Here is a 70,426-nt window from a genome sequence, read left to right as displayed (position 1 = left end):
CTGGGCGAGGTGTGTGTGCACAGCACTGTGCATTTGTGGTGGAAGAGTTGTAGGGGTGCTGGGCAGGGAGCTCTGTGGCACAGCATGGGCGCACCCCAATAGGAAAGGGCACGCTGGTAGCACACGGCCAGGCGGACCAGTGTGCCTCTGGCTCCCAGCGGGGCTGCGCACCTGTGTCTGTCTGTCTCCCCCAGCTCCACCAACGTGGCCTGATAGTTCACGCTTGCGATCTGGTCACCCTCCCGCTCCCTCCATCCTTCACTCCCTTCCCTGCGTCCCCCCAGCCCTGTCCTCTGTCCCGTCCCCTGTCTCCATCCGTCCCTGCCCCCATCGTCCCCACCGTCCCCTCCCAGCATCCCCCCAGCCCAGTCCACCGTCCCGTCCCGTCTCCTTTTATTTGTTTTAAACCTGCTGCCTATTAATTTCATTTGGTGACCTCTAGTTCTTGTATTATGGGAATAAGTAAATAACTTTTCCTTATCCACTTTCTCAATGTCACTCATGACTTTATATACCTCTGTCATATCCCCCCTTAGTCTCCTCTTTTCCAAGCTGAAGAGTCCTAGCCTCTTTAATCTTTCCTCGTATGGGACCCTCTCCAAACCCCTAATCATATTAGTTGCCCTTTTTTTAACCTTTTCTAGTGCTAGAATATCTTTTTTGAGGTGAGGAGACCACATCTGTACACAGTATTCGAGATGTGGGCATACCATGGATTTATATAAGGGCAATACTATATTCTCCGTCTTGTTCTCTATCCCCTTTTTAACGATTCCTAACATCCTGTTTGCTTTTTTGATCGCCTCTGCACACTGCGTGGACATCTTCAGAGAACTATCCACAATGACTCCAAGATCTTTTTCCTGACGCGTTGTAGCTAAATTAGCCCCCATCATATTGTATGTATATTTGGGGTTATTTTTCCCAATGTGCATTACTTTACATTTATCCACATTAAATTTCATTTGCCATTTTGTTGCCCAATCACTTAGTTTTGTGAGAGCTTTTTGAAGTTCTTCACAATCTGCTTAACTATCTTGAGTAGTTTAGTATCATCTGTAAACTTTGCCACCTCACAGTTTACCCCTTTCTCCAGATCATTTATGAATAAATTGAATAGGATTGGTCCTAGGACTGACCCTTGGGAACACCACTAGTTACCCCTCTCCATTCTGAGAATTTACCATTAATTCCTACCCTTTGTTCCCTGTCTTTTAACCAGTTCTCAATCCATGAAAGGACCTTCCCTTTTATCCCATGACAACTTAATTTACGTAAGAGCCTTTGGTGAGGGACCTTGTCAAAGGCTTTCAGGAAATCCAAGTACACTATGTCCACCGGATCCCCCTTGTCCACATGTTTGTTGACCCCTTCAAAGAACTCTAATAGATTAGTAAGACACGATTTCCCTTTACAGAAACCATGTTGACTACTGCTCAATAATTTATGTTTTTCTATGTGTCTGACAATTTTATTCTTAACTATTGTTTCAACTAATTTGCCCCGTACCGACGTTAGACTTACCGGTCTGTAATTGCGGGATCACCTCTAGAGGCCTTTTTAAATATTGGCGTTACATTAGCTAACTTCCAATCATTGGGTACGAAGCCGATTTAAAGGACAGGTTACAAACCTTAGTTAATAGTTCATAACTTCACATTTGAGTTCTTTCAGAACTCTTGGGTGAATGCCATCTGGTCCCGGTGACTTGTTAATGTTGAGTTTATCAATTAATTCCAAAACCTCCTCTAGTGACACTTCAATCTGTGACAGTTCCTCAGATTTGTCACCTACAAAAGCCAGCTCAGGTTTGGGAATCTCCCTAACATCCTCAGCCGTGAAGACTGAAGCAAAGAATTCATTTAGTTTCTCCGCAATGACTTTATCGTCTTTAAGCGCTCCTTTTGTATTTTGATCGTCAAGGGGCCCCACTGGTTGTTTAGCAGGCTTCCTGCTTCTGATGTACTTAAAAAACATTTTGTTATTACCTTTGGAGTTTTTGGCTAGCCGTTCTTCAAACTCCTCTTTGGCTTTTCTTATTACACTCTTGCACTTAAGTTGGCAGTGTTTATGCTCCTTTCTATTTGCCTCACTAGGATTTGACTTCCACTTTTTAAAGGAAGTCTTTTTATCTCTCACTGCTTCTTTTACATGGTTGTTAAGACACGATGGCTCTTTTTTAGTTCTTTTACTGTGTTTCTTAATATGAGGTATACATTGAAGTTGGGCCTCTATTATGGTGTCTTTAAAAAGGGCCCATGCAACTTGCAGGGATTTCATTTTAGTCACTCTACCTTTTAACTTTTGTTTAACTTTTGTTTAACTAACCATCTGCTTCCTCACCATGGGGAACAGGGGCAGAAAATGCTTTTTAAAAAGCCTTTTGAATAGTAAAAAGTAAAACAAGCCAAGCAACCCCCTCCCTTGCTTTGTGATGGGTGCCCAGCTGTGGGCCTGTGGGGGGTGGGGGGGGAGGCTGGCGGGAGAGGTGTTCTGAGCACACTCCGGTCAGGGAAGGGGTGGAGTTGGCCAAAGGGGCAGGTTGAATCTTTAGCAGAGAATTCCTTTCTCCATTGTGTTAGCTAAGCGTTGCTGTTAAATGTCAGCCGACAAATGCAGCATTTGAAACAATCCGACTCTAAATCCCCCACCCCCTCAGTTGCTGTAGTTCTCACATCCTCTGCTCTTGTGATGTCACCACATGACATAGTGTCTTATTCCCATAGTGTCCTGTAGGTTAGACAGGAATAAGGTTATGAGGTAAAAACTGAAGCATAACTCCATCCCTTCCTCCTTTTGACTTTGGGAAAATAAATCCTGTCGCCTCCCTCAGTCCCAACCCAGCCCCACTGGCGCTGCTGCGGCTTGGAGACAGGTGCCCTCTCATCTGGCCCTGAGCTGCTGTGGGGAGAGAGGGCTGGAGGGGGCAGTTCTTTCTCCCTGGGGCAACCTGCTCCCCAATCTCCTCATTCCCAGCCCCACCCCAGAGCCCTCACCCCCTGCGCCCCTACCCTCTGCTCCAATGCTGAGACCCTCATCGCTAGCCCCACTCCAGAGCCTGCACCCCCAGCCGGAGCCCGCACAACACAGCGCCCCCACCCCCGAGCCTCTCCACACTCCAAACCTTTCAGCCTCACCCCTGCCACACACCATCCATCAGAATAAAGTGCCCTCAAGTGAGCTAGAGACCAACAGTGGTTCATAGTAATTATTCAGCAAGTATTTTAGAAGACCTAGGACATTATTGAAAATCATGACCTGCCAAGAGACAATTAATGGAGAGAAGCAGCCAGATTAATTCCATACATTGTATTGGTTGTGACTTATTTGCCTGATTTGAAAAGAGACCAAACTGACCTGAGTCTCCTTGGTGTCGATAGCCCCCTGCTCAGCCAATCAGCACTGAGACTCTGAGGGGCGGGCGGCTGAGGGGTCTCACCAGATGTCCCAAAGGACGGCCCAGGACACCATCAGAGGGGATCACTCTCAGACCCAGACCCACCTCTTGGTGAGGACCTCCCGCAATGAGAGCAATACCCCTCCCCTGCCCGCACTCCAGACCCGTCCCTCCTAGGTAGAGGGAGGGAAGCTGGAAAAGGGAAAAAAGAAGCAAGAGAAGAGGAGAAAGGAAGGAGGAAAGAGGAAAAGATAAACCAAAAAGGATACACCCCAATGTCCCCAGGGATTCCAATCATCAAAACCTAGGGAGGAAATCAAATTCTGCCACCTGAAGCCAGTGCTGTCTGGGCCTAGAATGCTGCCTGCGCCAGGTGGATCAGACTGAACAGGTTCCAAACGTCTCTGAGCCTCTTACCTTCTCAAAGGGAAGTTTCTTTTCAGCACAATCCATGGTAGGAAAGGAGAAAACTCCACAGTCTTTCCTCCTCATGCTCACATCCATGAATCTGAATTCTCTCTCAGCCCTCGAGGAGAGACCTCCCGAAGGAGACTTGCGGCAGCAGAGCTGGGGGCTCTCAGAGACAGACCTGGCCCTGCACCTCTGTCCTGCCGGCTGATGTCGGGGTCTCTCTCTCTCTGAGGTCACCCCCTCCCCACCACCTTTGCCCAATAGGCCGCGGTCCTGCAAAAGGCCTTTGTGATGTCACTGCCACACCCACCCCTCCCCTCAAAGCTGATGTCCTGCCCCTGGCCAGACTCGTTGGGTCTTTGAGTTGTTTCCCCTGGATCTGGGGTTGCCAACTTTCTGACCCAACAAAACTGAACACCCTCATCCCGCCCCTTCGCAGAGGTCCCAGCCCGCTCAATCCATCTCCCTCCGTCGCTCGCTCTCCCCCACGCTCACTCACTCGCTCCTTTTCATCGGGCTGAGGAGGGCTGGGGAGGGTCCCTTTTCAACTGGGTGTTGTCGGGACAGACCTGGGAAGGAGGCTGCCTGCCAAACACCTTTAAGAGGAGCCGTCCCTCCCTGTCAGAAAATCATCTCCCGCCTTCACTTCAGTGATGGCTTCAATTGTTCCTTATCCCGGCAGAGCCGGAGGATTGAAAGCAGCAACATCAAACCCCTGTGCAGCTAGCAGGAATGGACACACACACTCCCTTGTATCTCAACAGATATTTAGTTTTACTCTTGGTAAACTACAAGGCTAAAGGGACGGGCGGTGGCACCACATCTAAGGAATGAAACACAACACAATCATCATCCTTATGCCCATCGGTGCCTCTTGATTCTTCCTTTGTCTCTCTCTGACCACCGTCGCCCTCTGTCGGTTCACTGAGAGTGCCACACTCACTGCTTCCGACACACAAAGACTCACACACACATCTTGCATGCAAAACCTCACCAAGGAGTCAGATGCACCTGCTGGTTCCCTGCACCCCTGTTCTACAGAATCCAATCCCAGGAAAGCTTGTCAGGCCCACAGCTGGTGGGAGTCCTGGGCTGGAGGATTTAACCTACAGTGACGGCACTCGCAGGAAAGATGCTGAACGAGTGCAAGTTAAACATTGGGAGCTCCGCTTCCAGTCCCCTCACAGCTCAGTCCATCTCTCCAGGAAAGGGGCACATCTGAATTCGCAGCTGACACAGTCTACCTGAGTAGTTCTTGTTTACACCCAGTCAGCTCTGAGGCCTGTTTCGCACACTGGGTTTGAGGAGACCGTCAGAACCGACTCTCTGCAATAGCAAAAGCAGGAGGCCGTGTTACTGATTCTGCCCCAGCACAGACAGACAACGACGGACATGGTCTGTGTTGGAGGGTGGGGCTCCCTGCCCTTGGCTAAAGACCAGCACCTCCCTTTTCCCTTTGTCACTCGTGAAGCTTTTCTTTCAGCAGCGAGCCCTAGAGCTCAGTTGCTGGAGCGCTGCGTTTGTCACTGGCGCTCGGGAGCTGCACCATCACTGGGCTCTTCTGCCAGCAAGTCCAACGAAAGGACTGATTTCCTCATGTAGCCTGCTCCGGGACCGTCAAAAGGATCTTGTCCCATTCTTCTTCATGGAAGGCCATCTTGTAGCCTGCAACAACATCCATGGTGTGATGGCAGCCCTCAACATCGTTCACAGTCCACATGAGTGGAGACTGTTCGTTGATTCATCGAAGACGAGTCTTAAAGATGTTTTACTGCATAATGGCAATGTTTTGCCATCAATTCCACTTGGTCATGCAGTCCATATGAAGGAAACCTATGACAACATGAAACAACAACATGAAACCTCTCTGAGGCTCTTCTCTGCTCCACAGGGACTTCTGTCTTCTCACTCAATTAGCAGTGGGAAGGGAAAACCCCAAGGAGGCTCCTCCTCGCGCTCACAGGCGTGACCCTGTATTCTCTCTCACTCCTCAAGGGAGACCTTGAGAAGGAGACTCCTGCAGCAAAGCCATTTCCCCCACCCTGCAGCCTCTTTACCTGCCCCTGCTCATAGACTCTCTGTGAGGTCACCGCTTCCCAACCTCCTTTGACCAATCAGCCCAGCTCCTGTAAAAGGCTAGTGTGATGTCACCGCCCTGGACAGCCCCTTTGCATCTTTGAGCTGCTCCTGCTGTGTCACACCCACACCCCCACTCACTCAGTGTTACTTCTGGACACGAAGCAGGCGACACATGAAAACATCAGAGGCTGCTCAATGGCCCATACTTAGTTTTGCAGAGATTTGTAGACATTAAGGCAAGTAGAGACCTTTGGATCATAGAATCATAGGACTGGAAGGACCCCAAGAGGTCATCGAGTCCAGTCGCCTGCACTCAAGGCAAGACTAAGTATTATATAGATCATCTCTGACAGGGCTTTGTCTAACCTGCTCTTAAAAATCTCCAAGGATGGAGATTCAACAACCTCCTAGGCAATTTATTCCACTGCTTAACCACCTGACTCTTAGCAAGTTTTTCCTAATGTCTAACCTAAACCTCCCTTGCTGTAATTTAAGCCTCTTGATTCTTGTCCTATCATGAGAGGTTAAGGAGAATAATTTTTCTCCCGCCTCCTTGTAACAACCTTTTAGGTACTTGAAAACTGTAATGTCCCCTCTCAGTCTTCTCTTCTCCAGACTTAACAAATCCAATTCTTTCAATCTTCCCTCATAGGTCATGTTTTCTAGACTTTCATCATTCTTGTTGCTCTTCTCTGGACTTTCTCCAATTTCTCTGCATCTTTCCAAAAATGTGATGCCCAGAACTGTACACAAGAATCCAGTGGAGGCCTAATCAGCACGGACCTAGGCTGGGGAGACCTACAGAAGGAGACTCTCTGCAGCAAAGCCCCGGGGGTCTCTGAGATGGCCCCAGCCCTGCAGCCTGTCCTACCTGGCTGTTGTCATGGACGCTCTGTGAGGTCACCGCCTCCCAACCTCCTTTCACCAATCAGCTGAGGTGCTGCACAAGGCCCTTGTGATGTCACCGCCTCACCCACCCCTGCCCTGCAGGGCTAATGTCCTGCCCCTGGCCAGCCCCTTTCATGTTTCAGCTGCTCTCCCTGTGACACCCCCACGCACTCAGGGTTAGTGCTGGGGATCAAGCAGGCAGCACATGGAAACCTCAGAGGCTCTCAATGTGCCACACTCAGTTTTGCTGAGATTTGGAGACTAAGGCCACAAGAGACACTTAGATCATCTCATCTGACCCCTCTGCACAGCCCAGGCCTCCTGTATGGCACTCTAGCAAGTTTTGGACCAAAGCAGACTCCACAAAGGCACCTCATCAAGGGATGGATGGAGAAAGCACCACTTCCCTTGGTGGTCTGGAGAAATTGATGCTGTCGGGGCAGGAATTCACCCCAAGGCCACGCTTGGGAGTCTGTATCATAACACGCATGCACAACAGCACTGCACAAAGTTTGTACACGTCACCTTAACTCTGATGGTTCCTAATGTTTAAAGGCCCCCAGGGGTGCAACTTGGAGCTGGGGTACCGCTGAGCCCTCTGTCTCCCCAGCCTGGGCTCCCTCTCACACAGCTGCTGGGAGAAGATGCATCTCGCTCCCGGCCCTGCACTCACACAAACCTTTGCACAGGCAGGGACACACCCAGCTGCAGGGACTAGGAAGCTTCTCCCCAGCTCCCAGCCTACGTCCCCGGTGCTGCAGCGTCTTGCCCTGGCCAAAAGCCTGACGGGATCAGTTTATTCCCCAGTCTGCTCCTCCCTCCAAGTGGAGAGGATCATGCACCAGTCTCTGGTCCTGAGCAGGTGCCCCAAGCACATCTAGCAAAACACAGAGTTTTAGGGAAATAGAACACACATTGATTAACTACTCAAAGATAGGCTTGAAGGGATTGTAAGCAATGAGCGCACAGCTCAATGCAGGTTGCCCAAGAACTGACCCAAAGAACCCTCTGCTTTGGCCCCAGCGGCAGATCTGGCCCAGAGCTGAGGGCAGGTGCTTCCTGGGGCTGTGAGGCTGAAGCTCCAGACTCACTTTCCTGCTCAGCCCCAGCCCTTTCCCCAGGTCTCTCCCCTCACCGGCAGGCTCCGGCTCAGGGGCTGGCTCCAGCCACCGCAAAGAGTCCGAACCCTCCCGCCCGCAGAGCTGGGCACAAAGGGGGCTAATGCAGATCTCTCCCCATACAGACCCAGCTGGGGCAGCAGCAGCAGCCCAGGCACCCACCGACCCCCCAGCAGCTGATTTGTGCAGCAGCCCCCAGACTCCCAATGCCCTGCACCGGACACACCCGCCGGGCTCACAGCTCCTCCCCACCCTCCCATGGTGTGATGGGCTCATGCAGGAGTCTGACTCCTACCAGCTCAGTTCAACTCTCCGTGGGACCATCTGGTGCCCTGTTGGCTTGTGGCCAAGCCCTGGAATCTCTGCTTCTTTCTCTGGAGTTGTGCAAGAGCAAGTCTTTCCCCTCCTGCCGGTGAGTTGATCCCACTGGAGCCAGGCCTCGGTCTGGCCGGCTTGACGCAATGGCGCAATGGGCCGGGCCTAGAACTTGACACCCTGTGTGACGTTATTGATATAAATGGGGACCATATAGAACATGGGTTGCAACCAAGGTCCTGTAGTGGCACCAAATCTTAGGTAAAGGGGTCATATAAGGTGTCTAAGACCAGGTTATGGGTTGCTGGTTATGATTATGCTGTCTGTGTGCATGTGTCATTTTTAGTTGAAGTTATGTATATTGGCTCTATACTGTCTGTATTTCAAGTTGGTGATGTGCTTCTGGGTGATATCCCAGACAAGTTGGTGTCAGCTCTGCTTAGCCTGCTTGATGGCCCATTAAGGACCATCAGCTACACAATTGACCCATGGAGAGAAGGCAGACACGCCTTATGACTCAGCGAAGTATGCAGGGACTGGCCCATGTGACTCCAGACTCCATTTTGCTGTAATTTTCCACAGTGGGGACAAAGAGATTCTTACACCTGGAAAAGCCTATATAAGGCGGATGCATCATCTCCATCTTGTCTTCAACCCTGCTTCTTACCTCTGGAGAGACTTTGCTACAAGCTGAAGCTCTGCACAAAGGACTGAGGACCCATCCAAGCGGGTGATGTACTCCAGAGACTTGATTTGAACCTGCAGTTTACTCCATCACTGCTGCAAGCCTGAACTAAAAACTTTGCCATTACTGTATGTAATTGATTCCATTTAACCAATTCTAACTCTCATCTCTATCTTTTTCCCTTTGTAAATAAACCTTTAGATTTTAGATTCTAAAGGATTGGCAACAGCGTGATTTGTGGGTAAGATCTGACGTGTATATTGACCTGGGTCTGGGGCTTGGTCCTTTGGGATCAAGAGAACCTTTTTATTTTATAGGGGTGTTGGTTTTCATAACCATTCATCCCCAGGACGAGTGCACTGGGTGGTGATACTGGGAAACTGGAGTGTCTAAGGAAATTGCTTGGGTGACTTGTGGTTAGCCAGTGGGGTGAGACCAAAGTCCTTTTTGTCCGGCTGGTTTGGTTTGCCTTAGAGGTGGAAAAACCCCAGCCTAGGGCTGTGACTGTCCTGTTTGAGTAATTGGTCCTGATTTGGCACTCTCAGTTGGGTCCCGCCAGAATCGCTCCGTCACAGTGGCGTAGTCGTGCTTGGATCCACAGAACCAGGTCAATTAAGCTTTGGGTCAGAACCCCACGCTATCCAAATTCAAATTTTGGGTTTGAGAGTTTGGTTGGTTAAAGATCAGTGACCATGAGACAGAAAGCATCAGGAAAAGCAAGGAAACTGCAAGCCTTGAGAGACAGCCTGCAGTTTGAATATGAGCAAAACTGGCAGAAATTCGAATGGAAGAGAAGGAAGCCTTGGCCCAGCTGGAGAAAGAAGCTGCTAAGAGAAGAAAAAGCTCGTAAGGGGCGTCTGGAGCTGCTGGCTGCTGAGGAGGAAACTCGACAGATGCAGCAGGAAACTGCCAGACTTCAGCTCCAAGTCAAAAAAGCAAGGGAAGAACGGCAGAAACTGTATCCTCTTGAAAATCCAGTTTATAACTGTGTTGATATGTGGTGTCACTCTGGGCAGTTTTCTGTGTTTAACCAGTTTTGCTATGGCTGGGGAGAGGGGAGTTCTAACCTGGAGAGAAATATCTGTTTGTCTGTGCAAGAAAGCAGTGTGTCTGTAAATGAAGTTTCTGAATGTCTGTCTGATGTCTCAGAAGGAAATCTGAAGTTAGATCAAGAGCAGAAAGATCTCATTGGTGAGGAAAATGTTTCTCAGAAGCAGATTAAAGTAGATGGTCAGGTTAAAGCCCTAACTGAGGAAGGAGAGGGTAGATTTGTGATGGGTAATGGATTGTTGGCTAGTACAGCTTGTAAAAGTGAACCTGAAATGAGTAACTGTGATTTGCTGGAAGTAGCTCAGTGTAGTGAAAAAAGCAGCAGCTTATCCATTGGGAGTGGCAATGTGCCTGGTAGGGAAAGTTTGGAGGAGCCTAGGCAGCCTTGTGAGCTGATGGCTTTGTCTAATCAGGAGTTTGGGAAGGGAGGGATAGTGGAAGATGAGTGTCCCTATCCCTTACCTGTGTCCTGTGGGGAGAAATGTGACAGTGAAGGGAATGTGCCTATGTCTGTCAGGGTATTGACTTGCCTATGGAGGAAGTTACCCCAATCTCCAAGCAGTTGTCTGTGAACAGCCCTGTGTGCTGGGACAAGGAAATGAGATCCCAAGCTGTGTGTCTGGTGAAAGAGAATGTGTCTCTGGCTCTTCGGTGTCTGTGGAGCAGACAGAAGGGGCCTTTCAGCCTGTGATGGTTGAGGGTGATTCAGTTGTCTCAGGTTGGTTGTAAATACAGCTAAAGCCCAGGAAGGGAATGGTCCTGAGTTTGTGTCTGCTGGGGAGAATGGCACTGTGACTAGGTTGCATCCAGTTAGTGTCATAGCAAAATCCCAGAGACCAGACAATTCTGGTGCGTGTAGTTTGCCAGTTGCTAATGTGTGGTTGGAAAAGGGTGTTGCAACTCTGTCTGATCAGGGTGATACCCCAGCCAGGGCACAAGGAGAGCATGAAGGTGATTTAATTGTGTTACCTACTGACAGTTTGACAACTTGTAGCAAGAAGGAAAAGATTCCTAAACTTGTTCCAGGCCAGGAAAGGAGATTGTTTCTAACCTGTTATCTAGGAAGTCTATAAGTTTGCCTGAAAGGGGATTGTGTAGAAATCTGCCTGATGGGCCTAAGGTGATTATGAATGTAAGTAAGAACCAGAAAGAATCTGTGATTGCTCAGGAAAATGTTCCTTTAGAGCAAGCCCTAGGTGAAGCAGGGAAGGGCAGAATTTCTGTGAGGGGTGAATTGCTGCTTAGAAAAGCTCCTGGGGAAAGGAATCCTCATGGTAGCCTGTGCAAGCAGTTTACTGCAACTGAAGGGTGTAAAGTGATTTAATCAAGGAAGTTTCAGTTCCTAACAGCCAGAAATTTTCTGTTGTGAATGGATCCACTGACTTTCCTTTTGAGAGATCCAGTGTGGGCAGCTTTGGAAAGGTCTCAGATGGAGTAGGAGCTGTTAACAAAGTTGAACAGCCCTATAACCACGAGGCTGTGTGTGGCCAGCCTGTTGGGAAGACAATGGTGTTGGAACAGGACTGTCTCCATGCTGATTCTGTGAGTAAGCAGTCTGTGCTTCAGGGTCTGAGGACAGATTCAGCTACTGGTGTTTCTGAGCAGAACAGTTTTATGGCTGAATGCTAAGGATGCAGGGGAGAGCAAGCCAGCTCTCACCCTCAGACCCTTTGGATTTGTGTGGTATCTCTGTAAGACAAAGTCCAGCCTTGGAATCCATAGCAGCTAAGGAGTTAAAAGCTAGTGTCTGTGTTAATGCAAATTACTTGGCTGGCAGGGAGAAGAAAGACTTGCTAATAGCTGTTAGCACAGAGAGCCCACCCCATCAGCCAGTGAATTCTGTTAAGCAAGAGAAATCAGGGTCTCATCCTGCAGGACAAGAAGGAAAGAGAAGACTGAATTTTGCAAAGGAAGCCACAGGTTAACCTAAAATGCCCAAACTCCAATGGTATTGAGCCAAGGGTGTGGCATGACAAACATGATTGTAAATGGACACTTGCAATGAATTTGTTGTTATTGCTAATGCTAATTTTTGTAACTAATGTGTTGCTATTGCCAAGAACTGTAACAATGTACAATGTGCCTAATCTTTTGGAAAATCCATTGAACATGTTGAAAGGAATACATGGAAACACACTTTATGTTAAAGGGCCTTGCTATACTGATGTTTCACAGTTAATGCCTGTAAACAGTATTGAAACTTTTCACAGGGGAAAATACATTCCAGACCTGATGTGCTGTATGAAAGGGGAAACTGAGGCACGCTACCATATTGCTTTCATGGCTAAATGCCAAGATTCCTGTACTATGAACAACCTCAATATCTACATTGGTTTAATGTTAATTGGGTTCCAAACATTGGCCAAAGCTGGTATGGATAAAGTAGCTGTTTTCTTTAGCTCTTGGCAAAATCACATGAAACATACAGGAACCATGCTGCAAAAGCTAACCAAGTTATACCTTGAGTTTGTAAAGAAATTCAATCATGTTATTGAACATGACTTTGATAAACCATTTCTGTTATACGCTGGTACGGCCTCTAGCCCAACACTAGCTGTAGTGAGACAGACCCAAGGAAAGGGGGCTCTTGGGATGCAGTCAGCGATGTTTGTGACATCCCTTCCTGTATCAATTTTGCGTTGGGGGTGTGACGTTATTGATATAAATTGGGACCATATAGAACATGGGTTGCAACCAAGGTCCTGTAGTGGCACCAAATCTTAGGTAAAGGGGTCATATAAGGTGTCTAAGACCAGGTTATGGGTTGCTGGTTATGATTATGCTGTCTGTGTGCATGTATCATTTTTAGTTGAAGTTATGTATATTGGCTCTATACTGTCTGTATTTCAAGTTGGTCATGTGCTTCTGGGTGATATCCCAGACAAGTTGGTGTTAGCTCTGCTTAGCCTGCTTGATGGCCCATTAAGGACCATCAGCTACACAATTGACCCATGGAGAGAAGGCAGGCACGCCTTGTGACTCAGCAAAGTATGCAGGGACTGGCCCCTGTGACTCCAGACTCCATTTTGCTGTAATTTTCCACAGTGGGGACAAAGAGGTTCTTACACCTGGAAAAGCCTATATAAGGCTGATGCATCATCTCCATCTTGTCTTCAACCCTGCTTCTAACCTCTGGAGAGACTTTGCTACAAGCTGAAGCTCTGCACAAAGGACTGAGGACCCATCCCAGCGGGGGATGTACTCCAGAGACTTGATTTGAACCTGCAGTTTACTCCATCACTGCTGCAAGCCTGAACTAAGAACTTTGCCATTACTGTATGTAATTGATTCCATTTAACCAATTCTACCTCTCATCTCTATCTTTTCCCCTTTGTAAATAAACCTTTAGATTTTAGATTCTAAAGGATTGGCAACAGCGTGATTTGTGGGTAAGATCTGATGTGTATATTGACCTGGGTCTGGGGCTTGGTCCTTTGGGATCGAGGGAACCTTTTTCTTTTATTGGGGTGTTGGTTTTCATAACCATTTATCCCCAGGACAGAGTGCACTGGTGGTGATACTGGGAGACTGGAGTGTCTAAGGAAATTGCTCGGGTGACTTGTGGTTAGCCAGTGGGGTGAGACCGATGTCCTTTTTGTCCGGCTGGTTTGGTTTGCCTTAGAGGTGGAAAAACCCCAGCCTAGGGCTGTGACTGCCCTGTTTGAGCAATTGGTCCTGATTTGGCACTCTCAGTTGGGTCCCGCCAGAATCGCTCCGTCACACCCTGGCTAGAGATGCTGCCGTCCTGTGGGGTGACCTGAGGGCTGCAATTCTTGCAGCTTCACCAGATGCCCACGGGTTTGGCCCTTGCACTTGCTGCCGCGCTTTGGCTCTTGCCCACACGGCGCGTGCGAAAGGAGGGCCAGGCCCAGGCTTGATAGCCAGGGACAGGCAGGAGGGAGGAAGAGCCCCAGGCTGGAGCCCAGCACAACTTCCTCCTCTGGGCCCCTCGAGCAGAGGCAGCTGGTGCTGACAGCGCCAAGGGAAGCTTAAAAGCCACAGAGCAACCGAGGGTGGGGCAAGAGGAGGGGAGGACCATGCCCGCGTGTGGACTGCAGACAGCCCCAAAGACACCACAGCCAGCCTGCTCCCTGGCACACCAGACACCCACTGAAAGGCACCCGCAGACCAGCATGGGGGCAGCTGCTGATGCTCTGTGGCCAACAGCAGAAGACGGTAGGAAAGCAGGGCCTGCCCCGCTGCGGGGGCCTCTTACCATTCCCGCTCCAAGGTTGCTCATTTTGGCAGTGGGGCAGGAGATTTTACCCCAAGAGGCTTTTCCCCAGCTGGCGGGAAGCAGAGAAACACACAGGCTCCAAAGGTGGCATTTAGCAAGCCCCCTCAAGCGGCGGGACAGGCGCACACTTGGGAGAGGAAACTGCTCTGCACGCCAGCCTGGGCGTGTGCCCATTTCTCTGGCACATCAGGAATGGCAAAGGCTGGTCTGGAAGCCACTAAGGCTCACGCTCTAGCCTTTGGGACGCCCTACGCCCCAGGTCCATCCCGGGGCTCTAGCTGAAACCAGAGCATGGGCCTGAGAGGCCAAGAAGAGGCTCCAGTCCTGAAGAAAGCAGGAATTTCTGCACAAAGGGAACACTACGCCAGCACACCCAGGGAGGACTTGACCCCTCAACTGCCAAGTCCTTTGGAATCAGGAGAGAGGAGCAGGCCCAGGAAGCCCCGTCTCCAGCTGACCACAAGCACTGTGGGGCCAGGTGCTGGGAAAGCCAAGGGAGCAGAGACAGCAGAGGAGAGAGAGGGAGAAGCAAAGGGTCCAAGTGTAAAGGGGGGCATGGTCCCTATATTGTGGCTCATTTTTCTGGCTTATACACACCCCCAGTGGAATGGGCCAGCTAGGATGTGAGTCCTCACTCCCACTCCCTTTACCCAGAGGCCTCCTGACCTCAAGGACTCTCCTTCTACTCTGTGTGTGGCAAAGTCCTCGTAACCCTGGTAAGGCTGGGCCCAGGGTGTCTGGGGGTTCAACCTCCAATCTTGTTGTGGTCACTTACAACAGGGGCTAGGGTGTCCCCACTCTGGGGTTCTCTCTCTGCTCTGGCCGCTCCCCTGACCAGTGGAGCTGCTGCATCTGCACCTGGATCCAACCCTCTAACCAGGATCCTAGATAATTTCAGCTACTACTGGCTGCGATGGGAATTGAGACAGCACAGCTAAAGGCTCCAAAGCACACGGGTTCACATTAAAACATGAACCAAGATTACTAACTACAGAAACCAGAAGTGAAGTGATATCAAACAGATCCAAGCAGATTACCTAGTAAATAAACAAAATTGCAAACAAAGCCTAAAAGACTAGGAAGATTGGGTCTGATTTAGCAAGTGCTCACCCTGACTGATGACCCACACAGGCTTGCAGATGCTGAAGGCACAAGCTGCACTCGCTTTCCAGCTTGGGCTCCCCACCCCCGCGCCAAGTCATTTTCTTTCGGAGCTTCTCTCAGGTGTTCAGCAATGGGAGAGTATCCAACAACCGATGATGTCACTCCCTGCCTTAGAGAGCTGTTCCATGTGGCGATACTCGTTCTTCCAAACTTGGTTCCCAGCCCAGTTTGTGGAGAAACACGGGTACCCAAAATGGAGCTCAGTGTCATGTGGTCCGGTCACATGCCCTTGCCCACCTTGCCGAGCCCATTGCTCAGAGGCTGCCTGGAGCATTCTCCAGCAGGCTCACCAGCTCGGGGATAAGATTCTCCTAAGGTCTATTGTTTCCCTGCTGGCCCTTCCCAACCAGCTGTCTACACTGGAAGCATCTTTCCTAGTGGCTGTCACCAGGTGTAACCACATTTGAAATTAAGATACAGAGTCAATATTCATAACTTCAGCTACCAAACTGATACATGCATACAGACAGGATTCTCATATTCAGCAAATCAGAACTTTGCCAATGATACCTTACACGACCCATCTTGTACTAAATGCATCATCATGACGATGAATCTGGGGTGTAGTATCAAAAGCAGGTTCTCTCTCCTTCCCCCAGCAGGTTGGCAGGAAGGCCCAGCAGTTCAGCAGCCAGGGCTGTGGCAGGGAGGAGGGCTGACCAGGACTTCTCCTCTGCCTGGCCTTTGCTGAGACCAGGCAAAACCAGAGAGTCACTGATCAGCTCAGGGTCAGCTGCTGGTGGAACCTGCTCCCAGACATGGACAACTGGATATCTGGGAACCAAATGTGCCTGCTGCATGTGGGGATTAGGAAATGGACGTTTTACTATGGCCAGCCCTAGTCAGGGCACTGAGAGAATTTCCCTCCTGTGTGGAGGAGTCTCTGATGTCCAGTGTGGTGTTAGCTCCAAGGGAAGCATTTTCCACGCTAAGGACATCTGAGAGGCTCTTCCTGTGTGGCTCTGCTGATGCTTGATGCCATGTGAGCACCAAATGAAGCTTCCCTCACATTCAAGCTCCTCCTCCTCCTCTGAATTATGTGATGGGGAATAATGTGTGAGCTCAGATTGAATCTTTTCCTGCATTTATTGAAGGTTCTCTCTTGTGTGGACTGTCTGGTGTGAAGCAAGGTTTGATCTTCAAATGAAACTTTGATGTTTATGAAGTTACGAGCTGGGAGCGTAACCCTTCTGCCCCTCTGAGTTGGCAGCAACAAGAGCCGGGTTCAGTATCCAGCAGTGCCGTTTCAATAATGCAATACAAAAACCAACTCGAGCCCCCATCCAGTGACCTGGGACAATTACATACTACACCCCCCGGGCGCCTCTAGGAGGCAATACTTCCCCTCTCGCAAGCACAGAGTCTGAGTGTAGCAAAATCCTTTTAATAAAGGAGGAAACAATGTGGCATCATGTTGGGGAAACACCACAAAGAGGATTCATAACATAAACCATGAGCAAAAGACCCACCAAGTAAGTTTTGGCAGTGTCCTGTTCCCCTTTTCCCCTCAGGGTCTTAAGTCCAATCACCCCAAAGTCCAATAACCCAAACGTCTCTGTCTCTGGTCAGTGCCGCCCCAGAGTTCAAAAGTTTATCAGCAGAGTTTTACTGCCCCCCCAGCCTGGGTGGAGATGGGGGGGCACACAGGGTGTTAAGAGGCGCCTTACGTGGTCCAAGGCTGACTGCCCTGCCTCTCCATGGGGTTCTGCTGCAGCCTTCACCACAAACAGCTCCACTCCACCAGCCGCTCTGTTTCTCCAGCCGACCCGTGAGCCGCTCCAACCGTCCCCGCAAACCACTCCCCTCCGCTCGCTCGCTGTTCCATGGGCTGCTCCAATCATTCTGCAACTTTGCAATATATCTTCAGGCTCCCCCACTAGTTAACACAGCACCCAGTAAGTTCAGCAAGTTTAGCTCATTTATTGATTTCAGCTTCTAATAGGGAGCCCCAGTGCTGGTGCATAATTGGCCCAAAGTGAAGTCAGTTCAGCAGTCTCTAGCTAGATTCTTAACAGAATCAAACCCAGCTCTACTATTCAACAGTGGAGAGAAAAAGATGCAATTGGTGCTCTAGACTCTTAAAGAGGCCCCATCCCACCAGGTACACATGCTTGTCCCTACCTCTATCAATTTCCTGGGTTTTGGAACCCATGTCCCTTGTCTAGTGAGTGTTACTTAGACGAAGGTGAGACCTTCTGTCATAAAACAGTTTCATAGTCCCTCATTCACATACTCAGGGTAACAACACTTTATTCCTCCTGCCCCAGTAACAGAGAAATTGGGGATCCCACAGCTGTCAACGTGACCATTTTGGGTTGCCGTGGGCTCATGCTAGGCAGGGTGGGTGTGCCTATGCAAACATGATCAGCCCCTGAAATTCTGTTCCACACTCGCCATAATTCACCACCAGATGTCAGGGTAGAGCTCATCCTGACTCTGCTTACACAAGCATTCATGGGGTTTCTCTCTTGTGTGGATTCTCCCATGCTTAATGAGGCTTGAGCGCTGACTGAAACTGTTCCCACAGTCCAAGTATTTAGAGAGTTTCTTTCCCGTGTGGATTCTCCTGTGGCAAATAAGGCCTGAGTGCTGACTGAAGCTTTCCCCACACTCAAAGCATTGATAGGGTGGCTCTCCTGTGTGGATTCCCCCATGCTAAATAAGGCTTGCTCTCACTGAAACTTTTCCCACAGTCCAAACATTTAAAGAGTTTCTCTCCCGTGTGGATTCTCTTATGCTTAAGAAGGCTTGAGCGCTGACTGAAAGGGCTGATGGTGCACTGAAACTTTTCCCCACAATATATGGCCTCTCGCCTGTGTGGATTCTCCTGTGGCAAATAAGGCCTGAGAGCTGACTGAAGGTTTTCCTACAATTTATGCATTCATAAGGTCTCTCTCCTGTGTGGATTCTCCCATGCTTTAGAAAAGCCAGACTGCCGACTGAAACTTTTCCCACACTCCGAGCATTTCTAGGGTTTCTTTTCTTTATGATTTGTCTGCTGGGCTGTGGTTTCCTGGGCACCATTGCCTCCTCTCCCACATTCAATGGAGTCATCCACTTTCTTCCATGGGCTGTTTCCCAGCTTCCTCTCTGACCTGTGCCGATGACTCCAGGCATTTCTCTGTTCCCAGCACTGGGAAAAGTTCCCTTCAGCTCCTCTCAGAAACCTCCCCCGCAGTTCCACTTCCTCAGGGCCTTCCTGCTGTGGATTCCCCTCCTCGTTCTCACTCATTGTCTCCTCACCTGCTGGGGGAGAGAGAGAATCAGGCAGGAGTCAGTGCCTGGGCGGGTAGAAAGGACACAAAGGGAGTAGCAAAGAGGAAAACACAACGCAATCACTGAAGGGGCTTATAGCACATTTGGGGGATTTTCAGATTTTTCCTTCACTTGCCAGATAGTTTCTGTGTCAGTGTCACTGACTCCTCACCTGTGCAGGTGCCTCTTTGGGATGTTAATTTCCTCGGAGGCCTGGAGATCCAGGACGGAGGGCCAGCTCCAGGCATCAGCACAGCAAGCAGGTGCTTGGGGCGGCCAACGGAAAGGGGTGGCGCGTGTGGGGCTTTGGTGGCAATTCGGCGGTGGGTCCCTCAGTCCCTCTCGGAAGGAAAGACCTGCCGCCAAATTGCCGCAGAAGAATAAAGCAGTGGTGGTAGAGCTGCCGCCGAATTGCCGCTGATCGCAGCTTATTTTTTCCCTATCGCTTGGGGCAGCAAAAACGCTGGAGCCAGGACCCACGGCTCTTCCCCTGCTTCCAGCTGGGCAATCAGGGCAGGTTTGGGAATGGGGAGTCCTGCTCAGGGGGTGAAATCAGGTATGAGCACAGTGCACTGAGGACTGGGGCAGTATTTGTCACAAAGGGTGCGTCTTGAGTTTAGGGTTTGCTGGGGAGTTGTGGGATGTGAACAGATGGGAACGTGGTCACTGAGTCCCCGTGGGACAGGCTGATGTCTGGAGGGAACGAGAAGTTCTCACAGTGTTACTGGGAGCGTTCAGGGTGTGTGGGCTCTGGGGGACTTGCTGAGGCACACACAGCTCTGGTGTTAAACCCCTGCCTGTGTCTGAACCCCCAGAGGCCCCCCCACACCTGGAGCCAGTCCCAGGAAGGGAGGTGCGCAGAGATGCTGTGTGTGAGTGAGAATTAATGCAGAGAGGCTAAGACACTGCTCCTGCCCCCGCGACAGCTGGAGGGACGGGGATGAATTAGCATGTCCGTTAGGTCCATGACTCCCCTATCCCACTGGAGGGGGTTGGACGTGAACGCCTCTCTCACACTGGCGCTGCGGACTATGCGACCCATTCCCCTCTAATGTCACTGACCCGCTGCAGAAATGCAGACCCCCGTGGCTTCACATAGCTGAGGGGACAGGAACCCTTACCCAGCGAGGTCACAGTCCCATAGTTCTCCTGCAGGACGTCCCTGTAGAGGGCTCTCTGAGCGGGGTCCAGCAGAGCCCCCTGCCCCGTGGGGAAATACACAGCCACCTCCTCGAAGCTCACCGGCCCCTGAAATAACAGGTGCCCCCCACTCAGTGCCTGCTGCCCCAGCCACAGCCCCACCATTCATGGGGGAAGCAGCACAATAGGACGGGTCTGGGAAGGCCAGAGGAGCAGAATCCACCCCACCCTGCCCAGAGTGGCCAGCAGGCTGCAGGGAACAGAGAGAAGGGGAGAGCTCCTTGTCCCTCCCAGCAGGCGGAGGAGGGCAGGGTCTTCCCATTTCCCACCCACCTGCTAGGCACAGGCTGAGGTGGGAGGCAGGGAACAGGGACAGGAATCCCAGCCCCTCCCCTTTGTATTTCATCGCAGTCTCTGCCCGGGGGGTTCAGGCTCCAGTGCTCTGCTCTGGTTTCCCAGCCCCGCCCAGGGGGTGTTTCCAGCTTCAGAAATGGGGGAATGTTCACACACTCCCAATGGGTCTGTTCATAAACCAGGCCCTAGGCTGGGCATGTCCCAGCAGGTTTATCAGTCTCTGTCCCCCCCACCCCCTCACCCTGAGTGTTTCCTGACCCTCCCCCTCAACAACAACCCTCCCCAGCAGCTCCCCCAAATCCCCTACCTCAGCTGGATGCACCACAGCCATTTCCTGGCCCGGCTCCTGGGAAGATGGGACGCTCTGGAGAAAAACAGGGTCGTTATTCTGCAGCCTGTCAGGGTGAGATGTGAAATTCGGGAGGTTTCTGAATTAGTGTTAGTCCATTTCACACCCCGACCCCCCAGGCTCTGTCCCTGCAGACAGACACTCTAGACTCTGCCAGGCTGGGAGAAGCCTCAGTGACGCTATTACAGCACAGACCCGACCTCTCCCACCGGGACTAAACCCACCAGACGCTGTTACACTCTCCCAGGAACAGAGTTTCTGAGCCAAACGCCAGACAAGAGCAGAACCAAAGGAGCCACTTTGGGGGATCCCCCGACACTGTCCCCCCAGCAGCACATTTCCCCAGCAGTTTGGGCACCAGGCAGAGGCAGGACCTGGCTTTTCCTCTCCTGCCCCTCCCCTCTCCCAGGCAAGTCAGTCTGCCCGGGGGGGGGGCTGCAGGGCAAGGCTGGGTGCCCGGCACCTCCCTCCCCACTGATTGCTCCAGCTGCCCCTTCCAGGCTCCCCCCCCCTCCTGCATGAGGAGCCGCTCACTGTCCTGCATTCCCGGGGGCGTTTCCTCCCCAGCAGCTACAGCCCCTGCTAACGGGGGGAGCCTGGGGGCGCTGGGGCAGCAGCTCTGCGCCGCGCAGACACTCAGGGGCAGAGCAGGAGCCATTGCTGCAGAGTCACTTTCCAGCCTGGCCCCAGCACTTTCCCCGGATCTCTCTCATCACCTGCAGCCTCTGGCTCAGGAGCTGATGCCAGCACAGCCCAGGGCTGCCCCAGGGGGATAGTTCCAGAGCCAGGAGAAAGTCCCCCCTTGGCTGGGCAGAGCTGCTCTGGGATCACAGTGATGGTCTGTCCCAGCGCAGACCCCACTCGGCAGCAGCACCTGCTCAGCCCAGGCCCCCAGATCCCAGCAGAGGCAGCAGCATCTGCCCCAGGAAGCCCAGCGAGCTCCAGGGCTCCAGTATCCTGAGCTCAGAGAGACGGACACCGACTCCTCGGCCTGAGCAATGCCCAGAGCCTCTGCTGGGGGCAGCTAATGACCGAGCCTCCCTGCGCTGCCCCTGCAGCCCCCAGGGACAGTCAGGCCGATGCTGATCTCATTTCCCCTCTGGACCCATAGCGGAACCGGAGACCCAGTTCAACCTGGGATTTCGTACATAAACCAGAACCGAATCTCACCCCTGCATTTGTGTTACCGCGTGAACCAGAACTGAACCAAAAAAAGTGTGGGTGGGGGGTTGTTACTAGTTAAAATAAAGATTCAACATTTTTAAAGCAGACAGGGCTGGAGCCACTCCGGCGCGGCTCTGTCCGGGATCCTGCCTGCCCACCGGCATGGGGCTGTCCCCCCAGCCCCCTTCGGCCGGGGCTCCTCCGGCCCAGGGGGGCTGGCTGGCCGGCGGGGTTAACTGGCAAGGTCTGGTTAACAAACCAGTAAACCCAGTACTTCCCCGTTCTACCCCCTCCCATATCCCCCTTCCCCTCCTACCCCTTCCACATCCCTGGTCACCCCCTCCTGCCCCTCCGGCATCCCTGTTCCCCAGTTCCTGCCCCTCCTGCCCCTGCATCAATGTTACCCAATTCCTGCCCCCTCCCATATCCCTGTTCCCCAATTCTTGCCCCTTCCCACATCCCTGGTCACCCCCCAATGCCCTCTGGCTCAGAGCCCCCGGCCGCTCTTCAACCCCCGTCCAACGCCCCCACCCCGCCGCCCCACAGGGCGCTGCCCACCCCACCCCTCCCACTCCCTGCAAACCCTGGGAGCTGCAGCAGCTTCCCTCTGCCCGGGGAGAGTCTCCGGGGAATGGGGCAGCAGTGGGAATGTCCCTCCCCTGCCTGCAGCCAGGGCTCGGGGGGCCCCAGCGGCAGCAGCCGAGGCCCGGAGGGCTGGCAAGGCAGCACCCACAATTCCCTCCTGCTGCCGGGCTGGGCCCCGGGCTTGCTCCACCCGACACCTCCTGGGCCACCCCTGCTGTGCCACCCCAACCCCTCCCCCACACAACCTCCCATCTGGGGGGGGGGGCTCGCTGCTGCCCCTTATTGCCTCCCACCCCAACAGCCAAAGCCAGGCCATTGCCCTGAGCCCCCAGCCCGTCCCCTACAGCCTCCCGCTCCCAGTCTCCATCCCTGCCACCCAACCACCCCCTGCCATCAGGGGCGGCTCTAGCAATTCGCCGCCCCAAGCACAGCGGCACGCCACAGGGGGCGCTCTGCCGGTCGCCGGTCCCGCGGCTCCGGTGGACCTCCCGCAGGAGCCGCCTGCCGCCCTCCCGGCGACCAGCAGAGCGCCCCCCGTGGCATGCCGCCCCAAGCAGGCGCTTGGCGTGCTGGGGCCTGGAGCCGCCCCTGCCTGCCATCTCCTCCTCCCACAGCACAGCCCCATCCATTCACCCATCCATCCCCTGCCCCCCACAGCCCCCTCCACCTCCCAGCTGTGCCACCCCCAGCCCCTCCCCCACACAACCCCCCAGCCAGCCTGGGTCCCCACCCTCGCTGGGCACCACACCACCAGAGACGCCCCCATGGCGACCAAAAACTGTGGCACAGTGACACCCCACAACCCCCCCACCTTGCAGTGTTCCCTGGGGGGGGACATGCTGCTGCACCTCTCAGCCCCCCAGCCTTGCCACTGTCCCTTCCCCTATAGCCTCCCCCAAATCACTCCCAGTCCCCATCCGTGCCACCCCATCCCCCCTCTCACCGACAGCTCCATCGCCATCCCCTGCTCCCCACTGCCCCCCCGTCCCCACACCTCCCAGCTGTGCCATCCCCTTGCCCAGGCCCAACCCTAACACCACCAGCCCCAGATAGACCCTCTCCCTGCTGGTGCCACCACCAGAGATGCCCCAGGCCCAACCAACAACCGTGATATCGTGTCACCCCACTACCCCTCCCTCAGCCCCATGGGACTTCCCCCCACAACCCTCAGGCCCAGTGTGGCTCTGCCACTCCACAATCCCCCACCGACTGTCCTCCTCTCCCCAAGCCAGGGTGCAGCTGCCCCACCCAGCTGTGCCACCCCACATCCTCCCCACAGCCCCCACAACCCCCACAGCCATTCTGTGTCCCCCTGGGGGCGGCCATGGTGCTGCCCTGCACTACCTCCCAGCCCAACACCCACAGCCAGGCCACTGACCCAAGCCCCCGATCCAAGTACCCCATAGCCTCTCCCTCCCCCAGACCCCACCCAGACCCAGTCCCCTTCCGTACAACCCAATCGCCGCCTGCCAACAACCCTCCTCTCACAGCACCAATCCCTCCCCTACCCTCCCACAGCCCCCACCACACAGACCCCCCCACCTCCCAGCTGTGCCCCCCTGCCCCCCAGCCAGACCACCAACCCCGTCAGACACCCTCCCTCGCTGGTGCACCAGGGTCTCCCCCAGACTGACAACAGCTATGAATTAAAACCCCACAGTGTTTGTTGGGGCTACTGGAGCCGTGGGATCGGCCTGGAGATGCTGAAATCTCACCCTTGTCTCTCTCCTCCTGCCTCCACCTCCGAGCCAGGCACTGGGCAGTTCAGTGGGAAGGGATGAACTGATGAGAGTGGAGGAAAAAAATCAAAAACCAAAAGTGAAGCCAAAAGCGCAAGCCAGGCAGGCAAGGCAAATCGCAGGCTTCTGCCATAGACTAGTCCTCCCCGCTCCTCCAATAACCCACCCAAACCGCGACACCACAGACCCCACGTTCCTGGTGTAGCTCCACCTTCCAGTGGGGAAGTGGGGAACCAATTACTAACACACACAGCATATTCCTGAGGCGCAGTGCTGGGAGCTGGGGGGATCTGGCGGGCACCTCACTGTGGGATTCACGAGTGGCTCCGGGAGCATCCATGCAATCAAGCCGCTCCACATGCCGTTGTGCCGAGGGATAACAGCGCCTGGAGGGGTTGCTGCTGGTCACTAGCAGGGCATTGTGGGAGACAGCCCAGGCTGGAGAGGGTTCGGGGGCACAGCGGATCCCATCACAGCGTGTCCCCCCAGCACCCACAGGGAATATCGTGCCCCTAGGAGGAGCGTTTGGGCTTTGCTGTGATGTGTCACTTTCCAGCCTGTGCTCTGTCTCTTCTCCTGTGCACACCCATGTCAATCAGGCATTGCTCAGCTGGGCTCTGCAGAGACCGGACTGGCTACACCCCGTGACGGGACTGAGGGGGGGCAGTGCTGAGCGTCACAGGACCTGGTTTCAGCGGCGAGAAAATCCAGGAACAACCGAATTGTTGTTTCACCCACGAAAGCTCATGCTGCAAAAACGTCTGTTAGTCTATAAGGTGCCACAGGATTCTTTGCTGCTTTTACAGGAACAACCCAGTGATCCACTAAGCGGAGTTAGGGGCCTGAACTCCCTGTACGATGCACGGGCGACACAGGCACCTTACAACACAACTCACAACCACCAGCTCCCCAGGCAGGGAGCCAGCCAAGCCCGCCCAGGGAGACACTGACAACGGGGAGGTGTCCTAGCCCTGCCCCTCTCTCACAGATAGGTCCTGTGCTCCCAGCACCCACCTGCCATGTGGGAGAGCCAGGTTCAATTCCCTCTGTCCAGCTGCAGAGAGTAGCTCAGGGACGTGAGTACCAAGCTCAGGGCAGACTGTTACACACCAGGGCACCCCCCATGGGGACTGGGAGCTTCCACCCCCCGAGAGTGAACTCCCCAGGCACACGAACAGCCTGAGCAGGGAGTCACAGACAGTCCCCTTGGGCACTCGGGGCTATCCTGCCACCTAGGCAAGTCTGCCTTTGGGCTAGATCTGTGCCTCAGGGAGGCCTGAGGCCACAGGCATGAGCTTGGGCTGCCAGCATCACCCCCGCCCCCCGCCACTGTCCACAAGGGAGAAAGGATTTGAACCAGGGTCCCCCATGTTTCAGGTCAGTGCACGAAGCAGTGTGCCGTGGTGGGGCTCTGTCCAGCTCTCCCTTTGAAGGGGGTTCATTGGGGCTAACTAATGAGCGCGAGTGGGGCAGGGGGATCAGCTCCCCGGTGTGTCCTAATTCCTGCCTCTCAGCTGGGTGCCTGAACTACTGGACACTGTCATCCAAATACCATTGCTAGAAATAAACAATGAAAAGGTGCAGAACTCCAGGGAGCTCAGGACAGGGAGACTAACTCAGGCAATCAGAGCAGCAGATAAGACAAATCTTGAGCTACTCTGAGGCTCCAAGCAGACATGTTACCGAGACGGAAACTGGCCAGGAATTCTTTGAAACAGCGTAAACACATCTAAAAGTATCAATTTGCTTTATGATGAGGGGATGGGGGGAGGGAGGTTTAAACTATTTCCCTGAATCACATCTCCCTTTGCAGCTCAGTCACCATTTCAGCTAGAGCAGAGCGGTGGAGCCTGGGCACTGGGCCACTCGGGGCCTTTAACACCACAGCCCTGGGGAGCGGGGGCTGAGAGGGACCATCCCGTGAGGAACACGAGTCCTTCTACCATCCACCACACCCTAGTGTGGAACTGCTGCAGCCGGCTCACCCCATCTGTGGGGACTTCTATCCCCTCTGCCTCCCTCTAGCTGGGGGTTTTCCCTTCTGCACCTACCTGGCAGGGCAGCCCCTGTCTGAACCCCAGATCCTGTCCCAGTTTTGTCCCTCTGCCCATCCCACCCCTCCGATTCCCCCCTTCAGGGGGATTTTCCGGCCTTTGATTGCAGGGAGCAGATTCTGATGGCGCGTGAGGGCAGCAGCTTGCAGCTGTTACTGAGCATGTGAGAAGAGCTTTAGAAGAGAAGACCGGCCAGACTGGGTCACACCAAAGCTCCATCTAGCCCAGTGTCCTGTCGGCCGATAGCGGCCAGTGCCAGGTGCCCCAGAGGGAATGAACAGACAGGAATCATCCAGTGACCCACCCCCTGTCGCCCAATTCCCAGCTTCTGACAGACAGAGGTTAGGGGCACCATCCCTGTCCACCCTGGCCAACAGCCATTGATGGACCTGTCCTCCATAGAAACACAGAATCCTAGACAATGAGGGTTGGAAGAGACCCCAGGAGGTCATCCAGCCTAACCCCCTGCTGAAAGCAGGACCACGAATCTCTCTAGTTCCCTTTTGATCACAGGACCCTGCTCAGGAACAGGGAAGTTGCAAGATCTAACAGGAAACAGCTTGTGAAAGAAGGGCAGCTCCTCTTCCTCCTCCCCTCCCGTGGGGACGAGCAGCCCCCCAACAGCCTCTCTGCCCCGGCCTCCTTCAACCCATTGCCCCCTTCAGCCTCCCCCAACTGCCCCATCACCCCCTTCAGCCTCCCACAACTGCCCCCATCACCCCCTTCAGCCTCCCCCAACTGCCCCCATCGCCCCCTTCAGCCTCCCCCAACTGCCCCCATCACCCTCTTCAGCCTCCCACAACTGCCCCCATCGCCCCCTTCTGCCTCCCACAACTGCCCCGGTCCCCTTCCCCTCACTGGCCCCCTCAGCTTTCCCCTGCCCCCCAGGCTCCTCCCCAGCTGCTCTTTCAGTCTCCCCCCTACCTCCAACTGCCGCCATCCGCCTCCCCCCAAAACCCACCCCCAGCGGCCTGACCTGACCCCCATTAGCCGCCCGTCACCCCGACTGCCCCTTCCTCCCTCACACACTCCCCTCCCTCTGCCTCGCCCCAAGTTCCCGACTCCACCACTCGCAGATCCCCTTCCCCACAACCACCTGCTTCTCCATCATGGGGAACAGGGGCAGAAAATGCTTTTTAAAAAACCTTTTGCAAAGTAAAAAGTAAAACAAGCCAAGCTACCCCCTCCCTTGCTTTGTGCTGGGCGCCCAGCTGTGGGCTTATGGCAGGTGTGTGGGGGAGCTGTTCTGAGCACACTCCAGTCAGGGAAGGGGTGGAGTTGGCCAAAGGGGCAGGTTGAATCTTTAGCAGAGAATTCCTTTCTCCATTGTGTTAGCTAAGCGTTGCTGTTAAATGTCAGCCGACGGATGCAGCATTTGAAACAATCTGACTCTAAATCCCCTGCCCTCTCAGTTGCTGCAGTTCTCACACCCTCTGCTCTTGTGATGTCACCACATGACATGGTGTCTTCTTCCCAGAGCGTCTTGCAGATTAGACAGGACTTAAGTTTATGAGGTAAACACTGATGCATAACTTCTACCCTTCCCGCTTTTGACTTAGGAAAAATAAATCCTGTTCCCTCGCCCTGCCCCAACCCGACCCAGCCCAGCCCCACCGGAGCTGCTGTGGCCAGGAGACAGGTGCCCTCTCACCTGGCCCTGATCTGCTGTGGGGAGAGAGAGCTGGGGGGGAGTCCTCTCTCCCTGGGGCAACCTGCACCCCAAACCCTTCATTCCCAGCCCCACCCCAGAGCCCGCACCCCCTGCCAGATCTCTCACACCCCTGCACCCCCACCCTCTGCCCTAACCCCGAGACCCTCATCCCTAGCCCCACTCCAGAGCGTGCTCCCCAATTCGGATCCTCACCACCCCATGCACCCCAACCACAGCCCCACCAGAGCCCCCACCACACACCCAACCCATCAGCCAGACCCCGCCACACACTGTCCATGTGCAGAATGAATTTTGTTATGTGCACCAATAGACAGGAAAGGTGTCACACTTCACCTCCATATTGGTCCACACAACACAATTCCTTCTGCACATGGGGACATAACAAATTAGAGGAAACACTGCTCCTGACTTTCAACCTACCTGTCACATCTTGAATTTCATACATTGACTGATCAGAAGAAAGTGCTCTCAAGTGAGCTACAGACCAACAGTGGTTCATTGTAATTATTCAGCAAGTATTTTAGAAAACCTAGAACATTAGAGGAAATCATGACCTGCCAAGAGACAATTAATGGAGAGAAGCAGCAAGATTAAGCCCGTACATTGGCTTGGTTGTGACTTCTTTGCCTGATCTGAAAAAAGATCAAAAGGACCTGAGTCTCCTCACTGTCGATAGCCCCCTGCTCGGCCAATCAGCATTGAGACTCTGAAGGGCGAGAGGCTGAGGTCTCACCAGATGTGCCAAAGGACGGCCCAGGTCACCATCAGAGGGGATCACCCTCAGATCCAGCCCCACCTCTTGGTGATGTTACCGAAATATTGGGTCCGTTTAGCTGAGAGCCAATAACAGCCTGACAGGGATAAGGAAAGATTGCTTTATTCTGCAGAAAAAAGGAGAGTTCTGTACTCAGGTACAAAGAACTCTGCTTCATACAAATTTTAGAAACTTTTTATACACTTTCAGACAAAGACCATGCCGTGTTAACACTTCATTGGTGGTTGCCAGACCCCGTGAAACCGTTATTTGGTTAGTGAAAACCAGTTTGGAGCTAGTTCCTTCTGCTTCAAGGCAGAGGAGGAAAGACAGTTTAAAAGTTCAGGTTACTGTGTACGTGAGGCTTTTGCTTTTTTTTACTGGCTGCCTGCTAGTTATTAAGAGGGTCACCAGTAACTTTTACAGTCCCCGCTTCGGGCCTGACAAGCCCACATTGTCAGGCCCGTTACACAATTTGCGGTTTAATTGGAGGGAAAGGAGCTGGTTTTTTTTTTGGACAGCAGAGCTTTTGGTTATAGCATTATACAGATATTTTGCGCATTGAATTATTATTTAAATAACATATAAAAAGAAAAGGAGGAAAATAATTTATTTAACAATTGTTTGGAAGAGCCCCATAAACCATGACCCAAGGTTTGGGAGGAGGTTTTTAAAACTAAATGTGTGATTAAGAGATACAGCATGAAATACAACAGCAGCATTTTTAATAGCTTGTAAATTTTTTTTAATTAGGCCAGAATGATTAACATAAAAACAATATTTTTTTTATGCAAGCGCAAGCCCTTTTTATTTTAGCATTTATGGCATTTAGCACACGTTTATTTTGCAAAGCTATTTTTGCTATTTTATTAATTTTTTGTTGCAACTTTTGGAAAGCATTTATTGATGCATTAGCTGTTTTCTTAAGCTTTGCAGAAATATTTACTATTGCTTTTTTGAGCTTAGCTATTTTTAACCCAGGAATAAGTGCAGGGACAAAGGAATGGAATTCTGTTTGTTTGACAAGCTACCTTCCCCTTAAGGCCTCCGGACCTCCTGCAATGAGAGCAACCTCCTCCCCTGCCCACACTCCACACACCCCTCCTTGGTAGAGGGAGGGAATCTGGGAAAAGAGGGGAAAGAAGCAAGAGAAGAGGAGAAAGGAGGGAGGAAAGAGGAAAAGGGAAACCAAAAAGGACAAACCCCAATGTCCCCAGGGATTCCAACCATCAAACCCTAGGTAGGAAATCAAATTCTGCCACCTGAAGCCAGTGTTTCCTGGGCCTAGAACGCTGCCTGCGCCAGGTGGATCGAAGTTTGTTTTCGTCACAGTCAGTGGCAGGAAAGGAGAAAACTCCACAGAGGTTCCTCCTCATGCTCACAGCCGTGAATCCTAATTCTCTCTCAGCCCTCGAGGAGAGACCTCGCGAAGGAGACTTGCGGAAGCAAAGCTGGGGAGGGGGTCTCAGAGACTGGCCTGGCCCTGCACCTCTGTCCTGCCCGGCTGATGTCGGGGTCTCTCTGTGAGGTCACCCCCTCCCCACCACCTTTGCCCAATAGGCCGCGGTCCTGCAAAAGGCCTTTGTGATGTCACTGCCACACCCACCCCTCCCCTCAAAGCTGATGTCCTGCCCCTGGCCAGCCTGGATCTGGGGTTGCCAACTTTCTGACCCCACAAAACTGAACACCCTCATCCCGCTCCTTCGCCGAGGTCCCGGCCCGCTCACTCCGTCGCTCGCTCTCCCCCACGCTCACTCACTCGCTCGTTTTCACCAGGCTGAGGAGGGCTGGGGAGGGTCCCTTTTCAACCAAGTGTTGTCGGGACAGACCTGGGAAGGAGGCTGCCTGCCAAACACCTTTAAGAGGAGCCGTCCCTCCCTGTCAGAAAATCATCTCCCTCCTTCAGTTCAGTAACGGCCTGAATTGTTCCTTATCCCGGCCGAGCTGGAGGATTGAAAGCAGCAACATCAAACCCCTGTGCAGCTAGCAGGAATGGACACAGACACTGTCGGTTCAGTGCAAGTGCCACACTCATTGCTTCCAACACACAAAGACTCACACACACACCTTGCACGCAAAACCTCACCAAGGAGTCAGATGCGCCTGCTGGTTCCCTGCACCCCTGCTGTACAGAATCCAATCCCAGGGAAAGATTGTCAGGCCCAGAGCTGGCTGGGAGCCCGGGGCTGGAGTATTTAACCTACAGTGACGGCACTCGGAGGAAAGATGCGAACGAGTGCAAGTTAAACATTGGTAGCTCTGGTTCCAGCCCCTCACAGGTCAGTCCATCCCTCCAGGAAAGGGGCACAGCTGAATTCCCAGCTGGCTCAGTCTATCTGCGTAGTTCTTGTTTACACCCAGTCAACTCTGAGGCCTGTTTCGCACCCTGTGTTTGAGGAGACCGTCATAACCGACTCTCTGCAATAGCAAAAGCAGGAGGCCGTGTTATTGCTCCTGCCCCAGCACAGACAGACAACGAGGGAAATGGTCCTTGTTGGAGGGTGGGGCTCCCTGCCCTTGGCCAAAGACCAGCACCTCCCTTTGCCCTTTGTCACTCGTGAAGCTTTTCTTTCAGCAGCGAGCCCTAGAGCTCAGTTGCTGGAGCGCTGCGTTTGTCACTGACGGTCGGGGAGCTGCAACATCACTGGGCTCTTCTACTAGCAAGTCCAACGAAAGGACTGATTTCCTCATGTGACAATCCTGGGCTTGTCTGAGGGGGTATCCACATTGCACACTGAGCCTGTCTCTGTGTGGCCTGGCCTTGGTGACTTGTGTTGCCAAGCTGGTGTTTGAGCATCCAGGCTGCAGTGGAGACTCAGGCCTCAGGCTGTGTCCTTCCTACCGCAGTAAGTCGTCCTAACTGATGCTGCTCCAGCCACATGACTAACACAGCTGGATTCGACGTAGCTTAGGTCGACTTACTGCTGTGTCTACGCTGTGCTGGGCCGATGGGAGACTTACCTTACTCCTGTCGTTCCCAGGGTACTCCCAGAGTCACCCAAAGAGCGCTCCGCTGTCAATTTAGTGGGTCTTCACTAGACCTCCACTAAATCGACCCTGGTGCATCGATCGCAGCAGACAGCCTCACAGCTGTGCTGTGCATCCACCCTGCACTACTCAGCCCCGAGTCAGAAATTCAGCTCCTGTGGGGTGTGTCACCCTCCACAGCTGAAGATGCTCCCCGAGTCCCCAGTGATTTCTGCGATAACTTGTCTCCAGCCTGTTTGGGTCCATACGCTTCCCACGGGGAGGCTGTGCGTGGTCTAGTGACAAGCTCTGGTTGCTCAGGCCTGTCAGGGAAGGTGAGCTCCGGGGAACATTGAGACTCCAGAGATCCCTCAGTGGAAGCACAGGCGGTGGGTATAATAGTGGGGGAAGCCTCCCCTGGCACAGCTGCCGCCAACCAGGCCCCAGATGCCTGGGCCCCAGTGCCCAGCCTGTGCTCCATCTCTTCCTGTATCTGCTTCCCCTCTTCTCCCAACCCCATCTGCCCACTGCTGCCTGGCTGAGTTCCCCCTCTCCTCCACTGCACCCCTGTCTCTGGGGTCCCTGCTGCTCACCGTGTGCCTCCTCTTCTCCACCACCCCACCCCCCCCCCGCTGGGTCAGTCCTGGGGCCGATTTATTCAACATCTTCATTAATGATCTGGATGATGGGATGGATTGCACCCTCAGCAAGTTCGCACATGACCCTAAGCTGGGGGGAGGGGTAGATATGCTGGAGGGTAGGGATAGGGTCCAGAGTGACCTACACAAATTACAGGATTGGGCCAAAAAAAAATCTGATGAGGTTCAAGAAGGACAAGTGCAGAGTCCTGCACTTAGGACAGAAGAATCCCATGCACTGCTACAGACTGGAGACCGACTGGCTAAGCGGCAGTTCTGCAGAAAGTGACGTGAGGATTACAGTGGATGCTAACTCATATCAAGCTTCTCAGTGTGCCCTTGTTGCCAAGAAGGCTAACGGCATATTGGGCTGCATTAGTAGGAGCATTGCCGGCAGCTCGAGGGAGGTGATTTTTTCCCCTCTATTCAACACTGATGAGGCCAAATCTGGAGTATTGTGTCCCGTTTTGGGCCCCCCCACTACAGAAAGGATGTGGAAAAATTGGAGACAGTCCAGCAGAGGGCAAGGAAAATGATTAGGGGGCTGGGGCAGATGATGTATGAGGAGAGGCTGAGGGAACTGGGCTTATTTAGTTTACAGAAGAGAAGAGTGAGGCGGGATTTGATAGCAGCCTTCAACTACCTGAAGTGAGGTTCCAAAGAGAATGGAGCTTGGCTGTGCTCAGTGGTGGCAGATGACAGAACAAGGAGCTATGATCTCAAGTTGCAGTGGGGGAGGTCTAGGTTGGATATTAGGAAACACTATTTCACTAGGAGGGTGGTGAAGCACTGGGATGGGTTCCCTAGGGAGGTGGTGGAATCTCCATCCTTAGAGGTTTTTAAGGCCCAGCTCGACAAAGCCCTGGCTGGGATGATTTAGTTGGTGTTGGTCCTGCCATGAGCAGGGGGTTGGACTGGATGACCTCCTGAGGTCCCTTCCAACCCTCATCTTCTATGAGTCTATCAGTCCTTTGTCCATCCCCTCAGTAGGCACCAACTTCCCCTCTGGCCAGTGGTGCTCAACTACGCTCTGCCCCAGGCCCTCCCCACTCCACCTCTTCCCCAAAGCACCGCCCCACCTTTTCCCTGGTCTGTCCCGCTGCACCCCCAAATCAACCCTTTCCTCTGCCCCCTCGCTACCTAACCCTGTTCCACCCTCGCCCCACTTCTATCCCACCCCCCCTCGCCTCTTCTCCATCTCCTCCCCAAGTATACCATCTCCCCTCCACCCCGACCCTCCTGGAGCATCCTGAATTCCATGAAAGAGCTGTTTTGTGGTGGGCAGGAAGTGCTGGGAGGAGCAGGAGGAGTTGCTCACTGGGGCCACTTGCATGCGAGACGCACTGCAGGCAGGGCAGAGCTTGGCTGCCAGTGGGTGCTAAGCACCCACTAATTTTTCCTTGTGGGTGCTTCACGCCCAGAGCACCCGTGCAATTGGAGTCTATAATCCCCCTCCTCCAAATCAAAATTCCTAGAGATTTTGGGTGAGTCTCTCGCTGTTGTTAAGGTTATGAACTCTTCTGTGTCCGTGTCTCTCTGGGTGCATGTCCAGGGGTGTTTATGGTTAAGTTTATTGTGATGTCACGTATCCCAACTGCAAAGAATGTTCTGCTTCAGCATTCTTGCCCTGCCTTCAGTCTGCCAACTGGCTTGGTTGACAACGGCTGGTGACCCAAGGAGCTGCTGATAGACGCGGACTAGCCATCTCTCAACAACTTCTTGAATCAGCTATTTCCACAGGTGTTCGAAAGAAGATGAGTTTTTACAGAAGGTAATTCCCAGATTCTGTTCCTGCTCCTTAGATCACACATGACAGGTTGGTGCCTCCTTCTCCTAGCCCAGGGGTGGCCAACCTGTGGCTCCGGAGCCGCATGCGGCTCTTCAGAGGTTACTATGCAGCTCCTTGCATAGGCGCTGACTCCCAGGCTGGAGCTACAGATGCTGACGTTCCAATACGCTGTGGGGTGCTCACTGCTCAACCCCCGGCTCTGCCTCAGCTCCTGCCACCACCCCACCCCTTCCCCCAAGGCCCCTACCCCTAGCCCCGAGCCTGCCATGCCCTCGCTCCTCCCCCCTCCCCACCACAGCCTCCTGCGCACTGCCAAACAGCTGATTGCAGCGGGCGGGAGGAGTGGGGAGGGAGGGGGAGGCGCTGATTGGGGGGGCTGCCGGTGGGAGGGAGATGCCGGGGGCTGGGGCGGTAGTGGATGAGGGCTGCTGACATATGACTGTGGCTCTTTGGCAATGTTAATTGGTAAATTCTGGCTCCTTCTCAGGCTCAGGTCGGCCACCCATGTCCTAGGGACTGGTGGGGGCCAGGGTTGCAACAGTCAGGTCTCAACGTTCCGTTTTGATTTGATCATCGGAATCTTTCAGCTCCCTCCTGCGCCAGCCTCTCACCTTCTCTGGAGGCAGATTTCCACTGTTTTAACTTTCAGCAGACGAGTGGGGGTGAATTTCCAGGGTATCACCTAAAGGGAAGATAACAAAACTGGTGTAGAATTTAGACTGATATCTCCATAAATAGTATTTCCTCTGGAGTTGCCCCAATGCACTCCTTGCCTTCCCGTTGGGAATAGAAACCTTTTGTCTCATGTAATGATTGTCTAATGTAGGTGTATTGTTCATTCCCTCTGGGGCACTGGCTACTGTCTGAACACAGGATAATGGGCTAGATGGACCTTTGGTTGGACCCAGGATGGGTGGTCTTGGGTTGCTTATGTTCTCGGTTGTATGAACCAGTCCTGGCTATTAGAGGAGCAGATGGCTTCAAAAGACCGGTCTCCTGGACCTGTGAATCCTGGGCAAACTAATTCCCTTCCTTTAGAGAATGACAGAAAAACCCATTTCCTCCTTCTTTCTATTCCAGGCTTCATTCCTTTTTCCAAAGACTCGTCTCTAGGGAGCACAGAGAGATCCATGTGCACAAAGTGCTTGTCCAACCTGTAGCAATGGAGGCATGCTCTGACTTTAGCCAGCAAGAACAGGCCTTGCCAGAGAAGCCCCAGAGAAGGAAATGTTCATGGTCCATCCTGTCAGGCATGAAGAGACTCTGTGTCTGTAGCCAATCTGACACCTCGATGGCAGACAGGGATGAGGAGAGAACAATTTCCTCACAAAGAAGGTGGAGGCACTTGTCCCGGAAGAAGATAGCAGCTGAGAACCAGGTGGAGTCAGAGGAGGTGAAGCTGCAGGAGGATACAGGGAAAGTTGAACTGGATCCTACAGGTGAGGATTCAATCCACATGGTTAGCGAGGAGCATGTGAGGAATACTCACACCAGTCACCCTACAAGCCTTACACATCAGGGCCTTCTCACGGGACAGCGATGGGGACCAGGGCCGGCTCTGGCTTTTTTGCCACCCCAAGCAAAAAAAAATTGTGCAGAGGCCGAAGTGGCGATGGGGTTGGGGGGAACAAACCTGCCAGCCAGCGGAAACAGCAAAGGGGGGAAACCAACCTGACAGCCAGCCGGCGGAGCATCAAAGGGGTCGGAAACCTGCCGGCGGTAGGAGCAACAAGGGGGCTCAAAACAAACCGGCCGGCGGAGCAGCGAAGTGGGGAAACCAACCTCCTGGCCGGAGCAGCAAAGGGGTGGGTGGAAACCTGCTGGCGGTCGGAGTGAAGGGGCGGGGAGGGATGAATCAAACCTGCTGGCTGGAGCAGTGAAGGGGGGGGCGTGAAACAAACCTGCCGGTCGGAGCGAGGGGGGGGGGGCGTGAAACAAACCGCCCAGCCGGCCGGAGCAGTGAAGGGGGGTGAACAAACCTGCCGGCCATAGCAGCAAAGGAGGGAGCAGCAGGAACCCTGCCGGCGGTCGGAGCAGCGGGGCGGGGGTGTGTGCAAAACAAACCGCCCAGCCGGCTGGAGCAGTGAAGGGGAGTGAACAAACCTGCCGGCCATAGCAGCAAAGGAGGGAGCAGCAGGAAACCTGCCGGCCGGTCGGAGCAGCGGGGGGCGGGGGTGTGTGCGAAACAAACCGCCCAGCCGGCCGGAGCAGTGAAGGGGAGTGAACAAACCTGCCGGCCATAGCAGCAAAGGAGGGAGCAGCAGGAAACCTGCCGGCCGGTCGGAGCAGCGGGGGGCGGGGGTGTGTGCGAAACAAACCGCCCAGCCAGCTGGAGCACCGAAGGGAAGAAAAAATAAAAAACCAAAAAGAAAAAAAATACCTGCGGGGCGACGGGAACACGGGTGCAGGGGGACTCCGAGCCCTGCAGACCCCGGGCAGTGCACACTCCAGCTAGCGCGGGGGGTGGAGACAAGGGGGGCGGCCAGGGCTTCCTTAAGTGGGGTGCTCGCGCTGCCTGCTGGGAGGGCTCCACGCTGCTCCGGTGGGCGGGCTGCTGGGCTTGCTGCAGACCTGGCACCGCTCCCAGCAGCTCCCCTCCTCTGCGCTGCCACAAACCAAAAAGAAAAAAACCTGCCGAGGCAGCGGAAGCAGCAAAGCCCCCCCCCCAAAATGGGATTGGACGGACGGCCGCCCCTTGGAATCTGCCGCCCCAAGCACCAGCTTGCTCGGCTGGTGCCTGGAGCCGGCCCTGATGGGTACCTCAGACTCTGGAATCCATTTAGTGCCAGATCCTTTTGGCAAGGGTGGCCGAGGTCCATCTCTGAGGTGGGGAGAGCTGAGTGTGTCAGGTCACCCCCCCTCTGGGGGTCTGGCACTGTGGGGTGGGGAGTACTAACATTGCTCCGGGCTGTAAGGAGAACAGAGAGGCTGGACGTTGTAGGAAATCATTTCTTGTCTCCTGGATCGGGTCCATTTCATCAGTAAAATGCTCCAGAGGTCCCAGCTGGGAACCGTACCAGAGCTGAGCCATTACTTCTTGGGGGGTTAAATGCAAATGAGGCCCGTTGCCCATCACTGACAGGGAAGGTGTGCAAGGGGAGGGGACGAGTAGAAAACACCATGGAAAAGAAACTTGCCCCCAGGTCCGAGGAAGCCTCGTGTGGTAAAAGCCCCCAGAAAAGATCCATGAGATCGGAGTTCTCTGCTTAGCTGCCAACAACCTTCAGTCTGACCCTGGGCAATTCACTTCAGGGCTCTGGGCCCGACCTCCATCCTCTGTAAAGCAGGGATACTACATGGAAAAGGGAAATGTTACGAATGTTTCTTTCTGCTCCAGGGACGAAGAAGGAGGCGTCGGAGTCGCAGGGGAAGTGGGAAAAAGGGAGCCCAGAAGAGCAGGAAGAAGAGCGCACTCCCACCCCCTCATTACCAAGCAGCTCCCATATGACCATGGTAATGACGCTTTGTGACTGTGCTATTGGAAAGCTTCCCCTGCTGTGTGTATTAATATCTCCCGGAGCTGGGATCTCTGACAGGAGACCTACCTGCCCCTTGCTCAGGGAGCTGAAAGGAAACACTCTTCAAGTGTGATCGACTCCAGCCAGTCTTTACGAGTTTCTCTGGGTTGCTTGAACGAGGCCCAGGTTGACAAAGGGGTTCAGGCACCTCAGGAAGTTCAGAGGTGCTTAGTGGGATTCGCAGAAGTGCCTGACTCAGGTGCCTGATTCTGATGCACTCTCCATGGGACACAGGCACTGCTGAAAATCCTACCAGGCCCCTCCCTGCACTTGTAGGGGTAACCCACACACCTGCTGGGTGGGGTGTTCTGGCCCGTCTAGTGGCACCAGGACCACTTAGAGACAGAGAGAAAAGGAGTCTGCTCTAGAGCCTTAGCTAACAGCCGGTTGGGTTTTAGCTCCTGCGGGAGAGGCTCCTGCACTAAACTCCAGAAATCCCAGGTTGGATCCCCTCTGCCAGGAGTATCTATGCGAGTGTGTCGCTCTGGTGTGCTCTACTGCATCCTCAGCTGCTGGCATCCAGGACAGACGGGGCTAATCCAGCCACGCAGGCCAGCTGCAGTAACACTCAGGAGGTGCCTGAGACACCAGGGCAAAGGCCCTCAGCACCCCAGGCCCTGGGTTTAGGTGACCCTGGAACCAGCCCCCCTGCAGTACATTGTGCCCAGTGAGTTCTGACCCACGGGGGGCTGGCCCCAGAGGCCCACAGTTTGGGATTCTCCTCAGCCAGGCAGACTTGCTCCTTCAGTTGAAGCTACTTTCTGTCCTGCCGGCGATTCCTGCCTGTTTTGTGGCAGCACCACACGCTGCAGGGTGGGGAAGGAAGAGGCATTTCCGCTTGGGCCCTGTTCTCAGTCCTTTCCTCGCAGACACTGTGGGCTGCTAGAGTTGCTGAGCCAATCTGCTCAGGCGCTCGGGGTGGGATGGGACATGGGGCAGGTTCTGCAGTGACCCCTCGGCTGCACTCAACAAGCAACTTGACTGGGCTTTGCAGGCCATTGAGGCTTTCTCAGCAAAAGCTGGGCTTCCTGGGGGGAGGGGCTAGAGAGGGAGAAAATGGGGTGGCCCTTGGGGTCCCAGCACCGGCTGAGAGGCTCCCATCTCTTCTCAGGCAGGGGGGAGGGGGAAGCGTATGAAAGACTGAGGAAACCTCGGCACCTGTTGAGGTTTGTTAAGAAAAGGGCTCAGCCGGAGTCTCCATGCTCACGGGGCGCTGCCAGCCTCCCGCCGGGACAGACTGTTCCAGGGCAGCTGAGTGATGGAAATACTCAGTCCCGACAGGCTCTGTCCCTCTTCATTGCAGACCCCCGGGGAGCAGCTTCCCTCAGCCCAGCTCCAAGCCCTGCTGATGAGAGCCGTGAAGGGTCTGACGACACCCACCCTGGAGCGATTTCAAGCCGCCGAGGAAGAGCTGAGGACCATCGTGTCTCTACACGGAGACAAGATGGAGAGAGTAAGAGACTCCCACCGTGGGGCAGGGGGATGCTGCGCAGAGAGGGGGAGGGGAGAATTTCCTCTCCTAGGAAACTGTTCCTGGGACACACGGGCATGGTGCTGTGAAGGTTGGCTGAGCCCCTTTCCCTTCATCGCTTGGCCGCGGGGATCCGCGGCGTGAGGTGTGTGACCTGTTCTCTGCCCGCTGGAGCTCTGACACGTCCCTGAGGACAGCCCAGCCCCACTGAAGGGGAGCGATAGCCCCAGCCCTGGCAGCGCAGCACTTACCTAGTCTGCCCAGGGGCCTCCACACTGGTTTCCTCAGACATGCTGCGGGGCCTTGTTTTTCCAGCTGAAGGATCAGGAGGAATTTGGCTTTGCACTTTTCTCTCTGTCTCTCCCAAGCTCTGATCCTGCTGCCCATCCCCACAGGATCTGAGTGCCTCCCCCATGAATTAGACTGGCCTAGGGAGGTTTCTGGCAGACTTCATTTCTACATCCCCTGGGTAGGAGGCTCTCAGAGTCATTATTCCCCCTGATTAATGAAGCTCCACCGCCCTCCTGGGAGGTAGGAATTCAACCCGTTTGACACCTGGGGAAACTGAAGCCCAGAGAGCTCCTTGAGTTGCCCAAGCCTGCGCAGGTGGGGTTATCGAGAAAGGAATCAGGGTTCACGTTCCCTACAGTCCTTTAACTGTTGCCTTCAATCGCTCGGCCTGGAAATAGGTGACATTCCTGCCCTTCCCCAGATACCGCCTGCCCATGGCGCCTAAGTGCAGACTTATTCCCTTCCTGGGCTTTGGCTTTCCTGGAAACTCGGAGACTCATAAACAAACAGAATCCTGAGCCTGAGCTTCCTCCCCAAACCTGCCTGTTCCTGGGGTTTCCTGCAAGTCGTCCCTGTCTCTGTCCGAGTTCCCTGTTTCCAGCAGGTCCGAGGGGGAAGATAACAAATGGCCCCTCAATCAGCAGATTGATTTGTGCAGGGCTCTAACTCCTGCTAGCAGAACAGGGCACCAGAATCCAGCCACCCGGGTTGTAGCTCCTGCTCCTTGTTCGAGAGAGGAAAGAGCAATGACCAATTCCTCATGGAAGAGCCCTAGGGGGCGGCTTGTCCCTTTCGGGTCTGTCTACCTTGTGCTGCAAACTCTGCAGCAGGAGCCGGAAAGCCTGGCCCTATGGACGTGGGCTCCCAGGGCTGGCACTGTGGGGCCAAACGGCAACGCAGCCTCTTCTGGGCTTGGGCTGGAACTGGAGCTCTGAAGCCTGGGGAGGAGGGGGCTTCAGAGCCTGGGCTCCAGCCCAAGTCTCCAGGTCTGCACTGCTGTTCCCAGTGCCATAGCCTGAGCCCGAGGTTAGAGAGCCGGCTTTGAGATTGGTTACGGCAGGTTTTAAAATCCCGCAGTGTAGAGGTTCTCCTTAGGGCTGGGGCCTGGAGCTGGCTAGCCCCGTCCAACTAGCCCTGCCTGCCATCTCTGCGATGGGCTCTGGGGTACCTCAGTGGAACCAGCTGGGTCTGGAGCAGCGCTTCTCTACCTGGGACATCCTCAGGGCCAAACAGGTGGTATTGGACGTGCCCCACACAGCACATATGGGGCCCACAATGGAAACTGGGTTGAGAAGCACGGGCCTGGAGGAACTGATTGTGCTAGAAAGATCAGCAGGAAGCTGCAGAGATGGAGGAAAGGCTCCTGCAGGGAAGCCCTTGAGAGCAGGCTGAGAGCAGTTTGCTAAGGCAGGGAAGGCCCTGGGATAGCAGGGGAGTTTGGGCTGTGCCCACGGTAAGGTTTGGGGGAAGTCTTTTGTGTGTGTTTCTGAGCTTTAAGGTACTAAACCAGACCTCAGGAAGGCTGGGGTTCCTGGACTTGTCAAAGCCTCTTTCTTCAGATTATGGAGGAGCCAAGATGGGCAACCGAGGTGAGAGGCGGCTTGCAGGGCTGCCAGGAGGGGTTACCTGGGAGGTTGCCACTCATGGATAAATCCATCCCTCAACTTTCTGGCATTCTTCCAGGTTGGAGACGTCATGGGACGTATCTTAATCTGGCTGGACAACGTCTGTCATCCCAGAGCCAGAAAAGCAGCACTGAGGGCCACGGCCTTGCTGGCTCGTTCCCACCCCCAGGACGTGGTTCTGAGCTGTGTGGCACACACGCTGTCCTCGGACAGGTAGGGAGCTGCTCTGTTATCACCTCAGGCCATTATTTCTCTTCCTGCTCCTACCGACAGGCCACAGTCCGGGAAGGGTCCGTCGGGCTCACGCAGCTGGAGGGAGTTTCCTGCTGTGCAGAGAGCTGTCCAGGCTCACCAAGAGGAGATGCCCAGGCCCAGCCACTGAGGAGCCAACCCTCCTCCTGCACTCCCCAGGATGGAGACGTGCCAGTTTTCTGGGGAAGTCCAGCACTGTCCTGATTGCTATGGGTCACCCCACTTCCTCTCCCGTCCAGTACAGGGCCAATAAATGACTTTGGGGCTCACTCCACATCCCTGGCTCATGAGGTCTGGCTGCTCCCTATTGTGTGAGAGAAGGCAGAGATGGAAAAGGTCCATGAGGTCCATCTGTCCGTCCGCTGGGGACCAGTGCAGGATTGTTACCTGCAGTCAGATCCCTAGTTATTCCATGGCTGAGGAAGTGGTGAAAAAATGCACTCATCCTTATGGCGCTGCGCAGCAGAGGTAAATCTCTTAAAACAGAAAGTTCCAGACCTAATTGTTGCAAACTAAATAAATAAATAAATGATCCACACATGACCAGAGCGTAAATGCAGTGCAGCCTGCCTGAGTCTGCAGACAGCCGGCAAGAACAGCTCTGAGAGGGGTGAGTGCCTCTTTTCATCTCAATACGTTGTGAACCCTGAGTCCTGCTGGTTATTGCCGATCACTTTGCAGAGTCATCCAGCTGAGGTGTTTATAATACAGTCTCCATGTGCCTAGGGGCCGTGAAACCCAACTGGACCCTCGCCAGAGGTCAAAACTCCGTCTTTCCTCAGCATCCTCTGCAATGCAGTTCTGCACTGACCATAGACAAATCTGTGTCACATGGGAGAGAGAGTTGAAGAGCAGCATGAAAGAAACTGAATTTCTTACCCAGTTCCGTTACCAGAGGAATACAGTGTTGGTTTTCATATTGATTTGAGTGTTTGATTTGTAAACCTTTCAGGTTTGAATTCCTTGAAGCAGCCCCAGTGCTTTCCAGGGTCTGTGCTCAGAAGCTATAGAAACTCGGCAGCGTTGGCACAGAATTTCAGTCAAGCTTCCTGAAGACCTTAAATCCAGGCCATTTGCTCTTGGTTTGTCCAACCTAGTTCTCAGTGTCCCCAGGGCTTGACCACCATGTCCGACCTTCCTCACCAAACTTGGAAGTTAAATGACTGGAAGCCTTTTGGATCTGTCTGCAGTCTTCCTGTGCAGATGCCTGGGGGGACCAGGAGCGGTTAGATCAGCAAGAATGGAGAGAAGAGAGGAGGGGGATTTCAGTACTAGTTTCCTTCCAGCTCTGTCACACTGGGCAGTACAATCTCCCCTGAACCCTCTCCTATCAGGGCATGTTCTGAGTCAGTGTCTGACCCGTCCACCACACTGCAGTAGGATTCAGCTGCTAAGAGACACTTGGCCAAATGCTGGGTCTCAGTTACACCCCCAAATAGCCAGAGGAACTGCACTGAGGTCAGGCAAGTTCCTCGGGACTGAGCCTAGCGTAACAGAGCAGAATGTTGCACAGTCTGGTGGTCACACTGTGCTGGTCACTCTGTGGTCAGATCATGGTCACTGTCCTGGAAACAGCGGTGCTAGCTTCAGGAACAACAACCCATTAGGGGAAAGGAATAAATACAACCTTCTCTGACGGGACTTGCCCTGCCTCAGCCTCCCTGCACCAATCGGTGTCTCCTCTCTCAGACGCCTTTCCTGCCCGCTTTCCAAGCCTCTCCCTGGGGAGGGCAAGAGGTGGCCAAGCAGGGAAGGTCTGACTTCTCTTTCTGAATCTGCAGATGTGCCATTGAGCTGTGGAAGGCCCTGGGGGAAGAACCACAGCTCCCCAGGGAGGTGCTGCAGCAGCTGCTGGACAAGCTCCAGCAGAGACACCGGGAGGAGAAGAGCGGCAATGTGTCTCTGGCTGTAAGTGAGGTTTGAGATGTCACTTTGAGAACCTGCAACCGCGGGGAGGATAGTGCATCTGTGTGTGTCTGTGAGCTTCACCCCTTCTTAGCTTCAGGCCACGGCTCCACTACACAATGAAGCCGACCTGCGTAACCTCGGCATACAGCCGCCACAGCAATTCTATCCCTTGTGTGTGTCTGCACTTTGCTGCTTGTGTCGGCAGTGCGTCCTCACCAGACGCGCTCTTCTCGATTGTATGGTCAGGGTGGGGCATTGTGGGAAGGCTCCTGAAAGCCAGTTGACGTACGCGACGTTGTGTCTACACTGACACTGCATCGACCTGGACTCTCTGCCACTTGTGGAGGTGGAGTTATGAATTTGGCACCAAGGGCAGTTCTGCCAATGGGAAGGAAATTCCATAGTTAGGGTGATGCTGGGTGAGGGGCCTTGCATTGACATAACTCTGTAATGCAGACCAGGCCTTAGTGTGTCCTGGCCACCTCCTAGCAAACCAAAGAGGTGTAAATAAAGCTTCACCCAGGAAAAGTTACTGATCTGAAGCGGTTTATCTGCTGGTGCCCTGGCTCTGTTTGCCGCTCTAGGTGGCTCTTTAGTGAGCAGGTGCAGTTCGGGTGTCTCTTGGAAGTATCCAGGTTTCTGGCTCTCTAAATTGTGACTAGAAATCTTCCCAGCATGGGATCATGAGATGTCCAGTACTTTTGACTGGGCCAGAAACACTGGGTCTACAAGAACAGATCTCCTCAGGATGGTTTCAGCCCGTCCAGTCATGGCTGGAAACCCAAAGCACAGAGTCTGCACCATTAAGCGAAATAATGGGGAATAACATCATCCAGACTCCTCTGACCTTTCCGTAGGGCTCCATCCTGCTTCCGTTCCAGGAATGGGTGAAGGTTCAGGACCCTCCAAATGTCTCCTCCCCTCTCAGGAGCCAATCCTCTTTTGTAATAGGCTGGGGAGGAAATGAGACCCGAGAAAAGGACAATAGCGAATGGCAATGGGGGCAGGTGGCAAATTGGGATAGTGGAGTGAAATTCTTTCCCCCCTCCAGGCAATGAGGACCATTTACGAGGTCCTTTTCCTATGGGGATACCGAGAAGCCATCCTGGAAATGTATCCCCAGATGCTCATCCTCTGCGTCAGGCAAGTGCAGTATGTGATGGATCTGCACTTGCCAGGGACCTACATGGCCAGCACGACATCCAGCCCCGAGGAGGGATCCAGCTGCCTCAACCCCCTAAGGTAATGACTGAAAGGAAAAGGAAGAACAGATGTGCTCTGCTAAACACATGTAGGCTGTTCATGGCCATCATTTGTTCGGGTGCTATAGTTAGCCCAGGCTCGCTTACACCAACTAAGGATCTGGCCCCACATGCCCGCTTGAGTCCTGTTACCTGTCACAGTAAAGAATCAAGTATTCAACCGCATTGAGTGATGACATCAACCATCTTAAGAAGCTACAGTGTCACTAACTGGTTACAAACTCAATGAAACTGCAGTGTCGACAGGGCCCATTGGGCAGGGAAGCACCATGATATCACACTGGATCTATCCTCGGGGAGGCTAGCTCCTGCTGTCCATACTGTGTGTGCCAGGGCGTGTGCAGATTTGCCATGATTGGGGCTGATCTCGTTGCCTGACACTGGTATTTTTTGTCTTTAGCACGTCGGTGGAGGCTGTGAAGACTCTTTTTTCCATGCCCGGATACTGGAAGGAATTTGCCAGCATCCAATTTCAGCAGGGTTGGGACATGATAGCCTCACGATATTACTACTCGCAGGGTGTTGGCGTGATTGCAAGGTAGGAGCCCAAAGTTTCCTCTTCAGTGGGTCTCTCTTGGGAATGGGATTTCCGTGTGAAATGTTCCTCTGTTCCAGGCTGCCATCTCAGCCCAGCAACTAGAGAGGAACTCTCTCTCCCCCTTGATAACCACAAGGGACTTTCTGCTCCATGTTCCAGAGCCATGATCGAGTTTGAGAACCCTCAGCTCCCTGCCGTCTTCAGAGAGGCCGTCACCACTGTTCAAAGGGAGAAGGAGGAGGAGCAGAGAAATATCGCCATAACTTTCTGCACTGAGGTGAGATTCATTAGTTGACAGGAGAGCAGCTCAGGCCAGTAAGCTCTGGGCACATTGTCAGCAGCTCAGCAGCCTTCCAGCCAGCTAGCTCCTCTCCGCACATGGATGGTGGTGGGGCATGGCACAGAGAGGGAGGGAGAGACAGGGTGAGATTGCTCCTGGCTGGATGTACCTTGGTGGGATCATGTGACAAGAGGAGATGTTTCTCCGGTGCCCCAAGGCCATGCTTCTCTCCTCACCTTTTCCTGGGGTTCTGCTTTTCTTCTGCCCCAGGGGTCTCTCCATGGCACTCAGTGGGGCCTGGAGATTCCCCTTTCCCTGGGGGTTTATTTGTGACTTGTGCATTAGTCTAAGTTCTGGGAATGAGCCAACTGAAAGAGCAGCAACTGGCTTCCTACACACTGGAGACGTTGTATGGGAGTAAGTGGCCATTTGGTAAAGATGAGTGTCCAGGGGACAGACCCCACAGGAAGACCTCTGCTCCTCAACCCGATGTTGATTTGGCTCTTTCCAGTTTCTCCAGAGTCCTTCCATTGAGACAATACTGACAAAATCAGAGCTCCAGGCACAGCTCATGGAATGGACCCAAGATAAAAACCCCATTGTACGTCGGCTCAGTCTGCGAGGCCTTGGCAGTATTGTGCTCCAGCCAGAAAAGGTGAGGGGCGTGGATTGCCCGGGGGACCGAGGAAGCCGATGTCTATCGAATAGCTCAGCAATGAGAGCGAGATCCCCACACAAGCCTTGTTGTTTAACGCACAGCACTCGAATGTTGGAGGTGCTTTACTGAGCAAATCAAGGCACGACGTTGTCCCTGCTCCCGTGAGCTGACCCCTGATTGCTGATGTGATGCAGTGGGGAGGCGGGTGAGCAAAGACAAAGGTTACAGTGAGCAGCTGGCAGAGAGTGACAGGAGAATGACTTTGTGCCCCATTGGGCGGCTGTGCCAGCCGTGGTGTCTCATAGGTGGGAGTGGGATGGGCCAGCATATGCCCCAGGCTGTCATCCAGGGTAGTAATGAGCTGCCTTCTCCATTGCTGCAGGTGCACTCGTTACGGGCCCAGCTGCCAGCGATCATGGACATGTTCTGTGACACGGATAGAGGCGTGTCATGGGAGCCATGCATCAAGCTGCAGACATCATCTACCTCCTGGATGGGGAGGGGCTTGGCTCCATCTCCCAGGACATTGCAGTCAGCCTTCGCCCCTTCATTGATGACGTAAGGCTGGGAAACACAGGAGAACCCCATTCCTCCCACCCGCCTGTCTCTGGTGCCCTTGTCTCTCTCTTCCCATCCCCTTCCCTCCCACCCCACAGCCCAGCCCAGAAGCCACCAAGGGGTGCCCCTGCCATGGGTGGGGAATCTCCTGCTCAGCCACCTCCCTGTCAGAGCTCTTCTCTGCAAAGCTCAGCATCAGCGCCATGCTCCCAGCCCCTGCTGCCGCCTGGCCTCGGGGAGAGGGGTCCTGGCACTGGGCAGATGACCAGCTGTCTGGAGAACACCGGCCCCCAAAGAGGTGGAGATTCCCAGCAGGAAAGAGGTGGGTCGGGAATCTCCCGTCTCTCAGGGGCACCAAGGAGCAAAAGAACTGCTGTGTTTTGTAGCAGCACCTCCCTGTAAGGCTCCAGCAGCTGCTCCTCCCCTTCCCCAGACCAGTCTCCAGCAGCCTTCCCTCCCTCTCCCCTAAGCTTCTAGGGGTCTAGGATTCTGTGCTCTCCAGACAGAAATTGTGTCTAGGACACCATGGGGCTGCACTGCCCTGCACAGTGTCTCAGGCCTTGTTCTACACAAGATGTCTATGGCGCTGGCCTGGTGGCCTCACTGCTCCCGCGACCCAAGTCAGTTAACACGGGGGAACCGGAGCAGCGTGCGGATTATGACTCTGTCACGTTATGCTCTGATCCTGCCTGGCTTTAACCGGGCTTCCCCACTCCCTGTGTGTCATTGCCAGGAGAGGGACAGCGTGCGCTCCGTTGCCATTTTACTGCTTGGCAACGTGGTGAGCAGCGTGAAGGACCCGGACAAACCCATCGTGCAGCAGAAGATGATCCACTGCTTGCTCCCGCTCCTGCTGCACCTTGAAGACCGGGATGAGAGTGTGACACTGGTAAGTGCCACGGTCATTATTTCCTTAAGAGTAAAGAGCCAGAATCTCCTGGGGCCCCCACTCCATTAATGGCCAGAGCCCCTTGCCCAAGCAGAGTCTTCTCCTCCCTGCTTCACTCCATGCTGGAGCCCAGTGCCTCATCCATTCTCACAGCACACAGCACAATTGGGAAGAAAAGCCTTCTTCTGGGAAAGAGCCCTGACCCTCTCCTGCAAAGACGGGCCTCAGGCCTTTGGGCTGCTGCATCCAAAGGTTCATAACAAGAGGCAGCAAAAGAAAAGGGAGCACAGATCTGTAAGAGCCCCTTCAGTTCAGGGAGCTGATATCTGCCCACAGCCTTCTGGAAAGTGGGTGCAGCTGCCCTGACTTCTTCCCTGGAGCTCCTGAGAGAACTTCTCCAGGTCCCAGCTTCCCAGAATTCACCGGACGTTGCCCTCTGTTGTTGGGCCAACTGGGATGTGGAGGAAGCCTGATCTGGGGGCCCTTTGGTCCGACTCTTTGGGATCCCAAAGCTGACTCACGCTCTCATGCAGTCTCTTTGCACCTAAGGACTGAGCTGTGGAGATCACTTATGAATCTTTCCAGGGCCGTCCATAGAGGGGCACAGGGCCTGGGACAACACCCCCTACTCTGCCCTAAGCCCCAGCCCCACTCCATCCCTTCCCCCAAGTGCCACCCCACCTCGTCCCACCCCTGCTCCACCCCCGGCCCCATCCCTATTCCTCCCCACCCCCCAAAGCCCCACCCCCTCATTTCCCAAACGACGCTGGGCGCTGGCGAGGTGGGGCATAGCATAGTGGGACCGGGAGTACTGCGCCTGGCCCCAGCATGGCCCACGTCCTGCGTCCCCCTGAAGTGCGGGGCCCCCCAAAGCGCAGGGCCCTGGTCAACCGCTCCAAACCATCCAAAGACAGGACGGCTCTGGCTCGCTCCAGCCAATTCCCTCTCCTGAGCACACTCCTGTGTACAACAAATGACAGGAATCTCCTCCACTAGCAGGAAAAGCAGGAGAACAAGTGACGGGAAGGCTCCATGTCCCCCAGACTGTCCCTCTCTCAGTGAGAACCCTCTTGGTCTCACCTTCTCTTGCAGAGATGCAAACTGACGCTCTTCCGCTGCGCAGTGTTTCTCAGGTGGGCTCATTTGAAGACGCTGTTCCGCAGCATGGCCTGGGATGGCTCCACACAGCTCCGGAAGTGTGCCTGGAAGTGCTTGGTAGGTGAATTCCTTGTACCTTCAGAGTGGTGAATGGGGACTTGAGGAGACCTTTTTAACCCCACACCCTGAGTACCCATCCGCTTCCATCGGGTGGCAGGACTCTATTCCAGGCTCTCTGCTGGTTCATTTCTGCAGGAGTTACAATCCCTTCACATTTTTGAAATTTTTCTCCTGAACTGTTAGACCTGCAAACTTTCTGAAAACAAAAGCTGAGGTTCTGGAGAACACAACAGTAACTCCAGAGAGGTGCTGCTATGGCGTATGGGCTCATACTGGCTGTTGCCATGCCCTGGCTCTATGCTTTGGCTTCCCTGGACTAGTCCCTGTGGGAAGAACATGTCATTTGTATATTGTGCGTTTCTTCCTTCTTTCTTCCTAGATGCAGAACAACAAGAGCCACATCCCCAAATTCCTGTTCCACGCCTTAGAATACCTGGAAAGCTCACAGACAACAATCAGACATTCTGCAGCCCTGTTCATTGGTAAGCAGAGCGACTTCACTTGAGCTTTTTTGACCTGCTTCCTTCAAAGCCCTTTTCTAGACTGCTGCTCTGTTCCCTCTCACAGCACCAGAATCTTAAAACTGTGTGTGTGTGTGTGTGTGACAGAGAGAGAGAGAGAGAGAGAGAGATTAACATGACTTCCAAGATGAGTGGAGCAACTTAGCTGTATCGATCGCACCAACTTCCCCTGCCCACAACTCCTCTTTGGCTGCGCCTTGGGGAAACCAGCATGATGTGAATTCAATCTCCTTTGGAAATCAGTCTCTCAGTGACTTCTAGGCTTCTGATGCTTTATCTAATGTGCTTTGTGAACAGATGTAAGGAATGTATTTAATTTCCCAAGGGCTGTCTTGGGAGAATGGCTGCATCTTTCGCAGTTTTAAGCAAAGGATTTGAAAAGTCATGAGATTCATTGTCTGTCTAGGAAATACTATCCACCATTACTGTGACTTGTTGTCTGAAACAGTGACTGAAGATGGCATCTCCCGCCTGTATGAAGGTAAGGAAATACCTCTGTGTGTTTGTGCCTCTGTGGGAAGTACAGGGGTGCAGCACAGGGCCTGAAAACAGTTTGAATGTGTCCCTCTCTGTCTAAGGACAGTGTTTAAGGAAGAAGGATGATCACGTGAGCTTTGATCGAGGTGCCACAATATGTGTACGGGAGCAGGGAAATTCCATCCCTAGCTCCTAGAATAGACGTAGCCTTAGAACTGTGTGGGGAGACTGTCTTCATAGAGGTCAGAACATCTCTGAAGGAAGGCCTGACAGAATTGAAAAGGGCTGTTGTTATTATTAAGGGTGGTGGTGGTGATGATGACAATTACCCTCTGTAGGAAAGATTCATCACTTGCCCTCCCTGTAATGGAGAGATTTCAGGCCAGGGAACCACTCATATCTTGGTTATCAGCTCATAGGAAATTCCCTGAGTGCACATTGGGAACATCTTTCCTGTGACCTCTTAAGGAACGAAGGCCCAGGGCCACACAGGATTTCAGTAGATGTTGTTAGGAGTCTAAATTCCTATGCGGATCTGTGCGTAAATGTTGGATGATTTAACACCTCTGCTTTTCTGTTCCATCCCAAGCAGAGTTGCTCCCACCTGCCTGTGTTTTAGCGTGTGGACGTGCGTATGCTGGGGGAGGGGGAAGTTACGCACGGAATGGGGTCTCCTCTCTGTCCAGGGCTATTTTGGGAGTAGCTGAGTTGCTGTTTCTTGCCTGCAGACTCTTGGGTAGCTAATAGCATGTGGCAATGGCCATCTGAAGGGGAGGTTTCCTAGGCACCAGTCACATCAGCACCATGGGGCTTCCAACCCGTTTCCTCTTTGTTTCAGCTTTTCAGGAAGTGCCTTTGACATGTGACAGGACCACAGGGCACATCCTCAATAGACATTACAAATGGCTGCAGAAGCTTGGAAATCTCGTGTCGGGTTCCGCATTCGACTAGGGAACCGGGACCGACACAGAAGACCTCTTTGTCCTGCTATGGTACGTACAACAGCATCTTTGGAACAGGGACTGAACAACGAGGTGGATATTGGCAGATGACAGACAATTGTGTAGGTCAGTGAGGCGTAGAGAAGACTTTGAAGAAGTTGAAAGGGATCTAATAAAGCCATGTGACGGGGCAGCACAATGGCAGATGAAAACCAGAGCTGACAAAGTCAGGGCCATACGCATGGAAATCCCGGAGGTGAACAACTCCTACATATCGCTGGTGTCGGACATCAGAGCATGGACGGTTGGGCCCAGTGGCTGGAGCCGGGGTGGTGGGGCCTAGTGGAGGTCGAGCCGAGGGTTGGAGCTGGAGTGAGGAGCAGCTAGGGGCAGGGCCAGGGTGGGATTAATGATTCGCAGCCAACAGGAGCTGTAGGGGGCGGAGCCTACAGGCAAGAGCAGCTCATAGAGTATCACTAGCAGGGTTGGAAGGGACCTCAGGAGGTCATCTAGTCCAACCCCCTCCTCAACGCAGGACCGATCCCCAACTAAATCCCCAAATGGCCGGGGGGGGGAGAGGAACGGCAGCGCGCGGAGCCGCCTCGCCCCACCCCAGCCAGGCAGAGCCGGCCCGGCTGGAACGCAGCACACAGGGGCTTTAGCGGCTGTACCACGGGGCCCCCCTTAGCCCTACTCCTTTCATGAGTGCATCACTGCCCCACTTCTGCCCCAGCCCCACACACGGTTACAGGGCAGAACCCTGTAGCTGAGCTCTGAAATCTCTCTCACTGTAATGAAGTTACTGCAGAGTCAGGACAACCCCACCTTTGGGCTCCATGTCTGACATCTCTCCCCACTGCACAGAGCCCTACATTCACAGAGCTTCTCGCATGTGATTCCCTCAGTCATCAGAGCCAGGCGGAGAGAGGAGAAAGTCTCCCAGACTCCCTCTATCCATTGCCAGCCCACAGGGTAGCGGAGGTTGTGGGGGGTTGGGTGCTCTCTTTACGCAATGCCAGCTCTCAGGGAAGTTACAAAGGAGCATTAGCAAAGTGCGGTGGTTTTGTGCTGTGGAAAACTACCCTGCTGGAAGGTTTTGTTCTTCTGATTTGTGTTCCTGCCCTTTCTCCCTCTTACAGACATCTAGAGGCTAACAGGAGCCAACCGAGCCCACCACTGATCACATCTCTTGGGAGACGGCAAAGCAGCTGCTGCATGGGAAGGAGGAGAGAGAAGAGGCAGAGCAGGATGTGCCGGGTGCACCAGTCACACATAACCTCACAGTCTAGGCGGCGGAAGCCAAGCCCTCCCCAGCCCTGCCGGACATGCTACAACTGGAGCACCAGTGTGAAAGGGAGCAGCTCAGCTCGGTCTAGGCAGATGCCGAAAATGGAGGATGCACATTGTAGGCTCCAGTCCAGAAGCAGCTGACGCCCCTGACTGCAGAGCCCCGAGGTGCCGAGACCCAACCCCATCCCCGGGTGCCTGCAGACGTGCAAGGGAGCTCGGAGTCTCTGGGAGATTCCCACGCCGGGAGCCCAGAGACCCCCAGCCCATGGCCTAGAGACATCTCGTAGGAAGTAACCTGGGAGAACTAGCCATCGCCATGGTGACTGACGTCAGATGTTCTGGCTGGATCCCCACTGACTCAGTGCCGAACACATTGGCCATGGACAAGGCCCTGGGGTAGGACCCGGGGGGGAGTAACAAGGGCCTGGGTCCCCTACCCGGCCACCATCCATCCTTGGGTGGCAGCCCACCTCCCAATGTGCCACTAGACTGCACAACCCCAAGAGGAGGGGCGGCCATCTTGTCTCTGAACTCTCAGCCAGACAGCCCTGTGCTGAAGGGCAGCGATATTGACTCTGCCCGTTGGGCCACACAGCACTGAGGGAGAGAGCATCCATATTGTGTGGAGCCATCGGGCCACACAGGCGTGAGAGACAGGATAGCGGCACGGACACTGGTCTCTGGGCCACACAGCCCTGCCGGAGAGGGAGGGCGGCCGCACGGACTCTGGTCGTTGGGCCACACAGCCCCGACAGAGAGGGAGGGCGGCGCCGCGGACTCTGGTCTCTGGCCCCACAGCCCCGACGGAGAGGAGGCGGCCGCCGGACTCTGGTCTCTGGCCCCACAGCCCGGACGGAGCGGGCGGCGCCGCGGACTCTGGTCGTTGGGCCCCACAGCCCCGACGGAGAGAGGCGGCGCCGCGGACTCTGGTCGTTGGGCCACACAGCCCAGCGGAGAGGGCGGCCGCACGGACTCTGGTCGTTGGGCCACGCAGCCCGACGGAGACGGCGGCCACACGGACTTGTGTCGTTGGGCCACACAGACCCGACGGAGAGAGCGGCCGCACGGACTCTGGTCGTTGGGCCACACAGCCCCGACGGAGAGGGCGGCCGCACGGACTCTGGTCGTTGGGCCACACAGCCCCGACGGAGGCGGCCACGGACTCTGGTCGTTGGGTCACACGGCCCGACGGAGAGGCGGCGGCGCCACGGACTCTGGTCGTTGGGCCACACAGCCCCAACGGAGAGGCGGCCACCACGGACTCTGGTCGTTGGGTCACACGGCCCGACGGAGAGGGCGGCCGCACGGACTCTGGTCGTTGGGCCACGCAGCCCGACGGAGCGGCGCGCCGCACGGACTCTGGTCGTTGGGCCACACAGCCCGGCGGAGAGGGCGCCGCACGGACTCTGGTCGTTGGGTCACACGGCCCGGCGGAGAGGCGGCCGCACGGACTCTGGTCGTTGGGTCACACGGCCCCGACGGAGAGGCGGCCGCACGGACTCTGGTCGTTGGGTCACACGCCCCGGCGGAGAGGCGGCGCGGACTCTGGTCATTGGGCCACGCAGCCCCGACGGAGAGGCGGCCGCACGGACTCTGGTCGTTGGGCCACACAGCCCGAGCGGAGGCGGCCACACGGACTCTGGTCGTTGGGTCACACGGCCCCGGCGGAGAGGCGGCCGCACGGACTCTGGTCGTTGGGCCACGCAGCCCGGCGGAGAGGCGGCCACACGGACTCTGGTCGTTGGGCCACACAGCCCCGACGGAGAGGCGGCTGCACGGACTCTGGTCGTTGGGTCACAGCCCGCGGAGAGGCGGCGCCACGGACTCTGGTCGTTGGGCCACACAGCCCCGCGGAGAGGCGGCTGCACGGACTCTGGTCTCTGGCCCCACAGCCCCGCCGGAGAGGCGGCCACACGGACTCTGTTCTCTGGGCCACACAGCCCCGATGGAGAGGCGGCCACATGGACTCTGGTCATTGGGCCCACAGCCCCGACGGAGAGGGCGGCCACACGGACTCTGGTCATTGGGCCCCACAGCCCCGACGGAGAGGGCGGCCACACGGACTCTGGTCTCTGGGCCACACAGCCCTGAGGGGAGGCGGCGCCACGGACTCTGGTCGTTGGGCCACACAGCCCTGAGGGGGAGGGCAGCCATTTTGACTGTGGCCATTAGGTCAAACCACACTGAGGCTAAGGGCAGTTATTTGGTTCCAGCCAAGGGACCTCGCCCCTTCACCCCTAAGGCATCACTCGTCTGTCACCAGGAGAATGACCCCATGACATAAGACTTTTGGGGTCAAGATGCAAACGTGAGCAGAAGCAAGGAGTGGCATGTGACCCCTCTAAGAGCTCCTCCTCCTCCCCAATCTGGGGGTATTTTATCGCCATCGATCTACCTCAGGAATGGATCTGAGCAACGGGGGAAAGTTCTGGGGCAGAGTGACCCATCCGGAAGTGGGTCATGTAACCCCTCCAAGAACTCACCCCAGTTGGGGTGGGCCTCATCCTTAGGACCAACCAGAGAGGGATTTCACCAGATAGGTGAAAGTGCCATGGTGGGGTGACCTGCCCATAAGAGGGCCCATCACCCCTCCATGAAATCCCCACCGTCCTCTGCTAATCGATCAGGGTTTCACACTCATCCCTTAGGCCATCCCAGAAGGAAACGTACCGATCAGAATCGGTAGTGCCCGAAGGCCTAGGCCAGAAGCCGCCGATCTCCGGAGCTCCATGTTTGCGTGACTGGCAGCATCGTCCTGGAAGTCGCAACCCAACACTGCGGGGAAGAGGCCGTCTCGTTCCAAGGATGTGTTTTGCAGAAATCATGGCCTCGACCTTCGGGCTATATCTGTTCTGATTGGTACATGTTTCCCTTCTGTGATGGCCCAAGGTGGGAGTGAAACCGTCGCCAATTGGTAGAGGGTGGTGTGAGGGCTTTTTAGATGGCCCATGTGATCCTGTTGCGGGCAGGTCACTCCGCCACATTACTTCCGTGTTTGGTCAAATCCTCTCGGGTGGTCCTACAGGGCTGACACCCACTTCAATTGGTAGAGGACAGGGGGAGGAGTTCTCAGAGGGGATACACAACCCCCTTCTGGATGGGTCACCCTGTCCCAGAACATCCCCTGATCGGTCAAATCCAGTCTCCAGGTTGTAAAATGCTAGTTGCCCCTGCCAAATTTTAGTAAAGAAGGGAAGAAAGGCATGTACCTTTTGCGTTATCTATAAGGTGGCCATCTTGGACTTGGGAAAAGAATGTGGTGACCTTTTCCCATGTGCTCTATTATTTTGGGTGGGGAAGCACACTCCCACGCACGGATTGAATCCGCGTAGATAGGGTCTAACATCCAGGCAGAGACGACGCAAAGAGGGATAGGGAGGGGTTTTAGTTAGGTCTACTCACCCGTTCCTATGTCCCTCATCGAAGTCCGTCCCTGATGTCCAATGTCAAGAGAGCAGCAGCCATCCACCACTGTCCTTGCAAGAGAAGAGAGAGAACATCAACATTACCTCAGGGGTGTAACTGTTTGGGAGAGTGGAGCATTTCCAGAGTTAAAGTTTTGTTAATCTGCCCCTTCTCTGTCCTATCCTAGCCCTTTTCCCCATAGGAAATAAAGTCTTGTTTGTGTGGTTACCACTGCGTGTCCTTTTTTTCTTGTGCTAAGGGAAGCTCCGATAGATGGGCTTTACAAAGGGGACTATGTGGGAAGAATTTACTGTAAGATTCCCCATGTCTTCTGAATGGGGTTTGGGTCCTGCCCTCTTTAAAGGAAGGAAAAATCCTTACAGGTGATCCCACGGGGGTGAAACCCACTGTGATTACTTAGTCATCTGTCCTATTCACCACGATGTTTGTGACCCTGTGTATCACAGGGAAGTAGCCCATGGGGCATTATAAATCCTCTGATTTCAAATGGACACTCGTGGATGAAGAAGGACAACTTTCAAATCCAGTGTGCACCGAGATTGTATGGACACTGAACGTATTGAGTACAATGCTCTTATCTTTCATCTGTTCATTAAACAAGGCCAAAGGAGCAGGGTTGGGAGGCTGGGCATTGACTTCCCCAGGATCATTCCTCTCCTAGTGATTCCCATTACAAATCTCCAGTCAAGGATGGGTAAGAATGGTGTCCCTAGCCTCTGTTCGTCAGAGGATGGAGATGGATGGCAGGAGAGAGATCACTTGATCATTGCCTGTTAGGTTCACTCCCTCAGGGGCACCTGGCATTGGCCACTGTCGGTAGACAGATACTGGGCTAGATGGACCTTTGGTCTGACCTGCACGGCCTTTCTTATGTTCTTATGTATGGACAAACCCTAATGTCCTCAGTGATTCTAAGGGACAAGATGCCAGGTTTGGAATAAAATTCTGCCTCCTTAAGATCGTTTTCCATGAATTCAACTGTCACCAGATGGATCAGACTGAACAGTTTCAAACCTCGAGGAGGCTCTTACCTTCTAAACAGGGTCGGCTGTTTTCAAATAAAATCACTAAAAGGGAAGGAGAAAACTCGAAAGAGGTTCCTCCTGGCGCTCAGGTACGTGAACCCCAATATTCCCCCAGTCCTCAAAGAGAGACCTGGAGAAGGAGACTTGCTGAAGCAAAGCCACAGGGTCTCTGAGGCTTCCCTGGCCCCTCGCCCCTGTCCTGCCCGGCTGATGTCAGCATCTCTCTGTGAGGTCACCACCTCCCCACCACCTTTGGCCAATAGTCTGAGGTCCTGCAAAAGGCCTTTGTGATGTCACTGCCACACCCCTCCCTTGCTGGGCTAATGTCCTGCCCCTGGCCAGGCACTTTGAAGGTTTGAGCTACTCCCTGTGGATCACCCCACTCAAGGAGCATTCGTTCTAGGAAGCAAGCCGGATAGACAGGAAAACATCAGACGCTGCTCCCAATGCTACACTCAGTTCTAAAGAAACTAGTCGACTTTATTGCCAGAAGAGACAGAAGCATCTAATCTGACCCCTGCATATCACAGGCCTCCTGTATGACAACTTAGCTACTTTTGGGGTAAACACATTCCAGAAAGGCATCCAGTCATCATGAAATGACGTCACGAGATGGAGAATGCACCACTTTCCTTGGTAGCTTGTTCCTGTGGTGAATCATCCTCGCTGTTGAATATTTGTGCCTTAATTGTAATATGAATTTGTCTCTTTTCACCTTCCAGCCATTGGGTTTTTTTATTCCTTTCTCTGCTACATTAAAGCCCCTTTAATAGCCAATCTTTCCTCTCCAGTAAGGCACTTCAACATTTCAATGAAGTCACCTTTCAATCTTCTTTTGATAAGCTAAACAGGTTGAGCTCTTTCAATAGCTCACTAGAAGGCATTTTTCTCCAGCCCTCAGAACATTTGGTGGCTCTTTGCTGTCTCAGCTCCAATTTCACACCATCTTTTTCAAATGAGGACACCAAAACTGGAGGCAGTATTCCAGTATCAGTCTCACTGATACCATGTCACCTCCTGTGACGTTATTGACATAATCTGTAACTGTATAGATCACCGTTGCCACCACTGTTCTATATTTGCAGCCAATATTGTATAAAGGTGGTCACATAAAGGGTCTATGGAGAGGTTATGATTGGCTGATTATAATTATGCTATCTCTAGATATGTATCATTTTTGTAGTTGACATTATGAATATTGGCTCTATGCTGCCTGTATTTCCAACTTGTGCTATGCTTCTGGGGAACACCCCAGCCAGACAAATTGGTGTCAGCTCTGCCTAGCCTGCTTGATGGCCCATTAAGGACCATCAGCTACACAATTGACCCATTTAGCGAAGGCAGATATGCCTTGTGGCTCAGCAAGGTGTGCAGGGACCTGCCTATGGACAGAAATCTAAGGTTTTTCGATGTCACGTGCTGGATAGAGTGTCCTTGGGACAAAGAAAGCAAAGACCACATGGCAAGAGACTATAAAAGACTGACGCCTCATCTCCATCTTGTCTTCAGTCCTGCTTCCTACCTCTGGAGGGACTTGGCTACAAACTGAAGCTCTGTACAAAGGACTGAATGGCCCATCCCAGTTGTGGATGTACTCCAGAGACTTGATTTGAACCTGCAGTTTATTCCATCACTGCTACAAGCCTGAACCAAGAACTTTGCCAAAGTACAAGTTTTGCCCAGGGCACCATTTCCCCTAATGCTGGTCCTTGGTAACATTTCTTGATGGGGGAGGCAGGGGGAGGGGCGAGAGACGAGGCGTTTTCTCTCTGTTTCTTTCCTCTCCATTTTCTGCTCCTTCCTTCAATTCCAGAAACCTCTCTTGTGTTTCAGACTGTGCAGTGACACCCTCCCCACCCCAGGACTATGGAGCCTTTGGAGCAGAAAAATCCTAGGAGCTAAGCATGAATCCAGGGGTGAGTAGCTGGTAGGAAGGAGTCCTAGCAACTCTTCTGGGAGTGCAGGGGAGGAATGACTCCCCCTTCTCTACATTCTCCCCATGGGGCTCTGCGGAGCAGGGAGGGTTGTGTGATAAATTCCATCCAACATTCCCCTTTGATCCAAACCGAGAGACATCTCATCTCTGCATGATCCCCTTGGCAGCACCAAACAAGGGATGTTTTCCACTGCCCAGGAGACTCAGCCAGGGACTGATGTGCTGGAGATATGTTGGGAAAAGGGACTGTCTGAATTGCCAAAGCAGGAAGCCAACAATCTACAGCAAAATCATTAACCACAAACACACTCTAACCATGCTCCAGCCAGAAGGGAAATGGGCAGGAATTCTTGCTGTTCAGCCATGGCCACACATACAGAGATGCACAGCAGTGAGGGTGCTGGGCAAGCTGGGCTGAGCGAACAATTGGAAATGATCCTTCCGTTAGAACAGAACCAGAGTGTAGAAAGGTCCCTGTGTTAAGTGGTTGAGGCTGAGGCCTTAGGAAGCTGGCCTACGATACCACAGGAATCTTTCTGTGGAGGTTTGATTCTTGCCAGCTAGGGGAAGCTGGTGTGTGGTGTCTTTGTGGCTGCACTTTCAGTGATGCAGGTTTCTCTATCCCATTGTTCCAGGGTCATCCTACTAGATTGCCAGCTGCTTTTCAGCTGCAGTGTGGAGACTGTTTGTGTGTGTGGAGAGACAGTGTGTGTGTGTTGGGGAAGAGTGAGTGTGTTGAGGTAGGTAGGAGCGGATCATTATTATCCCTACTTGAAAGAGGGAGACGCTCAGGCTGAAAAAGGAGAATTGACTTGTCTTAGGTCACAAAGCCAGTCAATGGCTGAATTGGGAATAGGACCCCCAGAGACCTGTTTTTTAAATTAACCATCGGATCTTGAAATTCATACATTGAATGACCTCAATAAAGTGCTCTTAGATGAGCTCCAGTCCAACAAGTGTGCACAGTAATTATTCAGCCAGTATTTTAGAAGAACTGCAATGTTAGAGAGAATCATGAACTGCTCAGAGACAATTAATGCAGAGAAGCAGCAAAATCCATCAAACATATAAGTGGTTATGACTTATTTACTTGGTCTTAAAAGAGAACAAAAAGGCCTTGAGTCTCCTCCCTGTCATTAACGCCCTGCTCAGACAATCAGGGTAGAGACTGAGGATGGAAGGCTGAGGGGTCTCACCAGAGAGCTCAAAGGATGGCCCAGGTCACTGGAGGGGATCACTGCCCCAGCACTACTGCAGCTCCACAGTTTTGGGCGAGCGATTTCACCAGGACATTGCAACATCGTTCACAATCCACATGAGTGGAGACTGTTCATTGATTCATCGAAGACGAAGTCTTAAAGATGTTTTACTGCATAATGGCAATGGTTTGCCATGAATTCCACTTGGTGATGCAGTCCATAGGAAGGAAACCTAGGACAACATGAAACAACAACATGAAACCTCTCTGAGGCTCTTATCTGCTCCACAGGGACGTCTGTCTTCTCATTCAATTAGCAGTGGGAAAGGGGATGCAATGTCTGCCCCCAGCCAGACCACCAACCCCATCAGACACCCTCCCCCGCTGGTGCACCAGGGTCTCCCCCAGACCGACAACAGCTATGAATTAAAACCCCACAGTGTTTGTTGGGGCTACTGGAGATGCTGAAATCTCACTCTTGTCGCTCTCCTCCCGCCTCCACCTCCAAACCAGGCACTGGGCAGTTCAGTGGGGAAGGGATGAACTGATGACAGTGGAGGAAAAAAATCAAAAATCAAAAGTGAAGCCAAAAGCGCAAGTCGGGCAGGCAAGGCAAATCGCAGGCTTCTGCCATAGACTAGTCCTCCCTGCTCTTCCAATAACCCACCCAAACCGCGACACCACAGACCCCACATTCCTGGTGTAGCTCCACCTTCCAGTGAGGAAGTGGGGAACCAATTACTAACACACACAGCATATTCCTGAGGCGCTGTGCTGGGAGCTGGGGGGATCTGGCGGGCACCTCACTGTGGGATTCACGAGTGGCTCCGGGAGCATCCATGCAATCAAGCCGCTCCACATGCCGTTGTGCCGAGGGATAACAGCGCCTGGAGGGGTTGCTGCTGGTCACTAGCAGGGCATTGTGGGAGACAGCCCAGGCTGGAGAGGGTTCGGGGGCACAGCGGATCCCATCACAGCGTGTCCCCCCAGCACCCACAGGGAATATCGTGCCCCTAGGAGGAGCGTTTGGGCTTTGCTGTGATGTGTCACTTTCCAGCCTGTGCTCTGTCTCTTCTCCTGTGCACACCCATGTCAATCAGGCATTGCTCAGCTGGGCTCTGCAGAGACCGGACTGGCTACACCCCGTGACGGGACTGAGGGAGGGCAGTGCTGAGCGACACAGGACCTGGTTTCAGCAGCGAGAAAATCCAGGAACAACCGAATTCTTGTTTCACCCACGAAAGCTCATGCTGCAAAAACGTCTGTTAGTCTATAAGGTGCCACAGGATTCTTTGCTGCTTTTACAGGAACAACCCAGTGATCCACTAAGCGGAGTTAGGGGCCTGAACTCCCTGTACGATGCACGGGCGACACAGGCACCTTACAACACAACTCACAACCACCAGCTCCCCAGGCAGGGAGCCAGCCAAGCCTGCCCAGGGAGACACTGACAACGGGGAGGTGTCCTAGCCCTGCCCCTCTCTCACAGATAGGTCCTGTGCTCCCAGCACCCACCTGCCATGTGGGAGAGCCAGGTTCAATTCCCTCTGTCCAGCTGCAGAGAGTAGCTCAGGGACTGTTAGAAAAATAAGCCAATACAAGCCTGTTAGCAAGACTAGGCCCTTAGCATAAGTAAAATCAAGGCCTTAAAATGCAAGTAGAGAGAAAAGCCTGTGTCAGCTATTATCAGTTTATGCTTGATCTGTGTTAGTTCATGCTTATCAGTTAGCCTACGCTTGGCATGACATACATGCAGCTGTCTTCTCATGCTCATGGCCAAAAGTAGTTCGCTTAATGGGTCACCTTCTCATGCGTGAAGCCAAAAGTAGTTAGTATGTTAGTATAGTGGGTCAAAGGCGATATCTTATGTCTTCCTTACAATGATAAATGTATCCGCACAGCTGCACCCTTATCATGATGGATGTATCTGTGACAGTTATGCATATCTTGTTCCTTTTTGATTGATATATGTATTCTATGTACTCCAATATTCCCTATAGATGCATTTACAGGACCCATAAGGTCAGCCAAGTAACGTAAATAAGACGTCAACAAAGTTGTTTGTTTCGGGGTATAAAGGTAAGCCCATCTGGCCATGTAAGGTGTGTCTCTCTCAGGCATTAGCCGGGACGAGAACACCCGCTCAGCTGATCGATCAATAAAGCTAATGGTACTCATCTTCCTGGTCTTCCGTGCCTCCTTGGTGTAATTAGGTAAGCTCCGGGGGGAAAACGAGCCCTTTTGGCTAACAAATGGCGACTCCACACCGGGACTTCTCTCCCTGTTGGGGGCGTTGACCGGCGGCCGAGGACGGCTCAGGAGAGTGGCCACCTTGAGCTATTGGTTTGCTCGAGCTCCGGGTCACCGCAATCGGCCGGGACGGCTACGCCCCCTCCACAGAGAACTCCAGCCGACACGGAAGCAAGACAGTACCAGAAGAGGGGAGTCCACCTGCCGGACGCGGCCACTCCGGGCGTGGTAAGTGCGTTTACCTCCTGGGTTTGAGGATTAACGCCCCCGAAGAGTGAGGGTTGGGACATTGGGCCCCTAATGGTAAAGGAACCCACAGATAGGAAGGTGTGTGGGTAAGAGTTTTCTGATTAAGGTACCTAGGTTCAGGCACAGCAAATGAATAACTCCACTAACTCCACTGGTTCGTGGACCGTGCTGAATGAATATTGGAATGTAAATACTACCCTCTTGTGTTTGTTTTTGATAGCAATACTTGTGTTTTACATTGCATTGACAACTTGGAAACCGCGGTTATGCTAGCCTGGTCTAGGAATTAAGACAACTCTAGCCGCCCCAAGACTTTCATGAGGGGAATTTCCCCCGGGACCGGAATATCTTGAAAGCAAGGGGAGTTGGCCGAACCCGTGACCAGGCTGATATCTAGGTGTTATGGGGTCCGGACAAAGTATGTCTACCCGGACACCCCTAGGATGTATGTTAGAAAACTGGCAGGCGTTCAGATGCCAGGCCAATTATGGAATTGTATTGTGTAAAGATAATCTGGAAAAATTTTGTACTTTAGAATGGCCAACATTTGGGGTGGAGTGGCCCGCAGGGGAACACTCAAATTGGAAACCGTGCAGGCTGTACATAACGTTGTTACTCAGGATGGGCATTGGGATCAATACCCCTATATAGATATCTGGCAGGATCTCGTGGCCAATCCCCCCCCCCATGGCTACGGGAATGCAGGGCACAAGCTATCAGAGCCTTATTAGCCCGCGCCCCTGTTAAAAAGCCCTGTCCCCCTTATGATACCCCCCGTCCGCCTGCTGTGATTCCTTCTGCCCCTGACCCGATGCCTCCTCCCCCTGTATACCCTGGTCTCCCGGTTTTAGCAGCCCCAGCAGCCCCAGCAGCTTCGGCAGCTCCAGCTCCTGCTCCCCCTCCCTCGAAGGAGGAAACCCCGGCCGCAGAGGTAGAACCCTTGCCTGGCACGCAAAAGGCTGCAAGGATAGACCCGGCCGTAGAGATAGAGGGTGAGCTGTCTGTCTCGGAGCACTCTGATGATGATGACTCAGTGGCAGACCGAGTTAAGCGGTATCCTAGGGCAAGCCTCAAGGCACAGGGGACAGGGAGCTCAACGTTTGTTGTCTCCTTCAAGAATACCCCAGACAAGGCTACCCCAGTATTTGAGGGCCCCCTACGGGAGACTATGCTTCCTGGCGGTGATGGGGGTGCTGGTGTCCTGACTATGGTATATGTCCCCTTTACCACCAGTGATTTGTATAATTGGAAACACCAGAATCCCCCGTTTTCGGAGAACCCTGCCCCGCTGACAACCGTATTTGAGACCTTGGTCACAGCCCATAAGCCCACCTGGGGGGATATGAGGGTCGCCCTAGATACCCTTCTTACGGCAGAGGAGAGACACTTAGTTTTCTCCCAAGCCCGTAAGTGGTTAGTAGAGACAGGGGTGCCGGTAGATGAGGTGCCTGCACGGCTCCCTGTTGCGCCACCCGATTGGGGACATACAAAGCCTGAAGACCGGACAAAACACCATAACTATGCCACGGCAGTGGTACAGGGAATGAAACGTTGTATTCGGAAAACCACAAATTGGGCCAAATTGTATAATGTTAGACAAGAAAAGAATGAAAATCCAGCTGCTTTTTATGAGCACTTGTGCGACACCTGTAGGAGGTATACTGACCTCAATCCAGAGGATGCCAATGGAAAGCAGGTGTTAATTCCCCTTTTCATTGGACAGTCCTATGAGGATATCAGAAGGAAACTGCAGAAGCTAGATGGAGCCTCAGGCAAAAACATAGAGGAACTTTTGGGAATTGCGATGAAAGTTTATGATCGCAGGGACGACAAGGAGCAAAGGAAAGGGGCTCGCGTACTGGCCATGGCCCTGAGGGAAGGAAGAGAGGAAAAGGGGGGCAAGGTAAAAGGACGGCCAGGAACAGTGGGAAGGGGAAGGGGTCCCCGGTTGGGTTGGAATCAATGTGCATACTGTAAAGAAGAGGGCCACTGGAGAGATGAATGTCCCCACAGACAGGTCAGGGGAGAGGGACACAAGGAGAGAGCTTCAGCCGTGCCCGTTTTCTATGGTAGCACGGGAGAGGGGGCCACCCTATAGGGAGGCCGGGGGACCCAACGGCCCCTCCTGGCAGCACAACCCGCCAGTCTGGATCCCATGGTAAAAATTAAGGTAGAGGGCTGCCCAATTACAGCCCTTATTGATACAGGGGCTACTCTTAGTTTACTACCCCTCGACACGGTACCACGAGCCAGAGCCCAAGGGTGTGTCACGGTCCAAGGAATAGAGGGGCAGCACATTACACTAAAGAAAACCCTCCCCCTCTTAGTGAAAGTAGGGGACCGCCAAATATCCCATCAATTCGTTTGCAGCCCTTCCTGCCCCATTGCGCTGCTAGGGCGAGATCTCCTCACCAAATTACAGGCGGAGTTCTCGTTCAATAATGGGACGATGGAAGTTAGGCTCCCAAAACAACAAGCTTCCAATTATCAGATGGTCCTACTTAATGCTGCTGTGAAACCTGCCCTAGCACACCAAGGGGTTGACGAGGCTTCCCTGCCGGGCATCAATGCCAGAGTTTGGGCCGAGGAGGCAGGCCATGCCCGTGCCAGAAACGCCTCACCCTTAAGGAAGGGAGTTGCCCCGTCCGAATCCGACAGTATCCCCTTAAGTTGGCCACTCAAATCGGGTTAAAACCCCTGATTAGAAAGTTTGTACAATGTGGGTGGCTAAGGGAGGGCACGTCCCCGTATAACACCCCGATAATGGGAGTGCCTAAGCCCAATGGACAATACCGGCTCGTGCAGGATTTAAGGCAGGTCAATAAGCTGATAGAGGCGCCTTATCCTGTTGTCCCAAACCCCCACACGATTCTAGGACAGATACCAAAAAGCCATGGTTGGTTCTCAGTAATAGATTTAAAAGACGCCTTCTTTTCTATCCCCCTTGATCAGGAATCTCAAAAGCTGTTTGCCTTTGAGTGGGAAGATCCCGACACCCATTACAAAGCCCAATACCTCTGGACTGTTGTTCCGCAGGGCCTTACCTGTGCACCGGAAATTTTTGGTAGTCAGCTACGGAGGGACCTTGCTCCCTTCCTAGCTCGACACCCTGCGTGCAACATAGTCCAGTACTGCGATGATTTACTTTTAAGTACTGAGACAGAGCAGACTTGTAAGGAACAAACTGTAGAACTTCTTAACTTCCTGGGGGCACAGGGATACAAAGCCTCTAAGGAAAAAGCACAACTGGTTAAACAGCAGGTCACTTTCCTAGGGTACCGCCTTAGTCAGGGAAGTCGAAGTTTGAGTAACGATAGAATCCAAGCTATACTCGACAGCCCTCAGCCCCAGAACCCTAGAGAATTGAGAGCTTTTCTGGGACTGACCGGCTTTTGCCGACTTTGGATCCCTGATTATGGGGGAAAGGCTAGACCCCTGTATGAGGCCCTTACTAAAGAAGGTCTGTTGCATTGGAAGTGGACTAAGGAGAAAGAGAAAGCATTTCAAGAGCTTAAAAGAGCTTTAATTCAGCCTCCTGCTCTGGCTCTCCCAGATCCACGGAAGCCATTTACTCTGTATGTCCACGAAAGAGCTGGGGTAGCGTCTGGGGTCCTCTGTCAAAACTCAGGACCGACCTGGAGACCCATCGGCTATTATTCCAGAGTCTTAGATCCAGTTGCCAGGGGATGGCCGGCCTGCTTGCGAGCTGTTGCTGCAACTGCTCTCCTCGTACAGGAAGCCGAAAAATTAACCCTGGGTGGAGACACTGAGGTGGTGGTACCTCACGGAGTACCCCAGATACTAGGGACAGGGGCGGGGGATAGACACCTGAACCCCAGTCGGCACACTAAGTATGAGGTGGGACTCTTACTAGCCCCCAACCTAACTTTTAAAACAGTTAGTTCTCTCAATCCAGCTACTTTACTGCCTGATCCTCAGGCTCCCGGTGTTGCTGCTCCAACCCATGATTGTGTCGAAGTCCTGCAGCAAGAGACTAAGCCCCGTCCTGATCTTTCGGATTTGCCCTGGCCCAACCCTGATCTTGAGGCATATGTCGATGGTTCTAGTTATGTACTAGATGGGAAGCGGTATACAGGGGCTGCTGTGATAATTAAAAGCACAGAGATGGTGTATCCCTTTAAACTCAGCCCCTCTCTGTCCGCTCAAGCAGCAGAACTAGTAGCTCTCATCGAGGCTCTCCGATTGGGGGCTGGGAGGACCATAAATCTATACACTGACAGTTGTTATGCGTACATGGTAGTACATGCTCATGGGACTTTATGGAAAGAAAGGGGTTTCATTACAGCGTCGGGCCAAAGAATTGCCCATGGGACCCTTATCAAATTGTTACTTGAAGCCTTAATGCTTCCCCTGCGAGTCTCTGTAATTCATGTCCGTGCACATGGAAGGGCTCCTGAAGCGGAGCAGCGCAAGTATAATCGATTGGCTGATTTGGCTGCCAAGGAGGCAGCACGCAGGGGAACTGTATGGCTTCTTTTAGTTCAGGACACTGAAGCCAAAACTCCTGTCCCCCGCTACACGACAGAGGAGGTATCCTACGCTCAAGCTGCAGGGGCCCGGCAGACCTCCTCTGGGTGGTGGAAGCTACCCGGGGGAGAAATATTCGTACCCCGTCCTGTGCTCCAGGATATTCTTCAATCCCTGCATAAAGAGGGACATTTAGGATCAGGAGCAATGGTTGACTTGGCTGCCCGATCCCTTAGAGCAGTGGGTATGCACACAGAAGCCCAGAGAATTGTTAATAATTGCTCTGTTTGTCAGCACACAAACCAGAAGGGATCTGGGCCCCCTGTTCCAATGGGAGGCCGACCCTGGGCTACCTACCCCTTCCAAAGGTGGCAAGTGGATTTCGCTGAAGTACCCCCTTGCCGAGGCTACAAATACTTGCTTGTCTTTGTAGACCAGCTTACCGGGTGGGTAGAGTGTTTCCCCACCCGACACTGCCAAGCTCGGGCGGTTGCTAAGGCCCTGCTACATGAAATACTTCCCAGATTCCACCTCCCCGAGGTAATTGAGTCAGATCGGGGAAGTCATTTCATCTCCCAAGTGGTCCAACAGGTAGCGCAGGCCCTCGGTATCCAGTGGAAGTTGCATACGCCCTGGAGGCCACAAAGCTCAGGCCAGGTAGAAAGAATGAATAGAACTCTCAAAGATACTTTAACAAAGCTCTGCATGGAGTCTGGTTTAAAGTGGCCTGATGCCTTGCCGCTTGCGCTCACTCGCATTCGAAGGGCCCCCCGTAAGGGTCTGAGACTTTCACCCTTTGAGTTGGTTTTCGGGTTCCCTCCCCGAGTACTCATCCCCGGGTTCCGGGAAAATGTAAACTGGGAGGTGGGGAACGATTCCTTGTGGAAACAGGTCTCTGCGCTGCAATCTGTCTTGTTTCAGCTACACCGGTACGCAGCACCCTTCCAGGCCCTTCCCTTGGATCGACCTGTGCATTCGTTCCAGATCGGTGACCGGGTCTTTATTAAGAAGTGGAAGCGTGATCCTCTCACAGCACGGTGGGAAGGCCCATATACTGTTTCGCTCATCAGCCAAGCTGCCGTCAAGGTTCTTGGAAGCGACAAATGGACGCACTGCACGCGAGTTAAACGATTTGTAAGCTCGGATCCAGAGGACGAATCAACTGAAGAGGACAACAGCCCTCTGCTCACCCCGGCTCCGGACGCCCGGGGTGACACAGGTGAAGACTCCAACTGGGAGTATCAAGGACTGGAGGGCCTAAAGGGACTCTTTAAAAGAAAGAAACCATGAAGTTGTTCCTCCTGCCACTATTCTGTCTACTTAATTGTACTTATGGTTGGGAGAACAGGTTTTTACAATTAGGAGAGATAATCGCATATTCCTTTAATCTCACTAACTGCTGGGTGTGCGGTGGCCCAGGGGAATTGGATGAATGGCCCTGGGTAGCCCAACCAGTGCAGCCCAAATACTTGCTGAGTAACCTCAGCGTCGTGCATAATGGCACGGAGCAATGGTCCACGGATAGTAGCCCCTGGCGGCTCTATTCAGCTGGCATGGGCATCTTTTGCCTTAATCGAACACGGCGTGGGGGCCGGTACCTGGGAGAAAGTAAATGTAGTTGGACCCTATCCCGGGGATATGATTGCTACCATCATCCTGGCTGTCACACCTATGATTGCTCTAAATATCGAGGGCGATGGAACCATACCCATGTAAAATTAACCAATAATAGCTGGGTAAGATGTTCCTATCAACACCATACCGGTGAGGGTTGTAAGGCAGTGGAACTAGATGGGTTCTTTGATTCCCTCTTTCTAGCCTGTCAACGCGATAATACCACTAGTAAAAAGCATGTGATACGGTGGTATCAATGGGCATGGCAGCACTCTAATGGGACTCGGGTAACTCACTTTAGATACTTTTGGTCAAATACTGATAGGCCCAGGTCAGGTTGTAAGTGTGTTTGGAAAGCAGGAGCTGGAGCATGGAAATGTGAATACTGTGCTGCTGATGGGGTACCGTCCTCCGTAATGGGTGGGCCATTCGGAGGACCCCTAGGAACAGGCAACCACATATACTATGAACGACCCTTGGACCCCGATACCTGGGATGGCCCTTTTGCTAATGGGACTTGGGCCCTAAAGGGCCATTATTGGCTCTGTGGCTCTTATGCCTATCGTAGGCTGCCGCCAAATTGGTCAGGGATATGTTATGTGGGGTATATTCGGCCGTTGTTCTTTCTCCTGCCCCAAAACCGGGGAAACACACTAGGAATTAGAGTGTATGATGATCTTATTAGGGAAAAGCGGTTTGTGGACTCCACTTTAACTGCCGGGAGTTCCCAGGCCTGGGGAGCTCAGGAGTGGCCCCCAGAGCGGATCATCAAACATTACGGGCCTGCCACCTGGAATCCCACCGAGCTTGTCACAGGGGCCAGAGGGCCAATTTACAATCTGAACCGCATTATCAGGCTGCAAGCTATCTTGGAAATATTAACCAACCAGACGGCTGCAGCATTAGATCTGCTGGCAGATCAGTCAACCCAAATGCGAAATGCTATCCTCCAACATCATATAGCCCTTGATTATCTACTGGCGGAGGAAGGCGGCCTTTGTGCAAAACTTAACGAGTCTAATTGCTGCCTGCAAATAGATGACAATGGGCAAACGGTGAAACAGTTGACCAAAGAAATGAGAAAACTCGCCCACGTCCCAGTCCAAACCTGGGGTGGGTGGGACACAGACTGGTTCACATCCTGGTTGCCACAAATGGGATGGCTTCGTAAGGGCTTTTTGCTTTTTATGTTTATTATAGTTACCCTTGTAACCTTCGCTTGCTTCACCCCCTGCTTGGTCGCTATAGTCCGACGACTGGCTACCCATGTTACGTATCAGCAGATAATGACTTTATATCGGCCTGAGGATCGGCCAAAGGAAGCGGAGGAGTGGGGAAGTTTAAGCTCTTAAAATGCTTTAAGGGGGGAAAGCTGTTAGAAAAATAAGCCAATACAAGCCTGTTAGCAAGACTAGGCCCTTAGCATAAGTAAAATCAAGGCCTTAAAATGCAAGTAGAGAGAAAAGCCTGTGTCAGCTATTATCAGTTTATGCTTGATCTGTGTTAGTTCATGCTTATCAGTTAGCCTACGCTTGGCATGACATACATGCAGCTGTCTTCTCATGCTCATGGCCAAAAGTAGTTCGCTTAATGGGTCACCTTCTCATGCGTGAAGCCAAAAGTAGTTAGTATGTTAGTATAGTGGGTCAAAGGGGATATCTTATGTCTTCCTTACAATGATAAATGTATCCGCACAGCTGCACCCTTATCATGATGGATGTATCCGTGACAGTTATGCATATCTTGTTCCTTTTTGATTGATATATGTATTCTATGTACTCCAATATTCCCTATAGATGCATTTACAGGACCCATAAGGTCAGCCAAGTAACGTAAATAAGACGTCAACAAAGTTGTTTGTTTCGGGGTATAAAGGTAAGCCCATCTGGCCATGTAAGGTGTGTCTCTCTCAGGCATTAGCCGGGACGAGAACACCCGCTCAGCTGATCGATCAATAAAGCTAATGGTACTCGTCTTCCTGGTCTTCCGTGCCTCCTTGGTGTAATTAGGTAAGCTCCTGGGGGAAAACGAGCCCTTTTGGCTAACAGACATGAGTACCAAGCTCAGGGCAGACTGTTACACACCAGGGCACCCTCCATGGGGACTGGGAGCTTCCACCCCCCGAGAGCGAACTCCCCAGGCACACGAACAGCCTGAGCAGGGAGTCACAGACAGTCCCCTTGGGCACTCGGGGCTATCCTGCCACCTAGGCAAGTCTGCCTTTGGGCTAGATCTGTGCCTCAGGGAGGCCTGAGGCCACAGGCATGAGCTGGGGCTGCCAGCATCACCCCCGCTCCCCCGCCCCCCGCCACTGTCCACAAGGGAGAAAGGATTTGAACCAGGGTCCCCCATGTTTCAGGTCAGTGCACGAAGCAGTGTGCCGTGGTGGGGCTCTGTCCAGCTCTCCCTTTGAAGGGGGTTCATTGGGGCTAACTAATGAGAGCGAGAGGGGCAGGGGGATCAGCTCCCCGGTGTGTCCTAATTGCTGCCTCTCAGCTGGGTGCCTGAACTACTGGACACTGTCATCCAAATACCATTGCTAGAAATAAACAATGAAAAGGTGCAGAACTCCAGGGAGCTCAGGACAGGGAGACTAACTCAGGCAATCAGAGCAGCAGATAAGACAAATCTTGAGCTACTCTGAGGCTCCAAGCAGACATGTTACCGAGACGGAAACTGGCCAGGAATTCTTTGAAACGGCGTAAACACGTCTAAAAGTATCAGTTTGCTTTATGATGA

At 53.5% G+C, this 70,426-nt stretch overlaps 1 protein-coding gene and 2 long non-coding RNA genes across 3 annotated transcripts; all 3 read left to right on the top strand.

Moving 5' to 3' along the window:
• Window positions 1–44,884: 44,884 nt before the first annotated feature.
• LOC120393618 lies at window positions 44,885–46,051 on the top strand. The gene is made up of 3 exons (XR_005592097.1): window positions 44,885–44,946; window positions 45,461–45,604; window positions 45,990–46,051. It is a non-coding gene; the product is annotated as an uncharacterized LOC120393618 (long non-coding RNA).
• On the top strand, window positions 46,050–48,810 carry LOC120393617 (maestro heat-like repeat family member 5). The gene is made up of 4 exons (XM_039518237.1): window positions 46,050–46,165; window positions 46,899–47,054; window positions 48,147–48,269; window positions 48,652–48,810. Exons 1-4 carry the CDS (start codon window positions 46,058–46,060, stop codon window positions 48,775–48,777), a joined length of 513 nt encoding a protein of 170 aa, XP_039374171.1. The 5' UTR covers window positions 46,050–46,057; the 3' UTR covers window positions 48,778–48,810.
• A 402-nt stretch (window positions 48,811–49,212) lies between these two features.
• Window positions 49,213–51,469, top strand: LOC120393616. The gene is made up of 3 exons (XR_005592096.1): window positions 49,213–49,274; window positions 50,109–50,262; window positions 51,351–51,469. It is a non-coding gene; the product is annotated as an uncharacterized LOC120393616 (long non-coding RNA).
• Window positions 51,470–70,426: the final 18,957 nt, after the last annotated feature.

The sequence above is a fragment of the Mauremys reevesii genome, unplaced genomic scaffold (assembly GCF_016161935.1).
Source record: "Mauremys reevesii isolate NIE-2019 unplaced genomic scaffold, ASM1616193v1 Contig26, whole genome shotgun sequence".
NCBI lineage: Eukaryota > Metazoa > Chordata > Testudines > Geoemydidae > Mauremys > Mauremys reevesii.
This window is presented reverse-complemented; position numbering and strand designations above follow the sequence as displayed.

Excerpts from the sequence above, each read along its gene's own strand:
- LOC120393617 (XM_039518237.1), top strand. The coding sequence starts at position 46,058 with ATGGGAGCCATGCATCAAGCTGCAGACATCATCTACCTCCTGGATGGG. Across the intron at positions 47,055-48,146 it reads GGGATGAGAGTGTGACACTG|AGATGCAAACTGACGCTCTT; the intron begins GTAAGTGCCACG and ends CTTCTCTTGCAG. Across the intron at positions 48,270-48,651 it reads AGTGTGCCTGGAAGTGCTTG|ATGCAGAACAACAAGAGCCA; the intron begins GTAGGTGAATTC and ends CTTTCTTCCTAG.